The following is a 70,631-nucleotide window of genomic DNA, read 5'->3' on the forward strand; positions in this document are numbered from 1 at the left end:
AGGCTGGGGGCTGGCGCAGGGTCGGGAATGGAGCCACACTGAGGCTGGGGCCAGGGCCAGGCGTGGGGCTGGGGGCTGGGGACATGGCTGGGGGCAGGGAGAGGCTGGGTGGTGCTCCCTCCCCAGCCCTGTGGGGGCTGGCCTGGACCCCGTGCACCCCCAGATGTTCCTCCATGCCCCCCCTAGGGGGAGCACACCCTACACTTTGGGGACCTCTGGACTAGATGATCACAGTGGACTTTCTGGCCTTGGCATCTGTGACTTGTCATGGCTTCATTGAAGTCTACATCCCAGGTACTGCTGCAGTACACACAATAAACCGATGTGTTTGGTGGAGTCTCGCCGACAGTCCACGGAAATTACCACATCCTCTCAGAGGAACCTGTGTGTTGCACTTTTCCAACGTATCCAGTATGGCCATGCCCAGGTGTTCAAAACCTGCCTTAGGGCTCACACCATCACGAGGTTTTAAGGGATTTGCTGGGTTCTGGGGCACACACAAGTCACGTGCTCAAACTTCTTGCCACAACCAGGGGGGGCTAAAAACATACTTTTAAAAGTGTGAGCTGAGATTCTTGTGTGATTACATGACTCCAGGAGCTGGGGTTTCAAGGAAACCAAATGCCATGAGACTTAGTCACTCTTTAAAGTCTAGTCTAGACGCGGGCTGAGAGTCAGTGGGCCCCAAAGCCAATCACTGATGTCACGTGAGGAAGACAAGAACATGGTTGGGATCTTCCCCTGCCCCTTTGGCCTCTTGTCAGGTGGCCTCTGAAGCTCTTCTTGGGCTAGACTCCCTGCAGGTGTAAATGGGCAGCTCCATTGGCTTTAGTCTGGATTTACAGCAGCTGAGGTTCTGACTCAAAGCCTCCTGGAGTAAGGGTCCTGGTAATAGGAAACCAAGTCACAGGGTGATCAGTGTTGTGTGTTTCCTCTAGGCCAGAGTCCTGTGTGCAGGTGATTGTGGGACTGATTTATGGGGGATTGGTTACTCACAGCCTGCCAGAGGGCATGAGTAGTGGGATATCCCCTGCACGGGCCTCCTGCATGCCCCAGGGAAGAGGCACAGAGGCATTGAATGCAGCTCTTGTTTAAGCAATCAGGGCTCACCTCTTGGGGAGGGTTTGAGAGAGATCCGAAGGAAGTCAGTCCTCAGCTCAGGAGTCCGTAATCAGCGGGACCCTGAAGTTGCAGCCGGGTGCCTCCCTCGGTCCACTTCCACGCCGTCTCACGTGAACGCGGCATTTAGGCCTTGTCTGCGCGGTTTGCAGCCACACCCATGCAAACCCCTAGCGCAGTCAGGATTGCACTGGGGCAGAACAAGCCCCTTGGAGATGAGCCCCTTGCTCTTGGGGTGTGGAGAGTGCCCAGAGCCCTGCCCTTGCAGGGTGGCACCGTGTCTGCACCCACGCAGCTGCAGTGTAGACACCTGCCCCACCAAAGGCCGCAGGTTTCCCGGCACTGTGACGAATCCGCCCGCTCGGTCGCTGGGCGAGCTCCCCAGGAGCAGAACTAGCTCGAGCAACACCAGTGCAGAGGTGGATTAAAGTCTCCTGGGGCCTTGGGCTGCAGCGAGTGGGGGGGACCCCGGTGCCGGAACCATGGCCCTGCCTGACCCCTGCTACCTGCGGCCCCCACCTCTGTTCTGCCCCTTCCCCCTGTCCCCGTTTCACCCACGGACTCTCCCCATTCGGCCCTTTCTGCCCACTCCCCGTCCATGGCCCCAAGACCGGTGAAGCTCTGTCCCCCTGCCATGGCCCTGAGGCGGTGGCAGGGAGCGAGAGCTCATCCAGGCCCTGGGGCCGCACCCTGCCCTGCCTGCCCCGCACTTCTGCTGGGGACCGTGGTCGGGGCACTGGGGCTTCCCCTGACTGCCTCGCGGCTTCTGCCAGGTCTCCAGGCTTCCAGTTTCGGCTGGGGTGCCCATTTCCTGTGGGCCCATTGGATAATCCGCCTATGCCGAGGTGCACATCTCTCGGGGGGGGTTCATGCCTATGTTGACCTACGTTTTAGGTGTAGACCAAGCCTGGGATGACAAGTGCTCTGGCAGCAGCCAGGGTCAGCGATGCTGTTCACGAGTCTGATGGTGCTGGGCCAGCCTCTTTGGTTGTTGTAGGGTCACTCCGCAACACTGGCTCCTCCCATTTGCTTTATTGGTATAAAAATGGTCTCAAAACAAAAAAGAACCTCGGAAGGAATGACCCAAACTCTGGAAAGAGGCAGAAGGAGAAGGAAACTGGACCCCTCTGGCCTCAGACCCCCAGGATCTGATGTGGCCAATAGCCCCTCCTCTTGCTCATACAACAAAACCTCTACTCACAATACCAAACCCAGCAACCATTCCACACCTCCCATAACCGAGGAGCTTCTGGGGCCTTAGCCACACTGTGGCTGGAATGGAAGACAAACAGAAATCCCTGGAGAGAGCCAGGCCATAAGAAATACAGTTTATTAACAATAACAGACAAGCCTTTGGCAGCGTGTCCATAGGGACGCGAACGCCACACCCCTCTCCCCATTGGCATGCAGGTGGTTTTAAAGATTAAGGCGTGGGATTTTCAAAGGAGTCACCGAAACACACAGCCCAGCTCATGATGGTAAGGCATAGTGGCCGGGGCATGCTGTGCATGGGGAGTTGTCTTCACTCTGGATCTACCCTGGTGTAACTGTGATCAGAATCTGGCCCAGGGGCTTTACATACTGTTTTACTTTTAATCCCAAATGATGGTGCTTGATCCAAAGCCAACAGTAAACCATACCCAGCTCTCAGCTAGCACTTCTCAAGCATAGATCTCAAAGCACTTTACAAAAGGGGTTAGTGCTATTACTCCTGTTTTACAGATGGGGAAACTGAGGCACAGCGAGCAGGAGGGACTTGCTCAAGGTCACCCAGCAGGCCACTGGCAGAGGCTGGCATAGAACCCAGGATCAGGCCCTACTGAGTGACATTTGTGGGGCAGTTTGCCACCAAGGTGACTGTAAAGAAAAGGTCCACATCTCCCTCCCGCACATCCCTGGGTGAGGGTCACATGAGTGGTGCATGGAATTCCCCTCCCCAAAGCAGCAGGAAAGTCCAGGCATTTTCCACTCCCCCAGGATCCTCCGGCCCCTGTGGTCTGGCATCCCTCCCCTGGCTGCACGAGGTAGGAGGAATTCCCTTGCATTAAGAACAGCTGCTGGTTCAGTTCATCCCAGCTTCCTGGGCCCGGAGGCCCCCATCTGGCCCTGGATCCGTCTGCCTCGACGAGGCCCATCTCCATGACACTCGCTGAGCCTCCGTCACTCAGGGCTTCATCGAAAGCCCCTCGGCACAAATCGAAAGGCTCCCATTGACTCCAGCGGACTCGGCATCAGGCCTGGCCCCAAATTCCTGGGTAAGCGAAAGCCGCCCACTTGGCTGTGATGTAGCAGCCCCCCCCGGCAGGCAAGCTGAGTTCATTGGGGGAGGTGCTGCCTTGCGCACGTGTGTGAGACACGCCAAGCTGTACAACGGAGCTAGTTACACATTGATGGGAGGGACTGAGACCTCGTTACACACATTTCAGCCTATTTACATAGTTACACTGTTAGACAGAGCTCCTCTCTCCAGACACCAGACATTACTACAGACAGCAGGGCTATCTACACGGGCAGGGGATGAACTGGGCAGACTAATTCTCCCAGGAACATTTCCCGTGGGCCCCTGCCTCCCCGCTCCATTCCCCCTTCTGGCTGGCATGTCCCTGCTCTCCCTAGGGAACAGTGTCGACCCCACTCCCGGGGCAACAGGGGGCAGAGGAAAGGGCCTGGTGGGGCCGGGAGTGCCTGTCCCCACAGACAGGCCGGAGCTGTGGAGTTCAGACCTAAATCTGAGCCCCCCCTTCGCCCAGTGCTGGGGTCTGGAGCTGGGCTGTTGTTTGGGCTCCCTGCATCTGAACCCCCATCACTGGCATGGACAGAAGGCAAGAGATTGCTCAGGGGCTGGTCCCCAGAATACATGAGAAAAAACAGGAAATGGGAGCCTGCTGATTTTGGCTCATCACCTTCCTTGCTTCTGCTGGGCTGAGTCCCTCGTCATGGGGGCTGCCCCCAGTTCCCCTGCTCTGTGCGAAACAGCCCAGCCAGGGAGAGTACGGGAGCGTCATCACCCGGGCAAGGCGCAGAGTGAGGGGGGCAGAGGAGACATGGCCCAGACCCCCACAGCAAGGGGAGCCAGCAGCAGGGTTGTGCGGGGGGTGGGAGGAGCTCTACCTTTCACTGGGGCAGGTTTCAGAAACCCCCCCACCCCTGCGTCCATTCATCCTCCTGGCCATGGTTGGTTCCCAACAGGCAGACGTGTCCCAGGAGCTGGGACGACCGGGACGACGTCCTGTAGCTGCTCCCGACAGAAGGGGCAAGGGCGGTTGCTGTGGAAGACCTGCTGGGCACAACAGTGGCAGAGGGTGCCATGGCCGCAGGGCTGCAGCAGGGCGTTGGCCTCGTGTGAGCAGCAAATGACACACTCCTCCGTGCAGCCTCCCGGGAGAGAGCTGTAATCCCGGCACGCCGGAGCTGGGGAGACAGGAGCGTGGCGTTAAAGGGGCAGGCGAGGCTTCCTCCCCTGAGCCCAACAAGAAATGTGCTGGGCTAATGTCCTGCCCGAGCCCACCCCTCCCATCCCTCGGGAGCTCCGGGGCGCTCGTGAGCTAGGACCAGAGATAGCTCCCCTCCACCTTGGAATGACCCCCCGACACTACCGCTGCGACGGCGGTTTTGTAAGCAGTTTGTGGGCACGCCCTCAGCTGACCCCGGGACACAGCCTGTCTGAGGGCTGTCCCCTTTCGCAACCCGGCCGGCTGGGCATCAGTCCCAGCCGTGTCTCTGCACCTGCCACGCTTCCGACCCTGAGTCTGGGGCTGTGTCAGGCGACCCTCAGTGGTCCGTGGAGGTGAGGAAGCCCGTCTCTGCTGGGACTTCCAGAACGGACAGATGGGCCGTGCTCCCAGACAGCCAGAGCTCCTAGGACTACCAGGGCCTTCTGTTCAGGAAGGCTGCCCACAGGCTGGGCACAGCACCCAGCAATGAGATCCTGGGCTGGCTGGACCATTGGGCTGAGCCACTCTGGCCATTCTCATGTATGTCGGGACACGGTTCTTCCCAGGTCGGCTCCATGCCCCAGGAGGAAATGGAGCAGAAGGAGCCGGTGGTAAGAGCCACCTTCAGCCACTGACCATGAAGCATGGCAGGATGTGATGGCCTGGGGACAGGGGCGGGCTCACCGACGCCTCCCCAGGGCCTCGTGAGATCTAGAAGAGGAAAACACAGAGTCCAGGATCAGCCTCAACTAATATAAACCTCTCTTGACGGACCCCCCAGAGGGAATGAGGGGACCAGAGTCCACCCTGCAACAGCCCCCTGAGCGGCCAGGCCAGGCCCTCCAGGGCAGGCGTCTGTGCCAAGCCCCAGAGGGTCAGGAAATCTGATCGCAGCTCCCAGGGAGATCGGTGTTCATGCAGCCCGGGGAATCCCCACCCTCTCCTCACACCCACCCTACCCCGAGAACCCCCACCACAGGCAGCAGATGGGAAATGGGCTGGGGTTAGCTAGGGGGGCAAGGGTTCAGGGGGAGCTGGTCACATAGATCCTTCGGCCTTCTCTGAAATCCCCTGCAGTCAGGGGGTGTGAGGTGGGGCAGTGTGGGCGGCCCCCGCGGTCAGGGGGGTGTGAGGTGGGGCAGTGTGGGTGGCCCCCGCGGTCAGAGGGTTTGAGGTGGGGCAGTGTGGGCGGCCCCCGCGGTCAGAGGGTGTGAGGTGGGGCAGTGTGGGCGGCCCCCGCGGTCAGAGGGTGTGAGGTGGGGCAGTGTGGGCGGCCCCCGCGGTCAGAGGGTGTGAGGTGGGGCAGTGTGGGCGGCCCCCGCAGTCAGAGGGTGTGAGGTGGGGCAGTGTGGGGAGCCCCCACACTCAGTGGGTTTGAGGTGGGGCAGTGTGGGCGGCCCCCGCGGTCAGAGGGTGGAGGTGGGGCAGTGTGGGCGGCCCCCGCAGTCAGAGGGTTTGAGGTGGGGCAGTGTGGGCGGCCCCACACTCAGAGGGTTTGAGGTGGGGCAGTGTGGGGAGCCCCACACTCAGTGGGTTTGAGGTGGGGCAGTGTGGGCGGCCCCACACTCAGAGGGTTTGAGGTGGGGCAGTGTGGGGAGCCCCACACTCAGTGGGTTTGAGGTGGGGCAGTGTGGGGAGTCCCCGTGGTCAGAGGGTGTGAGGTGGGGCAGTGTGGGTGGCCCCCGCAGTCAGGGGGGTGTGAGGTGGGGCAGTCGGGGCAGGGCATTCTGCCTCTCTATGCCCACACTCCAAAGGGCAGCGGTGCCTTGCAGAGCTCCCCTGTCCTAAGCCAAGCAGGGCAGCCAGCCATCGCCATGTCTGTCATCCCCTGGCTTCCCTCCCTGTGCTGCCGTGAATCCCCCGCCCAGTGTGGGGTGGCCCCTGCGGCCCTGGCAGGCGGGAACGAAACATCTCCCAGGATGCGTGTGGACTGTGAGCCCACTGCCTCAGCCCCCCAGCGCTGCTGCACGCTCACCCAGAAGCTGGACCGCCTTGGTCTGCCCGTAGACATCAATGACGGCCCAGAGACAGCATCTCACGGGGACGTCCCTCAGCAGGCACATGCTCCGGGCCTCTTGCTGGCTGCAGAAGAAAACTCTGCCTCTCTGGTCCACCCAGAACGTGAGGATGGTGCCTTCCTCCACGCAATGGTCTGGCAGGACTGCAGCCCAGGTCTTCCCCTGCCTGACCAGGTCGGGGCACGCAAATGGCGGCAGGTGACGGGGGTCCAGCTTGGAGGGGTCCATGGCTGTGAAGCCCACTCTCAGCCCCCCGTACCAACTGGCCTCCTTCTTCAAGATCTTCAGCGTCACCTGCTCGTGGAGCCGGATGGGCCGGTTGGTGAAGACGATGCCGTCATGGAAGCTGCTGGCCCGCTCAGCCACGTGGTGGAACTCATCCAGGAGGACCTGGGAGCCGTGGGTGAAGGGGTGGAAGAAGATGGGCTGGGAGGCGTCCCCGTCACTACTCTCCACGCCTGTGGAGGAAGGAATGCACTAGTGATGCTTCGCGCAGCTGCTAGATGTTCGGTGCCCAGTCCTGCCGGGCCAAGCATCTGCAGCCCCATCTAACCAGTGCCCTCTGCCCCCTGCCACAGGCCCCCCAGGGTTGTGGGGAGAGTGCTGGAGAGTAGGCTCCAGTGTGACACCGTGGCCCCCCGCTGACCGCAGTGGGGCTACGCCCACACAGTGTTTGCAGGGGGTCACAGGCACCTTGCCCTTCCCGGACTGTTAAATGGAGGGGGGTTCTGGCGAGATGGGGGAAGGGTCTGGGAGAGGCTGAGAACCCCTGAGAGCAGACCCCCCCCTTATCTGTAGAGACCGGCCTCCTCCCTGCGCTGCTCTGCCGCTGAACCGCAGGGCCCGTATCTTGCTCCCACCATCAAGTTCAGGGTAGACTTGGGCCCGTCTTCTTGTGGGGTTTCAAGAGCCTGACCCCAGCACTGTCTTCCCCAAGCCACCAAGCAGAAGGGACCATGCCAAGAACTGGCTGATCTGCCCATTTCCAAACACCACCCACCAATGCCAGCAGGGTCCTCTGCCCTCAGGGACTACCCCCTCTTGAACCCACTCCCCATGTTCCTCCCCTCGCAGCCTTCTTCACCTTGATGCATCAGGGATCCCTAAGCATGCCACGAACGCAACACCATCTCCTGAGCACATGTCAGCTCAGTCCTGCCGTTCCTCATGCTGATACCTCGGTCCCCCTTAGCCCTACTCTGGAAGGGCCCCATCTCCTGGGTTCAGAGGCGAATTCAATCTCCTAGGCTGGAATTCCCTGTGTTGATCCGATCCTTTTCCCAGGCTGTTTATCCCGAGGAAGGAAAACCCGTCTCCCTCCTGTGCACTATCTCTGTAGGCCAGCTGCAACCCTTGTTCCTCCTTGGCCAGGAGTCCTCTCTCTTGAGTCATAGATACTAATCATGGTGAGAGGGAAAACAACCTTGTGGCTTGTCTGAATTCACCGTGGATTTTACTTTGAGTCAGTGAGAAAGTGAAAGGTTGTCGCACTGGGACACTGTCAGGGTCATTCACCAGGAGAGGTTTGATTGCCTCACTGGGGAGGGTGACCAGACCTACCGATATTAGGGGCTTTGTCTTATACAGGCAACTGTGGCCTCTCCTCCCCACAAAAAGAAAGTGTCCAGATTGAGCACCCTTGCTATCTGGCCAATCACGGGGTGCGACAGCTAGTCACAACCCCAGAACGTATCTGCAGCCTGCTCTTGTGGCTCACGGGCTCCCCAGCAGCCAGCTGGCACACGAGCTATGTAAACAAATGCGGCTTCCTCCCCAGATGCTAAGCTGCCGGGAGGGGGCATGGGAGCAGGAAGAAAGATGTTACAGCTTTGCCTACACTATAGCCTGTGGTGGCTGAACTTATGTCCCCCAGGGGTGTGAATAACCCGCCCCCCCACCCGTGCGACGTACGTTGCACTGACCTAAGCACTCGTCTGCACAGTGTTGCGTTGGCGGGGGAGCGTCTCCTCCCACCGAACAGCGGCTGGAGGGTTAAGCTCACCGGAGAGCGCCCTCCCGTCGGCTTAGAGCGGCTACACTAGAGACCTTAGAGCAGCGCAGCTGCATGGTACAGCCGTGCCCCTGTAAGCTCTAGGGGAGCCACAGCCTTAGGCTGGGGTCTTCAAAGGCCAAAGGGAATCGGGCACCAAAATCCCATCGGCTGTCAGCGGGAGCCGGGCCTTCTGAAAATCCCAGCCTTAGACACGACGGTGACGGGCGCCAAAGCGAACGCTAGCCAGACAGGCAGCCAAACGGTCTGTGATTTTGCCTGCTTCCCCACCCCTTAAAGATTCTGGCCCGTGCCCTGGTGAAAGAGCCCTCGAGCACTGCGGGTCTCAACCGGGGGGTCAGGGGGCCATGAGCACGTTTTGGGGGGTCCCCCAAAATAAATCCGAGAGCGTAGAAAAAATAAAAACTGTTTCACCTCATGCTATTTGGACACATTGCTTTTTATTTAACCAGAGAGTGTGTTCATTTTCCTGAATGGTACACTGAAACCTATTGGCTTCAGCAGGGGGCAGCAAGCAGGGTAATTGGCCAGGTGTCCATGCCACAGGGGCCCTGCATGGCAGGGCTCGGGCTTCAGCCCCGGGTAGCCAGGCTCAGGCATATTAATATTTGAACACAATGTTCCGTTTTTTATTTTTGTACCTATGTTATCCTTTTCTTTTGTATATTATCCAGGAAGTTTTTGGAGAGTGTTGGGGACAACTTCCTGGTGCAAGGGCTGAAGGAACCAACGAGGGGCCGTGCTCCTCTTGACTTACTGCTCACAAACAGGGAAGAATTGGAAGGGGAAGTAGATGTGGGTGGCAACCTGGGCAGCAGTGACCATGAGATGGTCGAGTTCAGGATCCTGACACAAGGAAGAAAGGAGAGCAGCAGAATATGGACCCTGGACTTCAGAAAAGCAGACTTTGACTCCCTTGGAAAACTGATGGGCAGGATCCCTGGGAGGCTAATATGAAGGGGAAAGGACTCCAGGAGAACTGGCTGTATTTTAAAGAATCCTTATTGAGGGCACAGGAACAAACCATCCCAATGTGCAGAAATAATAGCAAATATGGCAGGCGATCAGCTTGGCTTAACAGTGAAATCTTCAGGGAGCTTAAACACAAAAAGGAAGCTTACAAGAAGTGGAAACTTGAACAGATGACTAGGGAGGAGTATAAAGATATTGCTCGAGCCTGCAGGGGTGTAATCAGGAAGGCCAAAACACAACTGGAGTTGCAGCAAGCAAGGGATGTGAAGGGGAACAAGAAGAGTTTCTACAGATATGTTAGCAACAAGAAGAAGGTCAGGGAAAGTGTGGCTACAGAATGGGGCAGGCAACCCAGTGACAGATGATGTGGAAAAAGCTGAAGTACTCAATGCTTGTTTTGCCTCTGTCTTCACAGACAAGGTCAGCTCCCAGACTGCTGCACTGGGCAGCACAGCATGGGGAGGAGGGGACCAGCCCTCTGTGGTGCAAGAACAGGTTAAGGACTATTTAGAAAAGCTGAACATGCACAAGTCCATGGGGCCAGATGCGCTGCATCTGAGGATGCTGAGGGAGTTGGCTGATGTGATTGCAGAGCCACTGGCCATTATCTTTGAAAACTCATGGCAATCAGAACAGGTCCCGGATGTTTGGAAAAAGGCTAATGTAGTGCCCATCTTTTAATAAAGGGAAGAAGGAGAATCTGGGGAACTACAGGCCAGTCAGCCTCACCTCAGTCACCGGAAAAATCATGGAGCATGTCCTCAGGGAATCCATTTTGAAGCACTTGGAGGAGAGGAAAGTAATCAGGAACAGTCAGCATGGATTCACCAAGGGCAAGTCATGCCTGACCAACCTGATTGCCTTCTATGATGAGATAACTGGCTCTGTGGATATGGAGAAATCGGTGTGGACGTGATATACCTTGACTTTAGCACAGCTTTTGACACAGTCTCCCACAGTATTCTTGCCAGCAAGTTAAAGAAGTATGGGCTGGATGAATGGACTCTAAGGTGGATAGAAAGCTGGCTGGATCATCGGGCTCAACGGGTAGTGATCAACAGCTCAAAGTCGAGTTGGCAGCCGGTATCAAGTGGAGTGCCCCAGGGGTCGGTCCTGGGGTCAGTTTTGTTCAACATCTTCATTAATGACCTGGAGAATGGCATGGATTGCACCCTCAGGAAGTTCGCGGATGACACAAAGGTTGGGGGAGGGGAGGGATACGGTCCAGAGTGACCTAGACAAATTGGAGGATTGGGCCAAAAGAAATCTGATGAGGTTCAACAAGGACAAGTGCAGAGTCCTGCACTTAGGACAGAAGAATCCCATGCACCGCTACAGACTAGGGTCCGAATGGCTCGGCAGCAGTTGTCACGGAGTGTGGGAGAGTCTGGGCCCTGCACCCGCCACTTCCTGCGATTCACCATGACTCTCAGCCAGCCAGTAAAACAGAAGGTTTATTAGACAACAGGAACAGTCTAAACCAGAGCTTGTAGGTACAGAAAACAGGAACCCCTCAGTCAGGTCCATCTTGGGGGGTAGGGAGCCCAGACCCTGGTTCTGGGCCTCCCTCCATTTCCCCAGCCAGCTCCAAACTAAGACCCCTTCCAGCCCCTCCTCTGGCCTTTGTCTCTTTCCCTGGGCAAGGAGGCCACCTGATCTCTTTGTTCTCCACCATCTTCAGTTGCCACCTTGCAGGAGAGGGGCCCAGGTCCATTAGTTGCCAGGAGACAGGGTGTCGGCCATTCTCTGTGCAGACAGCATCACACGTTCCCTCTAGGGCTCTGCAACAATCACACCCCCTTATCCCACCACCTAGATACTTAAGAAATGCCTAGGGGAAACTCAGGCCCACACACAGTATTCAGAGAAAACATTGAGAATGTTCCCACTTCGTCACAGCAGTTCTGCAGAAAAGGACCTGGGGATCACAGTGGATGAGAAGCTGGATCTGAGTCAGCGGTCTGCCCTTGTTGCCAAGAAGGCCAATGGCATACTGGCTTTCATTAGTAGGAGCACTGCCAGCAGATCGAGGGAAGTGATTGTTCCCCTCTATTCAGCACTGGTGAGGCCACACCTGGAGTATTGCGCCCAGTTTTGGACCCCCCCACTACAGAAGGGATGTGGCCAAATTGGAGAGAGTCCAGGGGAGGGCAACAAAAATGATCAGGGGGCCGGGGCCCATGACTTACGAGGGGAGGCTGAGGGAACTGGGGTTATTTGGTCTGCGAAAGAGAAGAATGAGGGGGGATTTGATAGCAGCCTTCAACTACCTGAAAGGGGGTTCCAAAGAGGATGGAGCTCGGCTTTTCTCAGTGGTGGCAGACGACAGAACGAGGAGCAATGGTCTCAAGTTGCAGTGGGGGAGGTCTAGGACGGATATTAGGAAACACTATTTCACTAGGAGGGTGGTGAAGCCCTGGAATGCGTTACCTAGGGAGGTGGTGGAATCTCCATCCTTAGAGGTTTTTAAGGTCAGGCTTGACAAAGCCCTGGCTGGGATGATTTAGTTGGGGTTGGTCCTGCTCTGAGCAGGGGATTGGACTAGATACCTCCTGAGGTCCCTTCCAACCCTGATCTTCTATGACTCTATGATTATAGATGTGTGTGTGTGTGTTTAACTGTATAACTATCCATTTAATACAGCTGTTAATCCACTGGCTATGCAGAAAAACAGCTGTTGTGGCGGGGGGTGGGGGGGGGTATGGCGTTTTTATGGCATCTTGCAGGGGGGCCTCCGAACCCCTGCTCTAGAAGGAACAAGTCTCCTAGCCCCACCTTGCTCCAGCACCGGAGCCTGGCCTGGACTAGGCTGTGCTGGCAGGGTTGAGAGGGGACTGTAGTCCGTCTAGCGATTCCTTCTGGGGAGAAGGGAAGAGGAGAGAGGGATGAGGAAGAGTGAAACAGAGTGAGGGAAAGAGAGATAGCCAGGGCTTTATGATATGGCCTGACAGTCTCCTCCCAACCCAGGGCACAAGTGAAATTAGTTTGGTACCTAAATGAGCACCTAAAGCAAGCACTGAAGATCCTATTTGTGTCATAAAAGCACCACACAGTGTGGCCATCCCTATGGTCTCGGACTGGTCAGCACAGAGGGGCATGTGCAGAAGGGGCTGCAGATCAGGGCTGAGGAGAGAGAGCGAAGGAGAATCGCTCTATCATGAGTGCAAGGTCTCTGCGGTAGGGAAAGGCTCATTCCTCAACGTGCCAGATCCTCAGCTGGTGTAAATCGGTGCCACTCCATCCATGTCACATTGTGCAAAAAGCACCTAGTGATTTAGGAGCCATTTTCAGAAGGGGCTTGGACAATTATGTCCCATTGACTTTCAGTGAAATTTAGGCTCCTAAGGGCCACATTTTTAACCACATTTAGGTGCCTAACATGCAAATAGGGGCCTTGTGAGTTGTTCAAAAGTGCCTAGGCTCCCATCTCGCCTGAATTTCATTGAGAGCCAGGTGCTTTGCGAACCCCTGCAGGCGCTAAACTGCATCTATAGGGGCCTAAACCCCCTTGGAAATCTGACCCTAATTGACTCCACTGCTTCTGAAAATGGGACCGGCTCTCCAACATTGGCTAGGTGCTTTTTACAATGTTACCCATACCACCCCAGGTGCAGATCCGGCCTATGTCAGGGCTGCCCAGCACACCGCATAATGAGCCCCCAAACCTGACCCTTTGCTGTGGGCCACGAGGAGCTGCTGTCACGTAGCGACTGACGTTAGCGTAGCTCGCAGTGGTCTGGCTGGAAGGCCCATCTCTCACCTGGCCCCATGTGCTGGCCAATGTGAAATCTGTCAAATCGAAGGGCTTCCATGCCATTTCGGGCAATTCCTTCTGCCCGTAGCGAGGCCAAGGCCCCTGGGGCCTTTCCGAGGAAAGGTGGCCTTCGCCCACATGCACAGAACGCCTGTTTAGCCAGATTTCAGGGCTCCCCCCGGCTTCGCCCACTCAGGCGAGGGTGTGTGCCTAACGGTGCCTGGGCAGCTGGCTGCTCTTCTTCCTCCAGTCTGGGCCCAGACTCCCTGCTCCTCTGCACAGTGTAATCCCCCCTGGAATGACTCTGGACTGACACCTCAGAGCAGGATCGGGCCCCTTGGCTTCACACCTGCCACCTCCTAGCTTTGCCCCCGGCTCCTTGGCCACACCTGCCTGGCAGCCCCCTCCTCCCTTCCCGTCAGATTCCTCCTTCCCCAGCCCACCCCCCTCGGCTGGGGTCCACACCACCAACCACTGCCCGGGTTTGCACGGGGGCTGCGTACCTGTAAACTCCCTGATTGTTTGCTCAGGCCTAGATGGAGCTACTAGACGGTGGGCGTAACACTGATTGGAAAACCGTTCCCAGAGAGTAGTTCTCAGTGGTTCACAGTCATGCTGGAAGAGCGTAACGAGCGGGTCCTGCCAGGGCCATTCCTAGCTATTCTGGGGCCCTACGCAGCCCCCATTGCGGGGGAGGGGGTGTGGGGCCACAGGCCTCCACGGGGGGGCAGGGTTGGCTTGGGGGGCATGGGGGAGCCACCCCCCAGCACTCCCAGGTGGCGTGGCTGGGGCCGGGTCCCTGCACTTCCCGCCGCCGGTGAGTGCAGGCCCAGCCCTGCTGCAGTTCTCAGGGGTGTGGGGGTGAAGCAGGGGCAGGGAGGGGTGGGAAGAGGCGGGGTGGGGGCAGAGCAGGGGCGGGGCTTTGGGGAAGGAGTGGAGCGGGAGCAGGGCTGGGGTGGAGCAGGGGCGGGGCCATGGGGAAGAGGCGGAGCTGGGGCTGGAGCAGCACGCAGGTGTGTAAGGCACCCGGAAATTTGGTGCCCCATATTTCCTGGTGCCCTACGCAGCTGCATACTTTGCGTATGGGTAGGAGGGCCCTGGGTCCCGCAGGGATCAGTTCTGGGTCCGGTTCTGTTCAGTCTCTTCATCAGTGATTTAGATAATGGCATAGAACGTACGCTTGTAAAGCTTGCTGACGATACCAAGCTGGGGGGGGTTGCAAGTGCTTTGGAGAATAGATTATAATTCAAAATGAACTGGACAAACTGGAGAAATGAGCTGAAGTAAATAGGATGAATTTCAATAAGGACAAATGCAAAGTACTCCACTTGGGAAGGAGGAGGGAGAAAAATGGTTCTTCTTAACCTCTGAGGACAGGACAAGCAGCAATGGGCTTAAGTTGCAGTAAGGGCGGTTTAGGTTGGACATTAGGAAAAACTTCCCAAGGGTCAGGGTGGTTAAACCCTGGAATAAATGGCCCGGGGAGGTTGTGGAATCTCCATCACTGGGGATTGTTAAGAGCAGGTCGGACAAACCCCTGTCAGGGATGGTCTAGAGAATACTTAGCCCTGCCACGAATGCCGGGGACTGGACTAGACGACCTCTCGAGGTCCCTTCCAGCCCTGTGAGTCTAGGATTCTGTTCAAGCCAGTTTACAGTGCTCTGGGGAGGGAGTCATGGCTTCTCCACGCCCATCTTCAGGGTGAGCTACCTGTCTTGGGTATCGCTCTGCCCCCAGCACCACAGGACCTCAGCACCGCCCAGTCTGTGACACATCCATACACATGCGTGGGCGGCAGGGCAATGAGCCCCAGGTACTAACGGCAACCGAGGCACCAAGCCGCTAAGTGACTTGCCCGGGTCGCACATGGTGTCTGTGGCAGAGCACAGGATCAGCCAGCTCTTTTTGGAGGTGAGTTATTGCTCATTTACAGCCCGGGAGCTCCAGCCATCCCTTCCTCCACACGCTAGCTTGGCAAAGCCATCACTTGCAGCCAAGGCTCAGCGGGGTTGGGGCGCAGCGGGACGGTGCACTGGCCCCTCGCGCTAGCTTAAAACCCTCAGCCCCTGGCTGCAAAGAAACCCTCAGCAATGTGAACCCAGCGTCACTGGGACAACAGCTCTGGGAGCTCTGAGCTGCCCCATTCACCTCTGTGAGTGGTTAACTCAGAGGCACGGTGATGGTACGTTTCTCCACTGTCAACTCCTTCATCCCTCACGTAAGAGAGGAGCGGGAGGGTCGCAGATCTGTACATGGACAGACTGCAGTGGCAGGACACTGCGCAGGTCTGCTCCAGCGTGACAGTTTTGCTGTTTCTAGGCGTCAGGACTCCTGAGCTCTATTCCCGGCTCTGCCACTGACTTGCTGGTTGACCTTGGGCAAGTCACTTAGCCCACTGTCTCCATGTCTAAAATGGGCAATACACACAACAGCTTATTTCTATCTGTCCTTCTGCAATGAGCTACGGCTACAGGCATACAGAGCTCAGTAACTCATATGTAATCTTCAGCGCCAGCCCCTGCTCCTGGAGCTAAAGCAGAGGGTCCACCAGCTGTAAGGAAAGGCAGGTGAAGGATGGTTTGTTGGTTCTAGCCTGCTGCACACCCGGAAAGTTCTCTGGTGTGTGTTACTCCAGCCCTGCAAACAGGGCTCTGTCGGCCTGCTTGAGCAGTGTCCATATGGGCCAGTCACACACGCACTCGAATTTACAGCGGACGAATGCAGCGGGTGGACAAACCTGTCGTCTCTCTGTGCTCGGTCCCTGCTCCAGCTCACCCCACAAGAGAGGATACCTGGGAGGTTACTATGGTACGGGGGAGCAGATAAAGCCCGTCTACAAATAGCACCTGGCAGGCTGGGGCAGCCCCAGGATGTGATATGATCAGGGTATATCGCACATCCACTCTCCACAGCTCGATCCTTCCTCTGAGACAGGGCTGAACTCGGATCCCAAATGCTGGCATTTAGCTCAAGAGCCAGGTTGCAGTCTACACCTTGGCATTTCACCCATCACTTTCCATCCTCCGCCTGCCCATGCAGGTGCTCCCTTGCTGTACCGCGGGCAACTGCAGCCCTCTCCCCCCGGGGGACAGGACCATGCAGTGTGTCAGGATCGTTCCCTCTTACCTTGCGGCCGGTTTAAACAGCTCCCCATTGCAGGCTGGGTGAGGCTTCTCTTCACGTGCTCAGGCAGCCTGGAAAGTCTGCTTCTGTCCTCTCACCTCAAGAGGGACCAGGAGCTCCTGCCGTGCAGTGCCAGCCCTCATGCCTGCCAGACTCGTTTTTATACGAGCTGTGGGTGGTGATCATGTTACACCCCCAGTGAGTGAGCAACAGACACTCTCATTGTCACATGGTATGACTGGTTTTGCTTTGCGTATTTCCAATATTCATTTTAAACGGAACACCAGCTGGCTTCGTGCCCAGAGCTGACGGATGGCCAATGGAGGCACAGAAAGGATTTTCCTGCCTCCAGCTGCGCTCCAACCGCTGGGAGCTGATCTCACGGTGATCAGGATCCTGCTCCAGGGACTTTCCCCCCAGAAACGCAGGCAGCCTCGGCGATCAGGCTCTGCACTGGGGTTGTGCTCTGGAGCTTCTGGTGTCCACGATCTGCAGGCAGGGGCACTACTGGTCACTTCTGGAGCAACCAGGACTAGCCCATAGCCTCCAGTCCATGGAAAAATCCCTGTGATGGCGGGGGGGGGCGGGCTCTGCTTCTGCCTCTTTCCAGACAGGTAAACTATTGTGGGGGGGTTTATTTGGATATTAGGAAAAACTTTTTCGCTAGGAGGGTGGTGAAACACTGGAATGTGTTACCTAGGGAGGGGGTGGAATCCCCTTCCTTAGAAGTTTTTAAGGTCAGGCTTGACAAAGCCCTGGCTGGGATGATTAGTTGGGGATTGGTCCTGCTTTGAGCAGGGGGTTGGACTAGATGACCTCCTGAGGTCCCTTCCAACCCTGATCTTCTATGATTCTATGATTCAGAGACCACCCGGCGTTTCTTTACAGAGTCTGTTCCCACCCCCTTTACCGACTGTGCAGCAGCTTTTACAGTAGCCTGGGGCTCGAAGGGGCCGTCCACATCACACCTTTTCCTGAGTTGTGCAAGGCTGAATGCCTGGGTCTAGTCTCACCTGGTTGGGGACGCAGCCCCTCCCTGCCTGGCTGTGAGATGAAGCTAAATATTGCAGGATGAATTATGAGCACAGGTTTATAGCTACACAAACACGTAAATTCACGACCACAGTCTGTATATGACGGCTCTGCCAACGGCTACTTGGTGAGCTTGCATTTCTTCACTCACCCTGCCTTTCCTGCTGCATTATCCATCGTAAGGGTCTGAGCGTCTGGAAGTTAAGAACGTAGGAGAATTACTCTGCCATAGAAAGAGAGTTATGCCATTATGTGGGTAATCAAACAATTAAGGCCCTTGCTCTTAAACAGGAAATTCAGTGTATTATCCGACCACTTCCCGTTCATTTGGTTACACAGAACCAAGGGCACTGATTCCAAACGCTCCAAGAACATGGCATAGAAATTGTGCGTATTAAGGGGAAGGAAAATGTACTACCAGATGCCCTGTCCAGGAAAGAGGGTTCTGGCCCACTGCCTATGACCCTGCAGCATCGTAAGAGGGAAGGTCTGATTCTGGGAGCAGGTGGTCTGGCCCAGAAGTCAGGTCTGGTGACAGAGCAAAGCCGTGCGTCAGCACCAGAGACAACTGCCAATTACCAGAGCCGGGGCCAAGCCAGAGTCAGAGATTGAAGCCGAGGTTCAGAGCCGGGCTCAGAAGTCGGAGGCCGGGTTGGAGCCGGGACTGGTAACTGAGGGTGGAACTGAGGAAAGGAGCTGGAGGAGAGGCGAGGATCAGGGATCAGGCACAGGGCAGGAACACGATGGGAATAGGAGTGAAGGCAGGAGCAGTGAATCCAGAACAGGGGTGGGTGCAGCAGGCAGGTACAAGCAGGATCCAATGCAGCGTAGTTGGACCAATCAGTGGAACTGGGTGATCCTCCAATCATGGCTCCTGTGGGTGGTGCCTTGGCTGAGACTCTCATCCTAAGGACTTCTCAGCAGAGATTGGGTGGAGGCCAGGATATGGCAGTTATCTGGGCACATGCAGGCATGGGTTCAAGACCCGGGGCATCACATTACCCCCATCCCTAGGGCAGCAATAAATGTGGGTTCTCATGAAAGGTTTTTACAAGTTTGGGAGCAGGAACATTTTCAGCAGGCTCCCAGGATCGCTCCTTAGCCCTGTAATCCTCCAATCAAATACCACAGCTTACCCTGCTTCGTTTTAGAATTGAGGATTTTGTGGTCCATATACTCATCATAGTCCTGAACGTGCACAGGTGTGGGGGGTGGCTGGGTCCAGCGGGGAAAGGGGTTGGTCACATATGGCTTCAGTAGGGACACATGAAATACCAGGTGGATTCTGAGAGAACGAGACAGGTGGAGTTCAAAAGCGACAGGATCAATCAGTTGGCAGATTCGATATGGGCTGAGGAATTGGTGATCAAGTTTATGGGGTGGTCTGTCGATACAGAGATGCTTTGCTGAGAGCCATACTTTCTGGCCTACAGAATGTCGGGACCTTTCTGTTGTTGTTGGTCCACATACCGCTTGTAGTCCTGTTTTGCTTCCTCCAGGCAGGTCATTAGCTCCCCCTGGGTACGATGGATCAATTGTGCCCATTCCAAAACAGCTGGGTTAGGGGAGGGTGTGGGCAGTTCAGGGTGAGATCAGAAGTGGAAGATGTAGTTCACCTGTAGAGGAGTGTTCCGTGTTATTTTATGAGAACTCTGCATAGAAGAACAGCGAGGACCAGTCATTCCAATGGAATGGAACAACTCCAACAATTGGAGAGCCTCCCTCCAGAAGTGAGAGATGAATTGAGCACCATGGTCAGAAACAATGGGCTCAGAGAGTCCATGGAGGCGGACAACCTGGTTTACCCACAGTGGGCAGTCTCCTCGGAGGAAGGTAACTGGGGGCAGGGCACGACGTGGACCATCTTCGTGAGGTGACTGATGATAGTTAAGATGTTTGGTTACCCAGGTAGTACCATGATGAAGTCTAGTGAGATGGCTGGCCGGTGCTCGGACTGGTCGGCGCTCTGGGGCTGCGGTTGCCCAGCGATGGGTCCACCCAGCGCTCCAGGGCTGGGACTGCCCCACGCTCTGGTCGCCTGGTGCTCCAGAGCAAGGGTCACCTGGTATTCAGGCCCCCAGCCAGCCCGGGCTGGGGCCACCCGGCACTTGGGCTGGGGTGGCCGAGGGCCAGCGACCAGGCCAGCCGGCGGGCTGGGACTCGTGCTGACTGAGGTGGGGCACCTTCGGCCACGGTGGGGGGCTCGGGCCTCCAATGGGGGTGTGTGTGAAAGCAATGGGGGAGGGACTAGCTTCCCTGAAGCGGGGGCTTCACGCACTGCCCAAAGGCACATGGATGCCCCAGGGGATCACTGCTCCAACTGCCACATTGGAGACATTTGTTTCCCATTGAAGGCTCATGTGGAAGCAGGTGGGCTAGTATGGAGGCAGCTGTAAATGCAAGTTTGAGGTGCTCAAAGGTGCATTGGGCTTCCAGAGTCCTGCTGAACGGGGGGTGCTTATGGAGCAATGAGGGGCAAGAGCATTCTGCCAGAGAACGCAGATGAACTGGAGGTAGAAATCTGTGAAGCCCAGAAAATGCTGACGTTTGTGGATGTTCTGCCCAATCGCGGACTGCCTTTATCGTTTCTGGATCCAACTTGATCCCTGCCGGGGACAGACTGAAGCCAGGAAGTCAGTGGAAACACAGCCGAAGGCTACAACCCATGTTGGCAAAGCCTCTCTGGGACAGCTCGACCATGAGTTGGGTGCTGTTTGGGATTGTCTGAAGGAATAAATATATCATCTTAGGTACACGACTTTGTATTGATGTAGGATGTCCTGAAACACGTCATGAATGAAGTGCTGCAACGGAGCGGTTATTTGTCGGGCCGAATGGCATCACTAAATGTTCCCAGTGGCCGAAAGGCGGTCTTCCACTCAGCTCTGGCCCTCATGCACACAAGGGCATGTGCCCCCAAAGGTCTAGCTTTGTGAATATCCGAGGAGCGGCTTGATCCAACAGGTCTGCGGTATTAGGGACAGTGGGTACCACTTTCTAGCTGTGATCTGGTTCAAAGGCCAGTAGTCTACACAGAGACAGAGGCTGCCATCTTTCCAGGGGCCCAGCAGGGGAAGTGGATTTGCACGTGAAACCTTTGGCCAAATTCTCCTGGAGGCATACATTAGCTAGCTCAGATACAGCCATGGCATAAAGCCAGCTGGACGGGATGTTGCCCCGGGCTGTAAGGCTATAGGACCATTATGGTCCCATGGGGAAGTACGGAGTCTGCATTTCTCTTTTCAAATACATCAGCAAAATCACTGTATTTGGTGGGGAGTGGGATCCTCAACCATCCCTGCTGTGCCAATCGCGACCTGCCATGGGGCTTGGGTTTCTTCCAGCTGTTCCCCATCCATCAGAGCCCAGCAGTGCTGCTGACAGAACCCTGAGGGAAAAGAGACCCGTGACTCCTGCCAGTGAATGAGGGCGTTGTGACAGGTGGGCAGGAGATACCCAGAATCAGAGGGAAATGAGGCTAGGACAGGCACTTGGAGTTGTGGCCCCAGCTGGCAGGATCTGATGCTTGTCCCTGTCAGGACTTGTCTTTGGGACTCAGGGTTATGCCCAGTGGTGAGCTGGAGCCGGTTCGCACCAGTTCATGCGAACCGGTTGTTAAATTTTGAAGCTGGTTTAGAACCGGTTGTTAAAGGGGTGGGCAAACTCTGGCCCACAGGCCACATCCGGCCCGCAGGACCATCCTGTCTGGCCCACCTGAGCTCCCAGCTGGGGAGGCTCCCCTGGCTGAGAATCCCTTTTTTTAAAATTTTCACTCATGCGGCAGGTACTTCAGTGCCGCCGAAGACCCGGAGTGAGTGAAGGGCCCGCCACCGAAGTGCTGCTGAAGACCCGGAGCGACTGAAGGAACCGGTTCTTCAGTTTTTGGCAGCTCATGACTGGTTATGCCTTGCCTTTGTGCCCAGCTCAGACCAGGACTGGGCTGGCTTGTCCTCCAGAACCTTTCGGCTCAGCCTTTGGGCCAGGCAGGTGGAGACGAAGGGACCTGGCTCGCCACAACAGAAGCACACACGGACGTGTCAAAGAATCATAGAATATCAGGGTTGGAAGGGACCTCAGGAGGTCATCTAGTCCAAACCCCTGCTCAAAGTAGGACCAACACCAACTAAATCATCCCAGCCAGGGCTTTGTCAAGCCTGACCTTAAAAACCTCTAAGGATGGAGATTCCACCACCTCCCTAGGTAACCGATTCCAGTGCTTCACCACTCTCCTAGTGAAAAAGTTTTTCCTAATATCCAACCTAAACCTCCCCCACTGCAACTTGAGACCATTGCGCCTCGTTCTGTCATCTGCTACCACCGAGAACAGTCTAGATCCATCCTCTTTGGAACGCCCCCCCTTCAGGTAGTTGAAAACAGCTATCAAATCTCCCCTCATTCTTCTCTTCTGCAGATTAACAATCCCAGTTCCCCCAGCCTCTCCTTGCAAGTCATGTGCCCCAGCCCCCTGATCATTTTTGTTGCCCTCCACTGCCCTCTTAAGTTGAAAGCTCCCTGTTTGGACCCTAATATTTCCCCTAAACCCAGCCTGCCCCACAAAGTTATCCCCCTGGTACCTGACCCCTTTCCTACACACTGTTTATGTTCATATCCACTTGGCAGCCTTTGCTAGGCAAAAGTGAAACTAACCCAGCACTGGCTTGGCTCACTGTGGGTTTGGCCGTTATCCCACATGGAGCAAATGCAACTTTCCTATTTGCTTTTACTTCTACCAGGACTCCCTGGAGTTCAGCCCAGCCCAGTCCCATTGCTCCGCCCCCACCCCCACTTTCACGTCTTTGTTAGTGTGCCTATCCTCATTTCTGGGAAATGCTTTGTTTCTTTTAACAGAGGCTCAGGCTTCCACAACTGCTGGACTTCAGTCCCCTCTACGCCAGGACACAGAGGCAGGGGCATGGGCGGGGACAACAGCACACATGCAATACACATGGGGTGAGATCCTCTTCATGCCTGCCCTGCTCGCCTCAGCAGGAATGTTGTTATTGGCAGAGATTATAAGAAGCAAGAAGGATCACTCATCACAAATTCTCTCTCTCCCCCCCACGCCCCATGGACACCCCTCTATATCTATCTATCTATCTATCCCCATCCACCCCCTCTTTCTCCACACACACCCTCTATCTAATCTATCTATCTATCTATCTCCATATACTCAGTCACTTACTCTCTCACCCAAACAACACCACCAACAACAACAACAAGGGGCTTCTCCACACAGGGAAATTTCCCAGTACAGCTGAAACAGAACCAACCCTTCCGCTAGAGCTGTTCCAGTATAACTCCCCCTTGTACACACTCCATGCAGGAATATAAGTGACTTTGTTCTGGTCCAGCGGTTTCAACCTTTTTCATTTACAGATGCCTAAAAAGTTTCAAATGGAGGTGCCAACTCCTTTGGAAATTTTAGACACAGTCTGCGGACCCCCCGGGGTCCCCAGACCATAGGTTGAAAACCACTGTTCTAGAATCATTACTTAAAATTGAAATAATTCTACCATGTGGAGCCATAGTGGGCCATCACCAGGGTTGGGATCTTTAGATCCAAAGCACAGGCCCTCTGTCACTTTACTCCAGTGAGAATTTTGCGTCACTGCCCACGTGCAGAATTTGTGTCCCCCTGCAGATTTTTTTTCTCCACAGGAAATACGTTTTGCCAGAGCGGGGCTGTGGTTATTCCTTTTGCCGACCAGGGGCTGCTGTGTCACCAGAACAGGGGGCAGCTGGCTTACCAGCAGTGGCAGCCAGCAGCGCTAGGGAGCATGAGAGGCTGCATTCCTCACAGTGCCCTGCCCATGAGGCCAGGTGAGGAGGCACAGAATATGGGGGTGACAGAGTGGGGCACATGGGGCTGTGGTGGGGGGTCACATAGACTGGGGTTCCGAAGGGCTAGTGAGGGGGACAGACTGGGGATGCAGGGCCACATGGGTATGGGGTGGCTAAGTGGGGGTGCAGTGACACATGGGGATGCGGGGAGGAAGTGTGGCTAAGTGGGAGTGCAGGGACACATGGGGACGGGGCAGATGTGCCCTACTGAATGGAAGAGGCTGGGGTCAGCTAGGGTCTGCATGGGGGAGGCTCCCCAGCTTCCTAACAATTCCTTCCCCCCACAAAAAAACCCTCCGCTCCATACTTCTTCCCCCTCCCCCCAACAACCCTCCAGATTCACTCCCAGGCTCCCACCCAGCAATTACTTCCCTCTCCCTCAGCTCCTCCATTACCCTGACTCCCCCAGGTCTTTGCATCACTTCTGAGGGGTGCAGGAAGTATGTTCCTGTATTGTAGTGTAAATTAATTATTACTCAGAGTTCTGTATTAATATGCCTAGTAAGGAATCTATTTGTCAAAACACATTTGCTGATTTTTTATTGTCTGTATTGTTACAGACATATTTGCGGACAGATATTTTGAAATAAATGACCAAAATAATTGAAACTGGCATGATTATATTACATAAAAAAGGCCATACTGGGGCAGACCAAACGTCCATCTAGCCCAGTATCCTGTCTGCAAACAATGGCCAGTGCCAGGTGCCCCAGAGGGAATGAACAGAACAGGTCATCATCAAATGATCCATCCTGTCACCCATTCCCAGCTTATAGATTCATAGATATTAAGGTCAGAAGGGACCATTATGATCATCTAGTCTGACCTCCTGCACAACGCAGGCCACAGAATCTCACCCACCCACTCATGAGAAAAACCTCTCACTTATGTCTGAGCTATTGAAGTCCTCAAATCATGGTTTAAAGACTTCAAGGAGCAGAGAATCCTCCAAACAGAGGCTAGGGTCACCATCCCTGCACATCCTGGCTAATAGTCATTGATGGACATGTCCTCCATGAACCTATCTAGTTCTTTTTTGAACCCTGTCATGGTCTTGGCCTTCACAACCTCCTCTGGCAAGGAGAGGTTGTATGAAGAAATACTTCCTTTGGTTTGTTTTAAACCTGCTGTCTATTAATTTCATTTGGTGACCCCTGGTTCTTGTGTTATGAGAAGGAGTAAATAACACTTCCTTATTTATTTTCTCCACATGAGTCATGATTTTATAGACCCCCGCCCCTTAGTCCTTGTAACTGTGCCTCAGTGGGTCACAACTGAGGATGCCAAATTCAGGACGAACTGCTGAGAAATAGGGCAGATACACCACAAGACTGTTGGCTAATCTCCCAGAGGATATACCAAACCAGCAGCAAAAGTCAACTTTCTGTTTCACCACACTGGCTAACAAGAAAACATAAAGGCAGTTTCCTCAGGCATTCCTGTTCTTATATCACCACCAAAAACACTGGGTGATATAAGAACTGGAATGCCTGTCTCATCAGATAATAGGTTCTTCTGGTCCCAAAGGACCAACCACATACCCAGGTCAATATATAACTTAGATCTTACCCAAAAATCATGCTGATGCCAATCCTTTAGTATCTAAAACCTAAAGATTCATTCATAAAAAAGAAAGAAAGGTGAGAGTTAAAACAGCTTAAAGGAATCAATGGCATCCAGTAATGGCAAAGTTCTTGGTTCAGGCTTGTAGCAGTGATGGAATAAACTGCCGGGTTAAGTCAAGTCTCTGGAGTCCATCCACAGCTGGGATGGGTCATGGGTGAAACACTGGAATGCGTTACCTAGGGAGGTGGTAGAATCTCCTTCCTTAGAGGTTTTTAAGGTCAGGCTTGACAAAGCCCTGGCTAGGATGATTTAACTGGGAATTGGTCCTGCTTTGAGCAGGGGGTTGGACTAGATGACCTTCTGGGGTCCCTTCCAACCCTGATATTCTATGATTCTATGATTCAGTCCTTTGTTCAGAGCTTCAGTTTGTAGCAAAGTTCCTCCAGAGGTAAGAAGCAGGATTGAAGACCAAATGGAGGTGTTTCCAGGACCTTTTATAGCTTTTGCCATGTGGAGGGCATCCCATTGTTCTTACTGTGGAAAATTACAGCAACAAGATGGTGTTTGGAGTCATGTGGGCAAGTCACATGTTCATGCCCAATTTCCCTCAGTCACTGCAGGAAGCCATTACCTGCACTCCAGACAGCACGTTTACATGACAGTCCACTCAGTGGAGATGGGCGTCTACCGTGGTCCATTGTCAGTTAAGTGTCCTTTTGATGGGTCACTGAATTTGAACACTCCCTCCAAGATGTGCTGGCTAGCTACCTTGTGGGCATTACCCCAGAAGCAAACATTTGAAAACCAGGTATAGAGCCAGTAATTATAATTTCAAATATAAAAATGATACATGCAGACAGGTAGCATAATCATAACCAGCAAGTCATATCCTTTTCATAGACACCTCACTCAACAACCTTTGTACAAGATTTTCTGCAAATATGTAACAGTGGTTGCAAAATGATCTATGTGGTCATATTTTAATCAGATAACATCATAGTCATCTCTTTTCCAAGCTAAAAAGTCCCAGTCTTATTAATCTCTCCTCATACAGAAGCCGTTCCATCCCCCTCGTCATTTTTGTTGCCCTTTTCTCAACCTTTTCTAATTCCAATATATCTTTTTTGAGGTGGGGCAACCACATCTGCACGCAGTATTCCAGATGTGGGTGTACCATGAATTTATAGAGAGGCAATAGGATATTTTCTGTCTTATTCTCTATCCCTTTCCTAATGAGTCCCAACATTCTGTACACATTTTTGACTGTCGCTGCACATTGAGTGGATATTTTCAGAGAACGCTCCACAATGACTCCAAGATCTCCTTTCAGTGGTAACAGCTAATTTAGACCCCATCATTTGATATGTATAGTTGGGATTGTGTTTTCCAATGTGTATTACTTTGCATTTATCAACATTGAATTTCATCTCCCATTTTGTTGCCCAGTCACCCAGTTTTGTGAGATCCCTTTTGTAGCTCTTCGCAGTCTGCTTTGGACTTAACTAACTTGAGTAGTTTTGTATCATCTGCAAATTTTTCCATCTCTCTGTTTACCCCTTTTTCCAGATCATTTATGAGTGTGTTGAACAGGACTCGTCCCCATACAGACCCCTGGGGGACACCACTATTTACCTCTCTCCATTCTGAAAACCGCCCATTTAGTCCTACCCTTTGTTTCCTGTCTTTTAACCAATTACTGATCTGTGAAAGGACCTTCCCCCTTGACTCTTCCCCAACAACTTGTGTTCATCTATGTGTCTGACAATTCTGTTCTTTACTATAGTTTCAACCAGTTTGCTCGGTACAGAAGTCAGGCTTACTGGCCTGTAATTGCATTATTGTGTTATTTTGACAAATAAAATAGGCAGAATTTTGCAGAATTTTAAAATATTGTGCATGGAATTTTTAATTTTTGGGTGCAGAATTCCCCCAGGAGTACCACTTGAGCCATGAGAATAACTGGGAGCAGTAGCTACATATGTGGACTGCCACAATAGAAATGTCAGGAAAAGTCCAGCTCAGCCCCTGCGGTCTCAAGATGGAGCATGCTCACTCACCCTGTGGGCATCATGCATGTGCTGTCTGGTCACATGTCGGAGCTGTGAGGGGATGGAGCATGCTCAGTGCAAACAGAATCTTTGGAGAATTTAGCTGCCAAATTCTAACAAGACTCTACTGAATATGTGCAAGTGGAGAGTTTTTCAGAGGTTTGTAACTTGGCCACATTTCAGTGTAATTTCACAGGGATGGCAAAAGGCACATGCCTGGTGATCCCCCTGCCAAAGTCCCTGCTCCAAAACACGGAGGTGCTAGAGCGGAAATGTCTAACAAATTGTTAATGTGAGCAAAAAATGAATTTTCCCCAACCTTGTTCTCAGAAGTAGCTGAACCATATTAGCTGATTTAAAGAACAGCCTGAGGCAGACGCACAGCATGGGAAATTACAGTCCAAAGAGTTAAAGTATGGCAAAGTTATGAGCAAATAACAATAGGATCTTATAGTGGAAAAGGTCAGGCAATGGCAACACTACCAACTTCACCTATAATTAATTAGGGGATGTGTCTATCTCGCTCATAGATTTTAAGGCCAGATTTTAAGTAATCTCGTCTGACCCTGTAGCAAAGCACGGACTCACTGGTGCGGCGCCTCTTGCTGGTCGTCTGGGAATTAGCTCTTTTCCAGCATATGGAGCTCCCTCTGCAGGCCGGTGTCTCGGCTGCCGCTGCCCCGTGTCTTTCCTCCTCCCCGTGGAAGGAAAAGGCCTGGGTAGGGACCGTCGAATCGTGGAAGTCAACGAATGGCTACGCAGGTGGTGTCGGAGAGAAGGCTTTGGATTCTTTGACCATGGGATGGTGTTCCATGAAGGAGCAGTGCTGGGCAGAGACGGGCTCCACCTTACGAAGAGAGGGAAGAGCATCTTTGCCAGCAGGCTGGCTAACCTAGTGAGGAGGGCTTTAAACTAGGTTCACCGGGGGAAGGAGACCAAAGCCCTGAGGTAAGTGGGAGAGCGGGATATCGGGAGGAAGCACAGGCAGGAATGTCTGTCTCCTACCTCATACTGAGAATGAGGGGCGATCAGCAGGTTATCTCAAGTGCTTATATACGAATGCACAAAGCCTTGGAAACAAGCAGGGAGAACTGGAGGTCCTGGTGATGTCAAGGAACTATGACGTGATTGGAATAACAGAGACTTGGTGGGATAACTCACATGACTGGAGTACTGTCATGGATGGTTATAAACTGTTCAGGAAGGACAGGCAGGGCAGAAAAGGTCGGGGAGTAGCACTGTATGTAAGGGAGCAGTATGACTGCTCAGAGCTCCGGTACGATACTGCAGAAAAACCTGAGTGTCTCTGGATTAAGTTTAGAAGCGTGAGCAACAGGAGTGATGTAGTGGTGGGAGTCTGCTATAGACCACCGGACCAGGGGGATGAGGTGGATGAGGCTTTCTTCCGGCAGCTCGCGGAAGCTACTAGATCGCATGCCCTGGTTCTCATGGGTGACTTTAATTTTCCTGATATCTGCTGGGAGAGCAATACAGCGGTGCATAGACAATCCAGGAAGTTTTTGGAAAACGTAGGGGACAATTTCCTGGTGCAAGTGCTAGAGGAGCCAACTGGGGGGGGGGGGGAGCTTTTCTTGACCTGCTGCTCACAAACCGGGAAGAATTAGTAGGGGAAGCAAAAGTGGATGGGAATCTGGGAGGCAGTGACCATGAGTTGGTTGAGTTCAGGATCCTGACACAGGGAAGAAAGGTAAGCAGCAGGATATGGACCCTGGACTTCAGGAAAGCAGACTTCGACTCCCTCAGGGAACGGATGGGTAGGATCCCCTGGGGGACTAACATGAAGGGGAAAGGAGTCCAGGAGAGCTGGCTGTATTTCAAGGAATCCCTGTTGAGGTTACAGGGACAAGCCATCCCGATGTGTCGAAAGAATAGTAAGTATGGCAGGCGACCAGCTTGGCTTAACGGTGAAATCCTAGCAGATCTTAAGCATAAAAAAGAAGCTTACAAGAAGTGGAAGGTTGGACATATGACCAGGGAAGAGTACAAAAATATTGCTCGGGCATGTAGGAATGAAATTAGGAGGGCCAAATCGCACCTGGAGCTGCAGCTAGCGAGAGATGTTAAGAGTAACAAGAAGGGTTTCTTCAGGTATGTTGGCAATAAGAAGAAAGCCAAGGAAAGTGTGGGCCCCTTACTGAATGAGGGAGGCAACCTAGTGACAGAGGATGTGGAAAAAGCTAATGTACTCAATGCTTTTTTTGCCTCTGTCTTCACGAACGAGGTCAGCTCCCAGACTGCTGCGCTGGGCATCACAACATGGGGAATAGATGGCCAGCCCTCTGTGGAGAAAGAGGTGGTTAGGGACTATTTAGAAAAACTGGACGTGCACAAGTCCATGGGGCCAGACGAGTTGCATCCGAGAGTGCTAAAGGAACTGGCAGCTGTGATTGCAGAGCCATTGGCCATTATCTTTGAAAACTCGTGGCGAACGGGGGAAATCCCGGATGACTGGAAAAAGGCTAATGTAGTGCCAATCTTTAAAAAAGGGAAGAAGGAGGATCCTGGGAACTACAGGCCAGTCAGCCTCACTTCAGTCCCCGGAAAAATCATGGAGCAGGTCCTCAAAGAATCAATCCTGAAGCACTTACATGAGAGGAAAGTGATCAGGAACAGCCAGCATGGATTCACCAAGGGAAGGTCATGTCTGACTAATCTAATCACCTTCTATGATGAGATTACTGGTTCTGTGGATGAAGGGAAAGCAGTGGATGTATTGTATCTTGACTTTAGCAAAGCTTTTGACACCGTCTCCCACAGTATTCTTGTCAGCAAATTAAGGAAGTATGGGCTGGATGAATGCACTACAAGGTGGGTAGAAAGCTGGCTAGATTGTCGGGCTCAACGGGTCGTGATCAATGGCTCCACGTCTAGTTGGCAGCCAGTGTCAAGTGGAGTGCCCCAGGGGTCGGTCCTGGGGCCGGTTTTGTTCAATATCTTCATAAATGATCTGGAGGATGGTGTGAATTGCACTCTCAGCAAATTTGCGGATGGTACTAAACTGGGAGGATTGGTAGATACGCTGGAGGGCAGGGATAGGATACAGAGGGACCTAGACAAATTGGAGGATTGGGCCAAAAGAAATCTGATGAGGTTCAATAAGGATAAGTGCAGGGTCCTGCACTTAGGACGGAAGAACCCAATGCACAGATACAGACTAGGGACCGAATGGCTAGGCAGCAGTTCTGCGGAAAAGGACCTAGGGGTGACAGTGGACGAGAAGCTGGATATGAGCCAGCAGTGTGCCCTTGTTGCCAAGAAGGCCAATGGCATTTTGGGATGTATAAGTAGGGGCATAGCCAGCAGATCGAGGGACGTGATCGTCCCCCTCTATTCGACATTGGTGAGGCCTCATCTGGAGTACTGTGTCCAGTTTTGGGCCCCACACTACAAGAAGGATGTGGAGAAATTGGAGAGAGTCCAGCGAAGGGCAACAAAAATGATTAGGGTTCTGGAACACATGACTTATGAGGAGAGGCTGAGGGAGCTGGGATTGTTTAGTCTGCAGAAGAGAAGAATGAGGGGGGATTTGATAGTTGCTTTCAACTACCTGAGACGTAGTTCCAGAGAGGATGGTTCTAGACTATTCTCAGTGGTGGAAGAGGACAGGACAAGGAGTAATGGTCTCAAGTTGCAGTGGGGGAGGTTTAGGTTGGATATTAGGAAAAACTTTTTCACTAGGAGGGTGGTGAAACACTGGAATGCGTTGCCTAGGGAGGTGGTGGAATCTCCTTCCTTAGAAGTTTTTAAGGTCAGGCTTGACAAAGCCCTGGCTGGGATGATTTAGTTGGGTATGGGTCCTGCTTTTGAGCAGGGGGTTGGACTAGATGACCTCCTGAGGTCCCTTCCAACCCTGATATTCTATGATTCTATGATTCCTGTCCCCTGGTGCCCTTTACCTCGGGGTTCTGCCCCAGCAGTACCCGCACAGTCTGGGTCTCCCCTCCCAGGGGAACCCCCAACCCTCTAAACTCACCTTGCCTCAGTGGCTACTGCCAGTCATCATCTAGCCCTGCTCACTAGGGCAGACTGCAGCCCGTAATGGCCACTCATCATTGGCAAGGGGGTCAGACCTGCTGCCTTTGCCTATCCCCAGGCTGCATCTCTGCAGCCCCACTACCTCTGTAGGCCTTCACCAAGGCCTGCAGCCTGGGGGGTTTACCAGGCTGGAGCTCCCCAGCTCCCTTTGCCCTTCCCCAGCCCTGCTCCGCTTCAGGTACCTTCCTCTCAGGTAGCCAAGTCCTTCCCACTCCAGGGCTGGAGAGAGACTCCTCTGTCTCCTGGCCCCAGCTGGGCCCCGGATTGGCATGGCCCCAGCTGGGGCTGCTTCCCCAATCAGCCTAGCTTGGCGGCTTTTAACACCTGTTCTCCAGGAGCGGGGCAGCCGCCCCACTCCACACCCCCGGTATAAGAGAGGACAAAGAATTTCACTCACTGTACTGAGCTCAATAACATGCTCTGACTAAAGCACCTTCCAGAAAGGCATGGTAGGTTGTTCCAGTCATTAATCACCCCCACTGTTAAAAATGTGTGCCTTATTTCTCATGTGAACGTGTCTGGCTTTAAGGCCCAGTCTAGCTTTACTGTCCAACCTTTGGTTCTTGGTCTGCCTTTCTCCATCAGATTAGAAGCACCTGTCGTGCTTTCCCCATGAAGACGGTTACACATTGTGACCAGGTCGCCATGCGATGAGAAGCTAAACACATTGAGCTCTTTAAGTCGCTGACCCTTATGTCTCTTTTTCCAGCTCTCGAATCATTTTTGTGGTGCTTTTCTGCACCTTTTCCAATTTCTTAACACCCTTTTAATAAAGTGGACCTCAGAACTGGAGACAGGGTTCCAGTATTGGCCTCCCCAAAGCCATGTACAGAGGTGAAATCCCCTTCCTTCTCACTACTCCCCTGGTTATACGTCCAAGAACCACACCAGCCACTCTGGCAGCTCCTGTTCAGTTGTTTGTCCGGCATGACCCCAGCTCCTCTCCCGAGGCCCTGCTTTCCAGGGTACAGCCCCCATTCCAGAGGCCTGGCCCTGCCCTCCGTCTTCCTAGGCACTGCTCTTGCATTTGGCTTCATGTTGTTTGAATGTACCCAGCCCACCAATTTATCCAGATCACTCTGGATGCCTGCTCACTCCTTATCATTATTTACCATCTTTGTATTATCCACAAATATTGTCAGCAGGGATTGTACATTTGCTTCCGCCCAGATCATTGACGAACAGCATCAGGCCTAGTGCCAATCCCTGCAGAACCCCACTAGAAACACCCCTCAATGACTCTCTTACTCTCTCTCTCTCTAACACACATAGGGGCCTCTCTATCCCTCTCGGCATTTCTGTCACCTTCAGCCCTATTCCTTGGGAAATCTCGGGTCCTAAAAGGAAAGACAAGGACCTTTTCCAACAGACTCTGCAATTGTTGGTTGGGATCGAACCCTAATCGTATGGCATCCCTGAGCTCTTCTCTGAGTGCATTGTGACGGGATCTAGGCACTCTGGGTTTCCCAGCGATCAGCCCTACACTTTTCCCCAAATTCTGTTTATTCCCAACCGGATGCTGCCGCCTAGTGGCGGAAATGAGAAATAAAGGGAACTTTGTGTTGACACTCCTTGCTCCGCCCCACACATAGAGAGACTTGTTCAGTCATAGATTCATAGATTCATAGATATTTAGGTCAGAAGGGACCATTATGATCATCTAGTCTGACCTCCTGCACAATGCAGGCCACAGAATTTCACCCACCACTCCTAAAAAAGACCTCACACCTATATCTGTGCTATTGAAGTCCTCAAATTGTAGTTTGAAGACCTCAAGGAGCAGAGAATCCTCCAGCAAGTGACCCATGCCCCATGCTACAGAGGAAGGCGAAAAACCTCCAGGGCCTTCCAATCTGCCCTGGAGGAAAATTCCTTCCCGACCCCAAATATGGCGATCAGCTAAACCCTGAGCATATGGGCAAGATTCATCAGCCAGATACTACAGAAAATTCTTTCCCGGGTAACTTGGATCTTACCCCATCTAAAAGTCGATGGGCCCCTGGGACCATGGATCTGATTGGCTGACACAGTCCCCTTTCCACAAGACTATAGCTCTGCTGGTGTGAGCTGTTCCCTGCACACCTGGTCCCTGGTGTCTTTGGCAAAGACGGGCTAGATGAGCGGAGCATCACACACCTGCCAGCCTGACCCTCCTCTGCCCCTTCCATGCCCCCCCCGCACCAGCCTGACACCCCCCAGCACCTAACAGGCACCCTCCAGTCTGCCTGACCCGCCTCTGCCCCTCCCAGGTACCCCCACCAGCCTCACCTCCCCCCCGGCCCCTCTCAGGCACCCTCCAGCCTGACACCTCCCCCTGCTCCCCCGATGCTGCAGGTGTTGGTGCTGGTAGCTGGGGGTGGTTCAGGTTACTTTCCTTGTCCCATGGTGCATTCTGGGAAGGCGGCCCCACAGCAAACCCAACCGCTCAGCCTGGAGCGTGCCGGGAAAGTGAGGAAGGCAGTCAAGCCCTCCAAGGAAAGCCTGGCTCTTTAAAGGGACAGGCCCATGGGAAGTCTCTGCTGAGCATTGCCTCCCCCTTCACCCTCAGGACTGGGGAGAGGGCAAAATCCCCCAGCATATTAAATCTTGTCACCAGCAGCCAGCAAGGCAGGACAAAAACCAGCCAGGTGGCAACCCTCTTCCATTGCTGCCTTTTCTGCAGTGTAAAGACTAGTGTAGACAACACCTCTCCCAGTACATGGTGCTGTACCGTTATCGGAGCGTTAAGTTGTTGTCATGTAATGTTATGATAGTGATCGGAGCTGTGAGGTTTGCAGAGGGAGGTTCAGTCCTGCCTCTGTCTGCTGGTGTGGGTACTTGCAGTGTCCCATTAAAACCCTGTGATTCTATAAGCAAATGTTACAGCTGGTGGCAGCTGCTTCAAGATGGCTAAATCCCTTGGGCCTGAGAAAGGATTTCCTGATGCTGCAGCTGAGACTGGAATCTGTGAGCACGTTGAATCTGAGCTCTTGCTCTCCATGAACGGACAGACAGATGAGAAAGCACCACAGTGCCTAGCAGTGTGTTTGGATAGTTGTTAGGATATAGATATTCAGGCCTGTCTGTAAAGGCCTGTACTCGAAGAATTTAGGTGTATTCTTATCACTTGGCTAGCTATAGAGATATAAAAGAATCAAAATCACTGTCTGCCGGCGTTAGGGCCTTTTCTTACTGCAACAGTCTGAGGCCCTGTTCTTAGGCTAAGGCCTTTGGCTAAGCAACAGAGGCAGCCATAAGCTGGGAAGCAACCGGTGACATCCTCACAACCCAAACTAGTAACATTGAAAGCAGGTGCTATTGGGCTGTTAGGAAAACAATCCTGTCCTGATAATGCCTATCGCCTCCAGAGAAAGGGAAGTGCCTAGAAAATGTAAAAGGAAACTTAGTTTGGTAGCATCCTGTCTGGCAAGAACTCACTTATCAACAGTTGGGATGTGAAATCCTCACTTCTGTATTGTCTTGTCATTATAGTTCCCACTTTGCTATTGTTTGTCTGTATAATCTCTGTCTGGTTCTAAGATTGTTCCTGTCTGCTGTATAATTAATTTTGCTGGGTGTAAACTAATTAAGGTGGTGGGATATAATTGGTTACATAATCATGTGACCATATGTTAGGATTGGTTAGTTACATTTCAGGAAAATGATTGGTTAAGGTATAGCTAAGCAGAACTCAAGTTTTACTATATAGTCTGCAGTCAGTCAGGAAGTGGGTGGGTGGGTGTGTGTGGGGGGAATGGGAACAGGGAATGGGCGTGGGGAAATTGGAATCGTGTTTTGCTAAAGGGGGAAATGGGAACAGGGAATGGGGGTAAGGAAATTGGAATCGTGTTTGGCTAAGGGCAGGAATGGGAACAGGGACACAGGTGTAAGGCTCTGTGGTGTCAGAGCTGGAGCTGGCAGTGTGGAGAGGGGCCTACCCCCAGTGGCAAGTCATGAGAGAATCCTATGTGAAAAGTTAGTTTATCAATGGTTTAGCAGGGGAGCGTCCTAAGCTGCAGGTGAAGGAGGACAGGCTGGATATCCTGGTGGCCCACATTAGACATAGAGCTGAAAATATGGAAGCAGAAACTGGTGTTTCCTTAAGGGATCAGCTGTTAATTCCCAGCCTCGGGGTGAGTCCTTTATACCCAAGGCAGCCCTTCAAGAAACGATTGCGAGGGAGACACCCATGTGAGGAGCTGCGAGGTACCTGTTACTATGTGCCTGGAGACACCAACGGCTAGAAAGCCACAACGTGCTGCTGGACTCAGGATCTGAACTGCCTGATGCATGGAGAACACCCAGTGCTGAAAGGGAAGAACATTTGTACTTCAGGCCTTATACCGGTGACTAATATCATCTGCCAGTGTAGACAACAGGACAAATCCAGGCCCCTCTGAGCATGGGGTCTCTGCATATTAAATGGACTTTTGCTGGGGTGACCAATATTTCTAGTGCTGTTGCAGTGGGAGCGGGTGTCATGCCAGGGTGTCACAAGCACTCCAGGGGTGTTAACGAAAGACATGTCCTTGGCACCCGCTGGGTGTGAGGAGGAGGAAGAGTTTGCCACTGGGGACCATTCTTGGGGCTTAGAGATCACTCCCCCTTGCCTACAGGGTGACGGAGAGTAACTGCTCCTTGCAGTGACTTGGAATAAAGCTGCAGGGAAGCCAGCTCATCATGCAGTAATGCCCCGAAGGATAAAGGACAGCGGCAGTGAACTCGCGGGAGCGTTTGAAGCAACCAAGATCCAGACCGGACAGGGTAGCTGTTTCAAGCTGGACCAAAGGGGAAGTTCTGGGTAAGAGCAATTCATGTGACTGACCAGGAAGTGCAGCCAGTGAAAAATCAGACCATGGGGCTGGTGTCTCAAGCCTCTCACAGGGACAGAGATCAAGAGCTGGGAAGAAGTCAAAGAGCCAGGGGTTGACTTGACAGAAGCAGCTGTGGAAGGCCCTGAAAGGAAATGATTAGACCAGCTGCTCTTACAATGTGCTGGTGTGTTCTCCAGGGGCAACAAAGAGCTTGGGAGAGATGATCGGGCGCAACAAGCCAGGGAGTGTTTCTGTGAGACGGCCCCTGTTGTCCGATTCCCCTGGCATGTCAGTCGCTGTGCCGGAGAAGCTAAAGCCCACTCTGGAGGGTGCCTCACTGAGCAATCTCAATCATGGTAAGTGAGGAAAAGCCCAACAGAGACTTGAGAATATGCGTTGACGGAAAGAGACGTAATTCCCAGACAATCCAGGATAGCTCCCCACTCCCCCCACCATAGCACAAACACTGACACCTGAAGATCAAGACAAAGCTGCCTTTGCGACAACCTCTGGGTTGTTTCAGTTCCGCAGAATGGCTTTCGGCCTTCGTCCTCTTTCGTATGGCATTGGAAAAGCAGCAGGGTGAGATTAGCACTGAATCTTCATAGAATCATAGAATATCAGAGTTGGAAGGGACCTCAGGAGGTCATCTAGTCCAACCCCCTGCTCAAAGCAGGCACAGTCCCCAATTTTTGCCCCAGATCCCTAAATGGCCCCCTCAAGATTGAACTCACAACCCTGGGTTTAGCAGGCCAATGCTCAAACCACTGAGCTATCCCTCCCTCTGACATTCAAAATCTTGACATTCAAAAGCCATTCTCCTGCTTCCGGGGTAGTGAGGTGGATCTCCTTTATGCCGACCCTGTAAGCGTGAGTGAGGCGCTTGTCCGTGACTGTCAGATAGCTTGTAGCTCACGATGGTCACAATTTCAGGATTCTTTCATTCCTTTGGACTCACATTTTGAAGGGTAGTAAACGATCTAACCCAAGTTTTGAGAACTGAAGACCTCCCCCCATACTTGCAGGACTTCTTTGGGTAGGTTCCACAGAACACGGGAGGAACATCTGGGAGCAGTGGAAGGGACACTAAAGCTTTTTAAGGAGTCAGGCTTTAAACTTGCAGGAAACAAATGCTGGTTTGTGAGGAGCTGCATGACTTCCCAAGGACCCAGCCTCAACCCCGCCTCCCTAGCCTCAACCCGGAAACAGAATAAGAACATAAGAACGGCCCTACTGGGTCAGACCTAAGGTCCATCTAGCCCAGTGTCCTGTCTTCCAACAGTGGCCAACGCCAGATGCCCCAGAGGGAGTGAACAAAACAGGGAATCATCAAGTGATCCATCCCCTGTCACTCATTCCCACCTTCTGGCAGCCAGAGGCTAGGGGGGAGAGATAGCTCAGTGGTTTGAGCTTTGGCCTGCTAAAGCCAGGGTTGTGAGTTCAATCCTTGAGGGGGCCATTTGGGATCTGGGGCAAAAATTGGGGATTGGTCCTGCTTTGAGCAGGGCGTTAGACGAGATGACCTCCTGAGGTCCCTTCCAACCGTGGTATTCTATGATTCTGTGACACCAGTGTTAGAAAGCACCAGAAGGTTCCTACAAACCTGGACAAGCTACAAAGCTTTGTAGGCCAGAGAGGTGTAAACCTTTCGCAGAGCCGACTGCGCCATTGTATCAGCTTATTGTCTGAATAAAGGAACACCAAAAAGCATTGGTGTTGGGACATCTACACCACACTGTGCTTCACACTCCCAGACCCGCCCCATCCATGCCTGGGAACCTTGGGATGCCTCAAAGGCTGCTGTCAGATTACAAGTAACTCAAACGATGAACTCCAAAGAAATTAACTCGATTCACAATATAATCGCAATTCATCGCGGTTTTCATCGCACTGTTGAACTACAAGAGAAAACCAACTGAAGCTGATTATAAATATTTTTGGATGTTTTTCTACATTTTCAAATATATTGATTTCAATTACAACACAGAATGCACAGTGTACGGTGCGCCCTTTGATAATATTTTGATTACAAATATTTGCACTGTAAAAAGATAAAAGAAACAGTATTTTTCAATTCACCTCATACAAGTACTGTCGTGCAATCTCTTTATCATGAAAGTGCAACTTACAAATGTAGATTTTTTTTTTACATAACTGCACTCAAAAACAAAACAATGTAAAACTGCAGAGTCTACAAGTCCACTCAGTCCTACTTCTTGTTCAGCCAATTGCCAAGAGAAACAAGTTTGTTTACATTTACAGGAGATAGGCGTTTGCATGACACTGTTGTAGCTGGAGTTGCAAGGTATTTATGTGCCAGATATGCTAAACATTCATACGCCCCTTCATGCTTTGGCCACCATTCCACAGGACATGCTTCCATGCTGATGACGCTCGTTAAAAAAATAATACGTTAATTAAATTTGTGACTGAACGCCTTGGGGGAGAATTGTATGTCTCCTACTCTATGGTTTTACCTGTATTCTGCCCTATAGGTCATGTTATAGCAGGCTCAGGTGATGACCCAGCATATGTTGTTCATTTTCAGAACCGTTTCACTGCAGATTTGACGAAATGCAAAGAAGGTACCAATGTGAGATTTCTAAAGATCATAGAATCATAGAATATCAGGGTTGGAAGGGACCTCAGGAGGTCATCTAGTCCAACCCCCTGCTCAGAGCAGGACCATTCCCCAACTAAATCATCCCAGCCAGGGCTTTGTCAAGCCTGACCTTAAAAACCTCTAAGGAAGGAGATTCCACCACCTCCCTAGGCAACGCATTCCAGTGCTTCACCACCCTCCTAGTGAAATAATGTTTCCTAATATCCAACCTCATCCTCCCCCACTGCAACTTGAGACCATTACTCCTCGTTCTGTCATCTGCTATCACTGAGAACAGTCTAACTCCATCCTCTTTGGAACCCCTTTCAGGTAGTTGAAAGCAGCTATCAAATCCCCCCTCATTCTTCTCTTCCGCAGACTAAACGATCCCAGTTCCCTCAGCCTCTCCTCATAGGTCATGTGTTCCAGACCCCTAATCATTTTTGTTGCCCTTCGCTGGACTCTTTCCAATTTTTCCACATCCTTCTTGTAGTGTGGGGACCAAAACTGGACACAGTACTCCAGATGAGGCCTCACCAATGTCGAATAGAGGGGGATGATCACGTCCCTTGATCTGCTGGCAATGCCCCTACTTATCCAGCCACAAGTGCCATTAGCCTTCTTGGCAACAAGGGCACACTGCTGACTCATATCCAGCTTCTCGTCCACTGTCACCCCTAGGTCCTTTTCTGCAGAACTGCTGCCGAGCCATTCGGTCCCTAGTCTGTAGCGATGCATGGGATTCTTCCATCCTAAGTGCAGGACTCTGCACTTGTCCTTGTTGAACCTCATCAGGTTTCTTTTGGCCCAATCTTCTCATTTGTCTAGGTCCCTCTGTATCCTATCCCTAACCTCCAGCGTATCTACCACTCCTCCCAGTTTAGTGTCATCCGCAAACTTGCTGAGAGTGCAATCCACACCATCCTCCAGATCATTAACAAAGATATTGAACAAAACTGGCCCCAGGATCGACCCTTGGGGCACTCCGCTTGATACCGGCTGCCAACTAGATAGCTATAGCACTCGACCCAAGGTTTAAGAGTCTGAAGTCCTTCCAAAATCTGAGAGGAATGAGGAGTGGAGCATGCTGTCAGAAGTCTTAAAAGAACAACACTCCTATGCGGAAACTACAGAACCCGAACCACCAAAAAAGAAAATCAACCTTCTGCTGGTGGCATCTGACTCAGATGATGAAAATGAACACGCATCTGTCCACTTAGCTTTGGATCGTTATCGAGCCGAACCCGTCATCAGCATGGAAGCATGTCCTTTGGAACATGAGGGCAGAGCAGGGGGTGGGGCCCTGGTCCAGGCGCTGGGGCCCACAAAAACTTAATCTGGCCCTGAGCGCAACCCAGACAGACGCCTGTCGAGATGGACGAACAAACTGTCTAAATACACAGTCACCGTTCCCCATAGACCCAGACAGCAAAATCTGGTTGCAAATGCACTCAGTCAGGGGCGTCGGGGGGGGGAAGTGAGAATAGACTCAGCTGGACTTGTGAGGACGTCTGGCAAGAATAGTGTAAGAAGCCAACCGGTTTGGTGCCAGCAGCTCTAGGGAAGGGGGAGTCAGACTGAGGAGCTTCGATGCAGTTCAGAAGCAATTATCCACTAATCCAGCTTCCAACTTGCTGGTGTCTGAAGGTTAGAGGATTGTCTTGCCAGCAAGCTTGCAGGGAATGTCCTGGGATGTCTTCGTGATAACGAAACAGCTGGCCACCTTGGGGCTGGAAAGACACTGAGGCTCTGAAGCAGGTATCTGACTGATTTTTTGGCAGGGCGGGGCTGCAGAGGTTAACGACTGGGTACTTTCCTGCCTTCACCCATCAGGAACGTAAAGGCAGAACGCCACTGGGGGAATGCCCCAAGCTGCTGAGCGCAGGGAGTTCAGACAGACTGCCTGGAAAGGCCCTGCGGTGGGGCGGCTGCCCCACTCCCGCAGACCAGGGGTTAAAAGCAGCCCTGGAGAGGGGGCTGGGATAAAAGGAGTGAGAGCAGCTGAGGGAGTAGCTGACCACAGGTGTGGCCAGCTCAGTCAGGGCCCAGCTGGCCCTGATAAGAGGACTGGGGGGCCAGAAGCTGGAGGAGTCTCACTTCAGTGAGTGGAAAGGGCTGGCTGCCTGGGAGGAAGGTACCTGGAGTGGAGCAGGGCTGCGGAAGGGCAAAGGGAGCTGGGGAGCTCCAGCCTGGTAAACCCCCAGGCCGCAGGTAGAGGGGTAGCCCGGGGATAGGCAAAGGCAGCAGGTCCCACGCCGTTGCCAATGATGAGTGGCCATTATCGGCTGCAGTCTGCCCCAGGGAAAAGGGGCTAGATGATGATGACTGGCAGTAGCCACTGAGGCAAAGTGGGCTTAGAGGGTGGGGGGTTCCCCTGGGAGGGGCGACCCAGACCATGAGGGCACTGCAGTGGGGCACCACCCCAAGGTATGGGGCACCGGGGTAAGGGAGGGACGCAGAGCCTGAGGCAGGCGAGACACGGGCCAGCAGAGGGCGCTCCGAGGCTGAAGAGCTAATTCCCAAGATGGCCAGCGGGAGGCGCCGTGCCGGCGAGTCTGCTACAGGCCCCCACCGGCAACACCAGCTGGAAATCAGTATTTGCTGGGAGCATCTGTGGCAGCTCTTGGCCCGTGGGGTCCCCTACAAAGCTCACTTCTGGGGCTGCTACCTGTGAGAAGGGTGCTATTTTGCTCCAAAAAATGCCATCTTCCTCGCGGAGTGAGCTCGCACACGCCCTGTGCACATGGTCACGCAGCATTTTCCACGCAGTCACCACTCCTGCCCCATGCCGGGCAAGGGGCAGCCCCATCCCTCGCCCCCAGTGAGGCCACAGTCAGGGGCAACAGCAAGGGGGAGGCGCAGGCAGCTCCCCCCGGCACCCACCACGGGGAGGCGAGGGAGATTTCTGGGCCTGAGAGGGGCCCTAGGAGCACGTGAACTGACAGTGGTGGGGGCGAGTGGGCTGATGGGGGGGGTGGCGGGAAAGGGGGGCTCCTCCCCCAAAGCTCGCTGCTGCCGGCAGAGAAAGGGCTGAGGGGAGTCCTCCTCTCTGGCCCCTGTCCTGGAGCAGCCTGCCTGCACCCCAAACCCCTCATCTCCAGCCTCAGCCAGAGCCCTCGTCCCCCTGCACCGTAACCCTCTGCCCCAGCCCTGAGCCCCCTCCCATACCCCAAACCCCTCATCTCCAGCCGCAGCCAGAGCCCTCGTCCCCCTGCACCGTAACCCTCTGCCCCAGCCCTGAGCCCCCTCCCATACCCCAAACCCCTCATCTCCAGCCGCAGCCAGAGCCCTCATCCCCCTGCACCGTAACCCTCTGCCCCAGCCCTGAGCCCCCTCCCATACCCCAAACCCCTCATCTCCAGCCTCAGCCAGAGCCCTCATCCCCTCGCACCCCAACCCTCTGCCCCAGCCCTGAGCCCCCTCCCATACCCCAAACCCCTCATCTCCAGCCGCAGCCAGAGCCCTCGTCCCCCTGCACCGTAACCCTCTGCCCCAGCCCTGAGCCCCCTCCCATACCCCAAACCCCTCATCTCCAGCCGCAGCCAGAGCCCTCGTCCCCTCGCACCCCAACCCTCTGCCCCAGCCCTGAGCCCCCTCCCATACCCCAAACCCCTCATCTCCAGCCTCAGCCAGAGCCCTCGTCCCCCTGCACCGTAACCCTCTGCCCCAGCCCTGAGCCCCCTCCCAAACCCCTCATCTCCAGCCTCAGCCAGAGCCCTCATCCCCCTGCACCGTAACCCTCTGCCCCAGCCCTGAGCCCCCTCCCATACCCCAAACCCCTCATCTCCAGCCGCAGCCAGAGCCCTCATCCCCTCGCACCCCAACCCTCTGCCCCAGCCCTGAGCCTCCCCAACACCACAAACCCCTCATCTCCAGCCGCAGCCAGAGCCCTCGTCCCCCTGCACCGTAACCCTCTGCCCCAGCCCTGAGCCTCCCCAACACACCAAACCCCTCATCTCCAGCCTCAGCCAGAGCCCTCATCCCCCCGCACCCCAACCCTCTGCCCCAGCCCTGAGCCTCTCTAATCCCCCAAACCCCCCAGCCCCAGACAGAGCCCTCACCCCCCACACTACTACTCTCACCCTGAGCCCCTCCCACACCCCAAACCTCTCATTCCAGCCCCAGACAGAGCCCTCACCCCCTACACCCTTACTCTTGCCCTGAGCCCCTCCCATACCCCAAACCCCTCATCTGCAGCCACACCCCACAGCCCTCACCCTGCACCCCCTCCCATCCCCAAACTCCCTCCCAGAACCTGCACCCCCTCCCTCTGCACCCCCTCCCATCCCCAAACTCCCTCTCAGAACCTGCACCCCCTCCCTCCGCACCCCCATCCCCAAACTCCCTCCCAGAGCCTGCACCCCAATCCCCTGCCCCAGCCTAGGGCCTGCACCCCAGACCTCCTCCCCCACCCAAATGCCCTCCCAGAGCCTTGGGCAGGTGTGGGGTGGAGTTTGGGGGGGGCGGAGTTTGGGCGGGGGCGGGTTCTGGCCACCACCAAAATTTCTAGAAACCTGCCACTCGCTGTGCTTTGCCACCTCTGTTTCCCCGGTCCTTTCAGGCATTCAGCCTTCTGGAGGCCTTTGCAATTCTGGAGACTCCTGCCTGGCAAAGGGAGGGTCTGTGCCGAGCTCTCGTGGGCCGGACAGCCAGCTGTGCCGGCTACGGTGACCGAGCCACACCGCTACGAATGCAGTGAGCTGGCGGCCTACGGAGGAGGGCCCCGAAAGTACACCCTGCCCCAAGATGTGCCCACCCTGCTGGAGTCCCGACCCTGGGGAAAGTTTGCAGCTCTCAGCACCCAGGATTGGATCAAAATTCCTGGGGAAACCACCAGGCTTCCACGTGGCTTGCTGCCTCCCTGTCAGCGGCTGCAAGGTCTCTGCCGTCGTAGTTCTCCGGGCGCTGCTACAGCTTAGGACGCAGCCTGCATGGACTACACCTGTCTGTGGGCTACATGCAAACACGCCCAGACAGTATGGACCATACGCACCACAGGGACTGCCTGGACTCCTAACCGGGAACGCAGCGCCGAAATTCCCTTCCCTCCGCCCCGCCCAAAGCATACTTCTGTAACAAGGAACTACCGAGCACCGCCCACCCCTGGCACGTTTCTGGACTACACACCGCCCGCTCGTGCATTACAGACAGTTAATGTGTCCCCCCCCCCGGTACAGTTTTAAAGGAGGCTCAGTGTCAGGGAACGCAAGTTTAAGGCTGTCGTGGGGCAGCTGCCCCACTCCATGAGAAAAAGGCTGGAACAGGCTGCGCAGACCAGCAGCCAATCAGCAAGGGCCTGTGGGGAGCCAATCAGGGCCAAGAAAGAGGCAGCCAATCAGGACCAGGCTGAGCCCTATATAAAGGCTGCAGCAGAGAGGAGAGTGCAGTCTCTCCCTGACTAGCAAGGGGAGGACTGGCTCCTGGGAGAAAGGGCCAGGGCGAAGCAGAGAGGGCTCCTGCCAGGCTGCGGCCCCTGCTAAGAACGGCCGAGAAGGTGCAAGGGGAAGTGGCTCAGGGACTATAGTTGGACAAAGGGAGAGAAGGAGGGCAGAGAGGCTGCTGCTAGTGGTTCCCTGTGTCAGGACCCAGAGTAGTGAGTGGGCCTGGGTTCTCCCCCCCGCCCTTCCACCGCTCCTGGCTGTGGAGGAGCGTGGCCGATGCAGACCGCAACTTTTCCCGAGGTGAGTGGCTAGAGTTTGGGTTGTGGTTGGCCACTGAGGCAGGGGCAAGCCGAAGGACTGCCGTGACTTCCCCTCTGCCCCGGAAGGGGGTGAGAATGGTGTAGTGGCCACTGCTGAAGGGCAGTGTCCTGAAGAGGACACTGCGGACCAGAGAGCAACACATGTCCCGGAGGTGGAGACAACACAGCCGAGCAGACAACAGGCAAGACACCACCTGCAGGGGACTCTCCACAGCTGAATGAGCTAATTTCCCAGAGCAAGCCAGTGGGAGGCACAGAGTCGGGGCCGCGTTACAAAGGCTCTGACTTGGGACAGCCCCACGTGTCTTTGTAACCATGTGTGAATTTAATCAACCTGCTTGTTTCCCTCGTGTGTGCTTCCTGGTACCTGTTTTGAATTCCATGTGGGGGTGCCCAGCAGTGTCGTGCATTCCACCGTTAGCGGTCACAGCCTGCGGCTTGGAATAATGATTTAATTGGGTCATAAACCAGAAATCCCGAGTCCCATTTGTGTATCAACCAACAAACAGAAATTTCCCAAGCACCAGGGCTACTTCTGCCTCTTCTCGTTCTGCGGCCGGTTCTGCGGCAGGCTGCTACCCTCAGGGGCATCAAACAGCTCCTCCAAGTATGGACCCAGGCCAGGCAACAGCTGCTCCAGGAACAAAACCTCCTTGGGGACCCGTGTGAACACGAGTCACTTTGCAAGCCTGATGCAGCCAGCTGCTGGCTCCACTCTGGTGCTTTAGGTTCGGGGATTAGAAGGTGGCTGTCCCTGCTGATCAGACTGTCATGAGCTGCTGGAGGCTTAGTGCTCAGCACAGGACTTTGCAGAAGAGCCAGGATGACAGGGAGTTCCCAGAGATACGGCTCTCATCCCTGGCTTTCTGATGGTCAGGTCTGAGCCACCTGAGCCGCTCTCTCCATTTGCCACTGGTCTGTTGAAAGCCAACACTGCCAGCTTACCTGATATTTTTCCTGGGACACATGGTCATTCTGGTACTGTAGTCAACTGTCTTGCTCACCTCACAGCAGCGATTTACTCGAAGCTGACTGTGGTCCCATGGCCAGGGAGCAGCGTGCTTGGCAAAGGACGTCTAGCTAGTGCAGGAGACAAGTAAGTCTGATTCGGGTTCCAAGTCAGTGGTCAGAATGGAATGGAAGGGTTAAATGCTGAGCAGCTCTGTTTGAACTGGGCGGTTTCCTAGGAGTCACTTAGCCCATCCCATACCCCAAACCCCTCATCTCCAGCCGCAGCCAGAGCCCTCGTCCCCCTGCACCGTAACCCTCTGCCCCAGCCCTGAGCCCCCTCCCATACCCCAAACCCCTCATCTCCAGCCGCAGCCAGAGCCCTCGTCCCCCTGCACCGTAACCCTCTGCCCCAGCCCTGAGCCCCCTCCCAAACCCCTCATCTCCAGCCTCAGCCAGAGCCCTCATCCCCTCGCACCCCAACCCTCTGCCCCAGCCCTGAGCCCCCTCCCATACCCCAAACCCCTCATCTCCAGCCTCAGCCAGAGCCCTCGTCCCCCTGCACCGTAACCCTCTGCCCCAGCCCTGAGCCCCCTCCCATACCCCAAACCCCTCATCTCCAGCCGCAGCCAGAGCCCTCGTCCCCCTGCACCGTAACCCTCTGCCCCAGCCCTGAGCCCCCTCCCATACCCCAAACCCCTCATCTCCAGCCGCAGCCAGAGCCCTCGTCCCCCTGCACCGTAACCCTCTGCCCCAGCCCTGAGCCCCCTCCCATACCCCAAACCCCTCATCTCCAGCCTCAGCCAGAGCCCTCGTCCCCTCGCACCCCAACCCTCTGCCCCAGCCCTGAGCCTCCCCAACACCACAAACCCCTCATCTCCAGCCGCAGCCAGAGCCCTCGTCCCCCTGCACCGTAACCCTCTGCCCCAGCCCTGAGCCTCCCCAACACCACAAACCCCTCATCTCCAGCCGCAGCCAGAGCCCTCATCCCCCCGCACCCCAACCCTCTGCCCCAGCCCTGAGCCCCCTCCCAAACCCCTCATCCCCAGCCAGAGCCCTCATCCCCCCCCGCAACCTAACCCTCTGCCCCAGCCCTGAGCCCCCTCCCATACCCCAAACCCCTCATCTCCAGCCCCAGCCAGAGCCCTCATCCCCCCGCACTCCAACCATCTGCCCCAGCCCTGAGCCCCCTCCCAAACCCCTCATCCCCAGCCACAGCCCTCATCCCCCCCGCACCCCAACCATCTGCCCCAGCCCTGAGCCCCCTCCCATACCCCAAACCCCTCATCTCCAGCCTCAGCCAGAGCCCTCATCCCCCCGCACCCCAACCCTCTGCCCCAGCCCTGAGCCTCTCTAATCCCCCAAACCCCCCAGCCCCAGACAGAGCCCTCACCCCCCACACTACTACTCTCACCCTGAGCCCCTCCCACACCCCAAACCTCTCATTCCAGCCCCAGACAGAGCCCTCACCCCCTACACCCTTACTCTTGCCCTGAGCCCCTCCCATACCCCAAACCCCTCATCTGCAGCCACACCCCACAGCCCTCACCCTGCACCCCCTCCCATCCCCAAACTCCCTCCCAGAACCTGCACCCCCTCCCTCTGCACCCCCTCCCATCCCCAAACTCCCTCTCAGAACCTGCACCCCCTCCCTCCGCACCCCCATCCCCAAACTCCCTCCCAGAGCCTGCACCCCAAACCCCTGCCCCAGCCTAGGGCCTGCACCCCAGACCTCCTCCCCCACCCAAATGCCCTCCCAGAGCCTTGGGCAGGTGTGGGGTGGAGTTTGGGGGGGGCGGCGTTTGGGCGGGGGCGGGTTCTGGCCACCACCAAAATTTCTAGAAACCTGCCACTCGCTGTGCTTTGCCACCTCTGTTTCCCCGGTCCTTTCAGGCATTCAGCCTTCTGGAGGCCTTTGCAATTCTGGAGACTCCTGCCTGGCAAAGGGAGGGTCTGTGCCGAGCTCTCGTGGGCCGGACAGCCAGCTGTGCCGGCTACGGTGACCGAGCCACACCGCTACGAATGCAGTGAGCTGGCGGCCTACGGAGGAGGGCCCCGAAAGTACACCCTGCCCCAAGATGTGCCCACCCTGCTGGAGTCCCGACCCTGGGGAAAGTTTGCAGCTCTCAGCACCCAGGATTGGATCAAAATTCCTGGGGAAACCACCAGGCTTCCACGTGGCTTGCTGCCTCCCTGTCAGCGGCTGCAAGGTCTCTGCCGTCGTAGTTCTCCGGGCGCTGCTACAGCTTAGGACGCAGCCTGCATGGACTACACCTGTCTGTGGGCTACATGCAAACACGCCCAGACAGTATGGACCATACGCACCACAGGGACTGCCTGGACTCCTAACCGGGAACGCAGCGCCGAAATTCCCTTCCCTCCGCCCCGCCCAAAGCATACTTCTGTAACAAGGAACTACCGAGCACCGCCCACCCCTGGCACGTTTCTGGACTACACACCGCCCGCTCGTGCATTACAGACAGTTAATGTGTCCCCCCCCCGGTACAGTTTTAAAGGAGGCTCAGTGTCAGGGAACGCAAGTTTAAGGCTGTCGTGGGGCAGCTGCCCCACTCCATGAGAAAAAGGCTGGAACAGGCTGCGCAGACCAGCAGCCAATCAGCAAGGGCCTGTGGGGAGCCAATCAGGGCCAAGAAAGAGGCAGCCAATCAGGACCAGGCTGAGCCCTATATAAAGGCTGCAGCAGAGAGGAGAGTGCAGTCTCTCCCTGACTAGCAAGGGGAGGACTGGCTCCTGGGAGAAAGGGCCAGGGCGAAGCAGAGAGGGCTCCTGCCAGGCTGCGGCCCCTGCTAAGAACGGCCGAGAAGGTGCAAGGGGAAGTGGCTCAGGGACTATAGTTGGACAAAGGGAGAGAAGGAGGGCAGAGAGGCTGCTGCTAGTGGTTCCCTGTGTCAGGACCCAGAGTAGTGAGTGGGCCTGGGTTCTCCCCCCCGCCCTTCCACCGCTCCTGGCTGTGGAGGAGCGTGGCCGATGCAGACCGCAACTTTTCCCGAGGTGAGTGGCTAGAGTTTGGGTTGTGGTTGGCCACTGAGGCAGGGGCAAGCCGAAGGACTGCCGTGACTTCCCCTCTGCCCCGGAAGGGGGTGAGAATGGTGTAGTGGCCACTGCTGAAGGGCAGTGTCCTGAAGAGGACACTGCGGACCAGAGAGCAACACATGTCCCGGAGGTGGAGACAACACAGCCGAGCAGACAACAGGCAAGACACCACCTGCAGGGGACTCTCCACAGCTGAATGAGCTAATTTCCCAGAGCAAGCCAGTGGGAGGCACAGAGTCGGGGCCGCGTTACAAAGGCTCTGACTTGGGACAGCCCCACGTGTCTTTGTAACCATGTGTGAATTTAATCAACCTGCTTGTTTCCCTCGTGTGTGCTTCCTGGTACCTGTTTTGAATTCCATGTGGGGGTGCCCAGCAGTGTCGTGCATTCCACCGTTAGCGGTCACAGCCTGCGGCTTGGAATAATGATTTAATTGGGTCATAAACCAGAAATCCCGAGTCCCATTTGTGTATCAACCAACAAACAGAAATTTCCCAAGCACCAGGGCTACTTCTGCCTCTTCTCGTTCTGCGGCCGGTTCTGCGGCAGGCTGCTACCCTCAGGGGCATCAAACAGCTCCTCCAAGTATGGACCCAGGCCAGGCAACAGCTGCTCCAGGAACAAAACCTCCTTGGGGACCCGTGTGAACACGAGTCACTTTGCAAGCCTGATGCAGCCAGCTGCTGGCTCCACTCTGGTGCTTTAGGTTCGGGGATTAGAAGGTGGCTGTCCCTGCTGATCAGACTGTCATGAGCTGCTGGAGGCTTAGTGCTCAGCACAGGACTTTGCAGAAGAGCCAGGATGACAGGGAGTTCCCAGAGATACGGCTCTCATCCCTGGCTTTCTGATGGTCAGGTCTGAGCCACCTGAGCCGCTCTCTCCATTTGCCACTGGTCTGTTGAAAGCCAACACTGCCAGCTTACCTGATATTTTTCCTGGGACACATGGTCATTCTGGTACTGTAGTCAACTGTCTTGCTCACCTCACAGCAGCGATTTACTCGAAGCTGACTGTGGTCCCATGGCCAGGGAGCAGCGTGCTTGGCAAAGGACGTCTAGCTAGTGCAGGAGACAAGTAAGTCTGATTCGGGTTCCAAGTCAGTGGTTGGAATGGAAGGGTTAAATGCTGAGCAGCTCTGTTTGAACTGGGCGGTTTCCTAGGAGTCACTTAGCCCATCCTGGATTAGAAAGGCCAAGAAACACGGGTCCCTGGGACCGTGAGAGAGTGTTAGCAGCCTCTCAGCACATGAGGCTGGGGACCTAGACTGTCAATCTACATCCACATTGCAAAATGATAGACCCAGTGGGACTCGGCTCAGACCTGGGTCCTATTGATGCAAGTCAGATGTGTTTGTAGACGGAACAGGGCTTGAGGCTCAAACCTAGCCTGGGCTCACGTTGCCGTGTAGACATACCCTAAGCTGCCCTGCAAGCCAGGTTTGTCTGGAGTAGGATGGATCCATCAGCACCACTCCGGTCTTGTGGGCTTGGGGCCCCTGTTGGGATGTGGGGAAGGCCTGGCAGCGAGGAGCCAGGCCGTTGGTGCCACGCTGCAACCTTGTGAGGATGGCAGCACCTTTGCACGGCGCCATCCAGAGGAGCTCAATGGTCCCAGTGCCAACACTGTGGACGCTTCCAGAGGGCATCACTGCCAATGCCCGTCAGGGAGCAGTGCAGAGGCCCAGCTCTTGGTTGGGGGTTAAAGGAGGCACAGAGGCCCCCTCCTGTGGGTCATGGTGTCTCGTGACATCCTGGAAATGTTACCAGAGAGGGAGGCCTGGTGGGGAAGTGACAACATGCTGGGGTTAACCTTTAAATGTCAGCTAAGTGTTTAGAGTGGTGACGGTGGGGGCAGCAAACAGACAGATTTAGGAGCTGAGCTCTCCAAGTCAGAGTTACATGTTCAGAGCCATTTTCCTCCATGCCAGGGGGGTTCATTCCTTCCCCTGTTGGGGTGGGCATGCCCAGCTGTCTTCCTGCTCTGTGCCTCAAACTAGGACGAAAGTCCCAGGGCAAAGAGGATGCTGGGGCAGGATTCCTAGGGCCCAGTTTCAGCAGAAGTGATTCATATCCTCGATCAGGACTAGGGCACCTGGGGGTCTCATGTTCTCCCATGGTGCCGGGGAAGCTGAAAAGTTAAACTCTTCCCCCACTGGTTTGACAAGTGATACGCACGAGGGACTGTCATACTTAGCATCCACAAAGTTGTTCATTTTCACAACGCTGCACAAACATGAGTCAATCAATTACCTCTTACAACACCCCAGGAGGTGGGAAAGCCTCTTTAATCCCATTGTACAGATGGGGAAACTGAGGCATGGGGAGGGGAAGGGACTCACCCAAGATCACATAGCAAGAGAGCTGGGGCTTGATCCCAGGCATTCCAGGCCTGTGCTCAGACAACATCTTCAGTGTACCGCTAAAAATGCCCGTAAGGAACCAACGACCACCATTCCTGATAGTCAGCATCTCCTTGACAGGTCTATAGAATCATAGAATATCAGGGTTGGAAGGGACCTCAGGAGGTCATCTAGTCCAACCCCCCTGCTCAAAGCAGGACGAATCCCTGACTAAATCATCCCAGCCAGGGCTATGTCAAGCCTGACCTTCAAAATATCTAAGGAAGGAGATTCCACCACCTCCCTAGGTAACACATTCCAGTGTTTCACCACCCTCCTAGTGAAAAAGTTTTTCCTAATATCCAACCTAAATCTCCCCCACTGCAACTTGAGACCATTACTCCTTGTTCTGTCATCAGCTACCACTGAGAACAGTCTAGCTCCATCCTCTTTGGAACCCCCTTTCAGGTAGTTGAAAGCAGCTATCAAATCCCCCCTCATTCTTCTCTTCCGCAGACTAAACAATCCCAGTTCCCTCAGCCTCTCCTCATAAGTCATGTGTTCCAGTCCCCTAATCATTTTTGTTGCCCTCCGCTGGACGTTTTCCAATTTCTCCACATCCTTCTTGTGGTGTGGAGCCCAAAACTGGACACAGTACTCCAGATGAGGCCTCCTCACTGTTGAATAGAGGGGAACGATCACGTCCCTCGATCTGCTGGCCATGCCCCTACGTATACATCCCAAAATGCCATTGGCCTTCTTGGCAACAAGGGTACACTGTTGACTCCAATCCAGCTTCTCGTCCACTGTCACCCCTAGGTCCTTTTCTGCAGAACTGCTGCTGAGCCATTCGGTCCCTAGTCTGTAGCGGTGCATTGGATTCTTCCGTCCTAAGTGCAGGACTCTGCACTTGTCCTTGTTGAACCTCATCAGATTTCTTTTGGCCCAATCCTCCAATTTGTCTAGGGCCCTCTGTATCCTATCCCTACCCTCCAGCGTATCTACCTCTCCTCCCAGTTTAGTGTCATCTGCAAACTTGCTGAGGGTGCAATCCACACCATCCTCCAGATCATTAACGAAGATATTGAACAAAATATCCCTTGGGGCACTCCACTTGATACCGGCTGCCAACTAGACATGGAGCCATTGATCACTACCCGTTGAGCCCGACAATCAAGCCAACTGCTATAGACCACTGGACCAGGGGGATGAGGTGGATGAGGCTTTCTTCCGGCAATTCGCAGAAGCTACTAGATCACACACGCTGGTTCTCATGGGTGACTTCAGTCATCCTGATATCTGCTGGGAGAGCAATACAGCAGTGCACAGACAATCCAGGAAGTTTTTGGAAACTGTAGGGGACAATTTCCTGGTGCAAGTGCTGGAGGAACCAACTAGGGGAGGAGCTCTTCTTGACCTGCTGCTCACAAACCGGGAAGAATTAGTAGGGGAAGCAAAAGTGGATGGGAACCTGGGAGGCAGTGGCCATGAGATGGTCATGTTCAGGATCCTGACACAGGGAAGAAAGGAAAACAGCAGAATACGGACCCTGGACTTCAGAAAAGCAGACTTTGACTCCCTCCGGGAACTGATGGGCAAGATCCCCTGGGAGAATAACATGAAGGGGAAAGGAGTCCAGGAGAGCTGGCTGTATTTTAAAGAATCCTTATTGTGGTTACAGGGACAAACCATCCCGATGTGTCGAAAGAATAGTAAATATGGCAGGCAACCAGCTTGGCTTAACAGTGAAATCCTTGCTGATCTTAAACACAAAAAAGAGGCTTACAAGAAGTGGAAGATTGGACAAATGACCAGGGATTGTTATATAAATATTGCTCGGGCATGTAGGAATGAAATCAGGAAGGCTAAATCACACCTGGAGTTGCAGCTAGCAAGGGATGTTAAGAGTAACAAGAAGGGTTTCTTCAGGTATGTTGGCAACAAGAAGAAAGCCAAGGAAAGTGTGGGCCCCTTACTGAATGAGGGAGGCAACCTAGTGACAGAGGATGTGGGAAAAGCTAATGTACTCAATGCTTTTTTTGCCTGTCTTCATGAAGAAGGTCAGCTCCCAGACTACTGCACTGGGCAGCACAGCATGGGGAGGAGGTGGCCAGCCCTCTGTGAAGGAAGAAGTGGTTCGGGACTGTTTAGAAAAACTGGACGTGCACAAGTCCATGGGGCCGAATGTGTTGCATCGGAGAGTGCTAAAGGAGTTGGCGGATGTGATTGCAAAGCCATTGGCCATTATCTTTGAAAACTCATGGCGATCGGGGGAGGTCCCGGACAACTGGAAAAAGGCTAATGTAGTGCCCATCTTTTAAAAAGGGAAGAAGGAGGATCCTGGGAACTACAGGCCAGTCAGCCTCACCTCAGTCCCCGGAAAAATCATGGAGCATGTCCTCAAGGAATCAATTCTGAAGCACTTAGACGAGAGGAAAGTGATCAGGAACAGTCAGCATGGATTCACCAAGGGAAAGTCATGCCTGACTAATCTAATTGCCTTCTATGATGAGATAACTGGTTCTGTGGATGAAGGGAAAGCAGTGGATGTGTTATTCCTCGACTTTAGCAAAGCTTTTGACACGGTCTCCCACAGTATTCTTGTCAACAAGTTAAAGAAGTATGGGCTGGATGGATGCACTACAAGGTGGGTAGAAAGTTGGCTAGATTGTCAGGCTCAACTGTTAGTGATCAATGGCTCCATGTCTAGTTGGCAGCCGGTATCAAGTGGAGTGCCCCAGGGGTCAGTCCTGGAGCCGGTTTTGTTCAATATCTTCATTAATGATCTGGAGGATGGTGTGGATTACACCCTCAGCAAGTTTTTGGGTGACACTAAACTGGGAGGAGTGGTAGATATGCTGGGGGGTAGGGATAGGATACAGAGGGCCCTAGACAAATTGGAGGATTGGGCCAAAAGAAATCTGATGAGGTTCAACAAGGACAAGTGCAGAGTCCTGCACTTAGGACGGAAGAATCCAATGCACCGCTACAGACTAGGGACCGAATGGCTCAGCAGCAGTTCTTTAGAAAAGGACCTAGGGGTGACAGTGGACGAGAAGCTGGATTGGAGTCAACAGTGTGCCCTTGTTGCCAAGAAGGCCAATGGCATTTTGGGGTGTATAAGAAGGGGCATTGCCAGCAGATCGAGGGACGTGATCGTTCCCCTCTATTCAACATTCGTGAGGCCTCATCTGGAGTACTGTGTCCAGTTTTGGGCCCCACACTACAAGAAGGATGTGGAGAAATTGGAGAGAGTCCAGCGAAGGGCAACAAAAATGATTAGGGGTCTGGAACACATGACTTATGAGGAGAGGCTGAGGGAACTGGGATTGTTTAGGCGACGGAAGAGAAGAATGAGGTGGGATTTGATAGCTGCTTTTAACTACCTGAAAGGTGGATCAAAGAGGATGGATCTAGACTATTCTCAGTGATAGCAGATGACAGGACAAGGAGTAATGGTCTCAAGTTGCAGTGGGGGAGATTTAGATTGGATATTAGGAAAAACCTTTTTCACTAGGAGGGTGGTGAAACACTGGAATGCGTTACCTAGGGAGGTGGTGGAATCCCCTTTCTTAGAAGTTCTGAAGGTCAGGCTTGACAAAGTCCTGGCTGGGATGATTTAGTTGGGGTTGGTCCTGCTTTGAGCAGGGGGTTGGACTAGATGACCTCCTGAGGTCCCTTCCAACTCTGATATTCTATGATTCTAACTTTCTATCTACCTTATAGTCCATTCATCCAGCCCATACTTCTTTAACTTGCTGGGAAGAATACTGTGGGAGACCATGTCAAAAGCTTTGCTAAAGTCAAGGAACAACACGTCCACTGCTTTCCCCTTTATATTTCTACATGGTTTATAAAGGGCTGCACAATGATTAATAGCCGTTACAAGCAGGACACCGCCAGGAGGCGGGTGTGTTGTACATGGTTATCGGCCATGTTGGACTCTGCAGAGAATTGATTATAATCTATTAACGGCTTATTAACATGTCTATGAATAATTTATTAACCTTTTTTAAACTCTTTATAAGTGGGTCCTCACTAGAAAGTGTGACCAGGTTCATTCCAATGAAGCCTTAGTGCGCTCATGCTATGAGTCACTCCTGTGACTGCTCCCTCGTGCAAATCCAGACCAAGCGATCCTCTGGGGGAGCAGTTCTGTTTCGGGCTTGTCTACACTACAAAATTACGTCGACTTAATTTAGGTAGACCTACAGCCACTGTAGTAATTCAGTCAGCCGTTGGTGTCCACACTACCCTCCTTCTGGCGGTGGAGCGTGTGCTCAGCAGGAGCACTTCCACCGACTGAAGTGGGGCATTGTGGGGCACTCACAGCTGGAGCCCCCCATGTGCCCAGAGTGACAGCCCCGAGCTGTGAGCCAGGTGCAGGGTTCACAGCAGGGAACCTACCAACCTTTCCGGTCAATTTCAGGGCTCCCTGCTAGAGCCCTGAAACTGACAAGAATTTTAGCCAGCAGCAATCAATGTTCCCTCTCATTTTTGACAGGCTGTGTGCGCAAAAAATTTCTTCTGTGCAAATTTTTGTGCGCAGTGTTTCACCATGTGTGCGGGATTTAGGATCTGTGTGCGCACGCCCACAGCTTAGAGGGAACAGTGGCAGCGATGTAAGGAACAGGGTCTACAGGGAAACTGCACCGCCCTAACTGCGCCGACATAAGTCCTACGCCTCTCGTCGTTACGTCAGTGTAGTGGGGCTCTTACCTCGGCGGGAGCAAGGCTGCAGTGTAGACACTGACATGGGTCCACATAAGCCAAAGCCTGGATGAGCCATTCCATCAGTCTGATCACCACGCTGCAGTTCCAGTCAATCCCTCTAGCCCATGGCAGCATGACAGATCTGCACTACCACATCGCACAGCAGAGGGCCCCATCATCCTGGTCTTTTGCTGCATGCGGGGGCAGCCTGGCTGGGGGTGGGATCCTGGACTTTCAGCCGTCCTGTTCCTCCGACCAGTTAACCATTCACTTCCTGCTGTGCCTGTTCGTGTGTCAATGGGTGCACAGAGTGTGGGCGTGTAGCTGTGTGTCTGTCTGTTTAGGCCTGGATGTTTATATCTGCAACTGAAGTTTTGTTCCTGGAGCCTGGGAGATTTCTGAGCTCTGTGCAGGGTTCCAAAGACCCCTGGATGAACGGTGCCCCGCGATGGGCTGGAAGCCCCAGCCTCCCCGCTCTGTCGTGGCCCTGACTGCGTCAAAGACCAAAATATCATGAAACAAAATTTCACATAATTTGATGTAAAGAATCTTTGCAAACCACAGTGTGAGGTGAGATGACTCAGAGCCCCGGCTTCTGATAACTGCCTCCCTTCAGTGCAGTGGGGCCGGGCTGCGGGGGAAATGCCGAGGGTCAGAGCTGTAGCTTGCGGGACGTTCCATTTTCACTCAGCTCTGAGTGACTGTAGTCGGGAGATGAATCACAGCAGCTGAGGAGGCTCAGCACCATGGCAATCCAAGGCAGCTCTGTCGAAACAGGGCCAGGGGCTCTGTCCAGATCCCCCCAAATGACGTGGGGCTGGAGGGTCTGCTGCTATGGCTCACATCTACGCTGCAATAAAAAACTCGGGGCACCAAGCCTCGGAGCCTGGGTCAATTGACTGAGGCTCACAGGCCGCGGGGCTAAAAACTGCAGTGCAGATGTTCGGCTTGGGCTGGAGTCAGGGCTAGGAGGCCCAATCCCCTCATGTCTACACTGCAATTGTATCGCCTCCCCCGCAACCCAAGTCAGCTGACCCAGGCCAGCCACGCCCATGCTGCAGGTCTTTCACTGCAGCGTAGAGGTACCCATGGGGCCTCCGTAATATGTTTACAGGGTGTGTCATGGCCCATTATAGGGCCTGGTATATGAAGAAAATGGCCTGCTACAATAGAGTTACCAGGCCAAGGTCTACACTGGGTGCTGAAGGCCTTGGGTTCAAATCCTGCTCCTAACCCAGGGACATGAGGGTCACACAGAGACATGCCACGAATGCCCCTGCCAGTCTGCTGGATTCTCTAGCCGTCTGTTAGCTGTCTGTATTTTCCCTTTGCTCTGCTGTGTGAGCACCTGGGACTGGGGTCCTCCAATACGTGGGGCCTTGACCTGGCTCAGCCCATGGATCCCAAACTGGCTCAGACCCAGACGTTGTGATGTCATTCATAGCTACTGCCTGACGCTCCTCCCATCCCATAGGAGCCAACCTGTTTCCCTGCCCATGCGATTCCAAGCCGGAGCAAGAGGAGAACGCCCCTGAGCAGTAGTTATAACAAGGTTTATCCGCTGTGCAGAGCCCGGCCACGGGAGACAGAAACACAGCTCGGAGCCAGTCCTGCCAGGTACACTCCAGCCACTTGGTAATACTGTCTGGGACTAAGGCCATGGGGAAGGCCCCATTTAACTTTGAGGTGACGGCAAGAGACGATAAATCTGTCTGGACCCACATCACTGTCGTATCTCCGCGCCTCACAATCTTTAATACATTGATCTGCGCCCCTGCCCTTCCCGAGCAGAAATGTAGACACTTACAGGGATCAGCAGCAGCTGAGCAGTGATTTTGTGAATGTCAGTGATGTCTACAGGGTGATTTTGGCATTTACATGCCCCGTGTGAAACTGGTTCTAAGTGAAGTGGGGAGTCTGCAGTGGAGTCGGGAATTGCATCCAGGTCCCTGAATCCCAGGCTGGTGTCCTGCTCATGGCACCATTCCTGGAATCTGGGCCTGTTGTTTGCAGCTTGACTGCCGCTAATTAACTATCTTCTTCATGTTCTTAAGAAAGTCCCTGATCTGCTTTAATAGAAACCAGAGTCAAAAATAGAAAGCAGGGTGGTTTTGTTTCTTTCTCTTTATAACAATGCATATTATTAGTCTATTGCTGCTCTGAGCTTCCTTCCTGTGGTCCCAGCCAGTACAGTATCAGCCGGAACGTACTCAGTGTGAGCATCGCTGCCTCCAGGTTCAACACACAGCTTGTCACCACTTCCCCTTTGGGTGAGGTTACAGTGAGCTGAGAAAGGGACTGCATAATATGAGACAATACGCAGGCTGGCTACACGGGTGGATGTGAATGAAGGACTGTGTGTATGAATGGCAGTGGGTGGCTGGGAGCTGAGTAGTTGTGTGGGAGTGTGCCGTGTGTGCACAGTGAGTGTGCATGTGAGCATATGTGTGTAAGCATGTGTGTGCTTGGAATGAATCCCTACCCCTCTGTGCCTCAGTTTCCCACCTGGACACTCGGGGCAATCACACTGCTCTGCCTTGGTAAAGCAATTTGAAATCTGCAGATGAGGTCCAAGGCGAATCCTGTTACTAAGGGCCATTGAGTGCATCAGCAGAAGGCCTTAAAGCCCCTCTGTGGCTGGTACAACCCTAGCTGTGTCCCCCCATTCCCCAGCTTCTTTCTGGGGCTCAAAGCTCCCCCTGAAGCTATTGCTTCTTAGCAGAATTTCCTCTCTCAGTGCTGAAGCAATAAAATTAATTCTGGCCATTCCCATCTCGCCCGCCGCAGAACAGGCAGCCAGCCCTCTGGGAGAAGGGTTTTAACCTCAGTGTCCGAGGAGTTACGAATAGTGGTGAGAATCCTGCCAGTCGTGAGACTTTGTGCTGGAGCCATGAATCATAGAGTCACAGAGTTTAATGCCAGAAGGGACCTCCAGGTTGTTGGTCTGACCCCCTGTTTATCCCAGGCCCCCAACTCCCCACACCTGTACACTAAACCCAACCCCTGAATCTGGGCTAGGGCTCAGGAGAGCTAGGTTCAATGTCTGGCACTGCAATAGTGTGACCCTAGCCCAATCCCTTCAGCTCCCCATCTCTGCAATGGTGAGAATAGCCCCTCCCTGGTGTGGGGAGGCTGTCCACTCTGCCAGGCAGGGGCTTCCTATGTGTGTCCAGACCTAGTGCAGTAAAAATACTGACAATGGGAATTAATGGAGGCTGCTGCTCCCCAGGGCCTGGCCAGTTTAGGGTGGTCAGGGGGTGCAAAGGAAACAATGCAACGATAGCACAAGCCTAGTCGCGTTCATTGACTCTAATGCCAAGTGTTCCCATTCTGATTTGCATTTCACACACACCTTGCATGACAGAGAGGACTGCACAAGGTGCAGGACAGCAGCAGTTCAAACCCATGGCCTCGGTTGATTTACACTGTCCCCAACGCTCTTAGCCTTCCATGGAGATGGCGCTGAGCAAAGCCTCGTCCTGCTGAGGTTTCTTTGCAGCAGCAGGATTGCGAGTGCACCCTCTCCACGAGCACTGTGCAGCAAGCCAGCTCACTCCCTCTAGCTTGCGTGCGGGACCCAAACAGGGTCATCACGTTCCCAGTCCGGAAAAGGCTAACACACACCTCTGCTGCCTTTGATTTTGTGTATCGACTACCGTGATTAATCAGCTTGGGGTGCTTTGCTTCTCTTCGCAGTTTGAGTAGACCAGCCAGCGTGATTTGCTGTTGGCACAGAGAGAGAGATACTAGGAGGGTTCTGTGCATTCACGTTCTCTCACGCGCGACGCCTGGCTCAGGTGCCACATGGCCTTTGGGGAACCATGGTGATACTGTTACCATCGCAAGGCCTCAAGATGAAATGACTTGGGTGATTTTCTCCCAGGGACCCTGATGTCCATGTTGTTAACTCTTCACACAGTTTGTCACAGTTTAGAATGGCAGGCCATCCTCGTTCTGGAGAGATGCAGGGCTGGATAGCAGGGGGCTCTGGGGTGGGATTGAGGGGCACCAGCAGAACTGTAGGGAAGTCAAGAGCTGAGATAGCAGGAGTCTGGAGATTGGGAATGAGGGGCATTGGCAGGGGCACCCCAAGCTATGCCTGCCTTTAACTCACTTTCACAAGGACTAAATTTACCAAGAATTTTTTAGAAAAAGAACCTAAACTATATTTACTGTTTTGTAGCAAGTGTGTAAAATTCCCCTCTCCTCCCTCATACCTCCTCCCCTTCCTGCTGGTGCTCGGGCTTGCCCGTAGCTGAGCCACAAGGTTCCCAACAGCCCCCGACCCCCCTCAGCCCATTCACTTGGCGGCCTCAGCAAACCCTGCTATTCCTGTTTCCTTTAATAATTTCATAACAGAGGAGAAATTCAAAGCCCTTTGCAAGTGGGATTTCTCTTTCACTATGACTGGAGACCCTGCTTTGAGTCAGACCCTGTGGGGCGTGGAAAGAGCTTTCCTGTAATGAAAGGGTTAATCTCACCACAGAAACTCTCCTGAGTCATCCCATGTTCTCCGGTTCCATGGCCAAGCTCCCTAAGGGCCCCTGGCACAGTGTCGCATAGCCCCCTGCCTTCCCACACAGGGGGAGTGCCCCTGCCTGGCCCTACCAGCTCTCTCTCCTCTGGCACTTCACTGGGAGAAACAGACCCTGCACCTTTCCTCTCTTCTCTTTTCATCTCTCCCTCTTCCCCCCTGGCCTTGTGAATGAGAACAGCCACACAGTCACACTGGAGAGGATAGTAACTTTCCTGCGTCAGGACATGAGCAACCCCCTCAAGTGACAGGGTCAAGAAGGAACTCCCCATGGGGCCAGGTTATTCCAGAATTGCCAATTAGAAGGGTTATCCTACTTTTATGCCCAGAAGCTGCTGGTGCTGGCTCAAGTCAGCGGCTGGGCTGGATAGACCCAGGTCTGAGCAGGTCAGGCAATTCCTCTGTTCCTGTTATGGGAGTAAGACAATAATCTCAGAACTCCCATTTCAACTCCCTTTCGTCATTCCTTTCTCACCCTGCTGTTACTGGGCCTATGTTTTGCTGCCTATCACATACCAGTTCTGCTTTTTTGCTGCTCCTGCTGCTGGCTTTGGCTGAGTCACAAGGGGGGATTTTTGAGCTGTTTCAAAACTTCTACCAGAATATTAGCAGATTCTTGGCTATAAAAAGAACAGAGCTCTCTGGAGACATGTCAGAAGCTTCTCTCTCCCCACTCCCCACCCCGAATGGGTTAATGGGGCTTGAAGGAGTGAGTGGAGGGGGCTTCATAAGGCAACCCAAAAGGGGCCAGGAAAGTTCTCTCTAGCTTTTTTAAGTTTGTGAGTAAATCTAGTGTGAGTAAAAGTGAAGGGCTCCTGCTAGTGCAGTGGGAGCCGCTCCAGACGCAGGCTATTTGCCACTTTATCCGTCTGAAACCAGTACAGTCCAAGGCTACAGCCCCAGCGTGGATGAGTTAAACCAGTCAAACAGTACAGCTCATTCTCCACTTGCCTCTGCACAGGGTTTGTACGACTATAATTTAAACTGATGCTAGCCCCTAGTGTGGACCTAGGTTTACTGGTATAATGGTAAATATAGGAGAATAAGCTACAGGTATATGGCACCTTACACTGGTAAAACTGGTTCCACAGTAGGGGTTGTAGTGGTAACACTATATCAGTACAAAATCACACCCCTAACCAACATAGTTAACTTGGAACAATCAGCAGGTGTAGAACAGGCCTTACTCTCCACCCATGTTGCTCTGCCAGTGCGACTCAATCCTGACCTGCAGCCCCCTGCTATTCCAGCCCTGGGCTCCCCACATACAGAATTGTGGGACCAGTGCAGGGAGAGATACCTACTGCCGTTGCTGTCTGTCCATCCCTCAATCACAGCCTGCAGGTTCCCTGCTATTCCAGCCCTGTAGTCTTCTCAGAGTACCAGCTGTGCTAAATTTTTGGTGGTTTGTGACATGTGTGAACGGGAACATCCCAGTGATGGGCACATTAGAAATGCCTACAACAGAATAGAATAGTATCAGGAACATAAGAATGGCCAGACTGGCTCAACCCCAAGGTCCGTCTAGCCCAGTATCCCAAGATCTTTAACAGGGGCTAGCACTAGATGCTGCAGAGGAAGGTGTGAGAACTCTGCAGTAGCAGATGTGGGGATAACCTGGTCCCCATGTAGGTCCCATTCTGGGCTCTGAAGGTATGTCTACACAACAAAAAAAAGCCATTTGGCAGCAGGTCTCAGAGTCTAGGTCAACACACTCAAGCTCACGGTACAGGGCTAAAAATAGTCACGTTCCACTTGAAACCCTCCCCCCTCGCTGGGTTTCAGATCCTGCGCTCCAGCCAGCTATTTTTAGCCCTGTAGCAGGAGCCCCATGAGTCAGTTGACCCAGGCTCTGAGACTCTCTGCCAGGGGGGTTTTGCTGTGTAGACACATCCTAATCGTCGGAGACTGGCTTAAACACTGAAGCGTGAGGTTTAATATCCCTGCCAGAATTTGTTATCAAAACCAGATTTGAGGGAAACTAAGTGGCTAAGACCTTTTGCTCTAGGGTCTTCTCCTCCCAACATGATGCAGCAGCTTAGAAGCACGTAGGAAGTCTCTGGCTGCTCTATGTGTCGAATACTGCGGTTTGCTGGTCGTCAACCCCTTCTGTTGTTGCTCTCATCTGCGATGTGTATTGACTCATACATTCCTGAAAGTGTCCTCTGGTGCATTCTGAGAATTGGGCGCAGAGGCACCGACGAAGGAGAGGAGGATAATATCCCTGCAGTCCTGGATTAGAGTGGCGAAAGACTGGTAAAGCGAGGGGGCCTGGCTAAGGCAAAGAATCTCCCTGTGTCCCCAATGCATAGTGTTATCCACAATCCTCTGTGCTTTTCGGGGCAGCTCTGTGGAAATGACATAATCTCTGGAGCTGCTAAAACCAAGCGAATTGTGGGAGCAACCATTGTGTCATCATGTGGAGCTGAGCAAGCCAAGAGTGTGAGAAGGGTTGTTAGACACTGTGCTTCATGGCATGTCTCAGAGAAGAGAGCACTCGGCATGTTCCTGAAATGCTCAAACAGCTAGAGCTGGACAGAACTTTTCTGACAAAACATTTTTCCATCAGCAAATGCTGTTGTGTTGAAATGGAACCTTTGCATGGAAATATAGTGATTTCAGGCGGGGAGGGGACAGGACATTTTGACCTTATTGGAAGGGAATGTTTCCATTTTTTGTTTCAAAGCAATTTTTTTGTTTTGAAATGTATTGTATTTGATAGTATATTATAAATTATGGTATAATCTAAAATATTTTAAAAGTCAGAATTGGAATAGAATCATAGAATCATAGAATATCAGGGTTGGAAGGGACCCCAGAAGGTCATCTAGTCCAACCCCCTGCTCAAAGCAGGACCAATTCCCAGTTAAATCATCCCAGCCAGGGCTTTGTCAAGCCTGACCTTAAAAACCTCTAAGGAAGGAGATTCTACCACCTCCCTAGGTAACGCATTCCAGTGTTTCACCACCCTCTTAGTGAAAAAGTTTTTCCTAATATCCAATCTAAACCTCCCCCACTGCAACTTGAGACCATTACTCCTCGTTCTGTCATCTGCTACCATTGAGAACAGTCTAGAGCCATCCTCTTTGGAACCCCCTTTCAGGTAGTTGAAAGCAGCTATAAAACCTTTGGATTTTATAAAATAAAACCTTTGGATTTTATCAAAATGAAACATTGCAATTGACCCAAAAGAAAATATTTATGAAAAATTGGTTTCACAGGAAATTTGGAAGCGGAATGAAAACAAATTTGAAATGTGGGAAGGACCTATGGAATGGGGATTCTGAGTTTCAATCAGCTCTGCAGATGACACTAAAGTGGGAGGAGTTGCCAACATCTGTGAGGGTAGAGAAATCACCTGGATAGACTAAGAACGAGGAGTACTTGTGGCACCTTAGAGACTAACAAATTTATTTGAGCATAAGCTTTCGTGGGCTAAAGCCCACTTCATCAGATGCATGGAGTGGAAAATACAGTAGGAAGATATATACACAGAGAACTGAGCAGAAAAATAACAATCTGAGCTTCAGTGTGGAAAAGTGCAGGTAATATGCAATAATCTGAAACCCAGGCTATGTTTACATTGTAGCTGGGAGGTGTGAATCCCAGGTTGTGTAGATGTACCTATGCTAGCTCTGATCGAGCTAACAGGCTAAAAATAGCAGCATAGCTGGAGAAGCACTGGTAGCGGCTTGGACTAGCCACCCAAGTACATATCCTCCCAGACCCCCTGGCACATCCTCATGCAGCCGAGGCACTACCCACGCTACCTGGTTACACTGTTATTTTTAGCACACTAGCTCGAGCACAGCTACCATGTATACATCTATGTGAGCTGGGAATAACATCCCATAGCACCAATGTAGACACAGTCGCAAATGCACCGTGGGGAAGAGGCAATGGGGAAGTAGGAATTCCAACAGACATGGAAGTGAGAGTGGATAGCACGAAAGGCATAAGTTTGCAATGCAAGAGGGAAGGAAAAAAGGCTAATGAAATTATCTATTCCCTGCTCATCAGCCTCAGCATGAAACAGGCATGTGAAAGTCCCCCACTCTGTGGCCCTGGTGCAGCCATTCCTAGAATGCTCCATTCAGGTCTGGGTCCCTGGGTACCAGCAGGATCCTGGTGAACTGGAGGCCATTAAAAGAAGAGCAACGTGAGCAGTCAGTGTGGATTGACCTGTGGAAGAAGATTAAAAGAACTAAACGACCAGGCTGGCTAAGTGCTGAGACAGGGCATTGTGATAGCAGCCGCAGATAGCTGAGGAGAGGGAGAGAGGGTTCACTGAAGAGGGCACCAAGGAGTGTAAATAGGAGAGAGAGATTTAAATAAAGGGACCTGAAACTATCAGAGAAAACTGCCTCAGAGTGAGGTCTCTGAGGCTGTAAAACCATCTGCTGTGGGAAGGGGGAGAGCTCTGGCCTCACAAAGCCCTAGCACAGTGGTTTTCAACCTCTTTTTCTTTGCAGACCCCTCAAAAATCTCAAATGGAGGTGTGGACCCCTTTGGAAATCTTAGTCATACTCTGCAGATCCCCAGCAGTCTGTGTACCACAGGTTGAAAACCACTGTCCTCGCAATGTGCGGTAGGGAACAGTCCTGCACTGGCAGGAGGCGGGGCGGAACTGGACCCACTCATTTCTGCGTGGAATTTGGGTGGTAGGCTGCTCTGTTGCTGAGGTTTCCCCCTCAGAGTGATGCACCACTGGCCAGGGCACATGGTGGCTTTGGCCTTCATCTGAAGTATCAGGCATTCATCACTGCCAAATGCAGGATCCTGGGACAGACCCAGCAGAGAAATTCCTCTATTCCCACTGCTCTGGGCAGGAAGAGGGGGCATTCAGTCTCATGGGCTTCTCGGCTCAGACTGCCAGCAAGGGGCCAACTAGTCCACATGACCCCTAGGCTGAGACCCACCAAACCTGTATCAGGCACAAAGCAGCGAACAGGTGGTGAAATCATTTGGTGCCTACCAGCTAGAGCTGGTGTTTTTGGAGGATGAATGGTTCAGTGTCCCATTACGGAGGGCAGGGGCCATCGGAGGGCGGAGTTCAGATTGCTGGTTGCCCTGCCTATCCGCTTCCCAAGCTCTCACTGGTGCAGCGGTGCTGATACCACACCCAGCTCGCTGGAGAGGAAGCTTTTATTCTGCTATTGGAAAGTACGGCACACTCATTCAGCGAGCCACCCCGAGCCACAGTTACAACAGCCCCAAAAAGCCCAGGTGTTCCAGTAATGAAAGAGTTAATCACACACACATATATATACACACACAAGCCACTTCCCTGAGTCTTGGGATGACTCACAACCCACCACTCTGTCCGCTGGTAGAATTAACACAAGCAACCACAGAGCTCTTCCTCTGGACTCAGAGATGAACCGGTATTTACCACCACTCTCCTCCATCTTCTGCTTGCATTCTGGACCCAGCTTAACCAGCTAAGGCACCTATTGGAAAAACACAGCAAGTGTCCATTGATTGGACCACGAAGACCATCTGGGCTAAGCATGGACAGCCAGCTCAGTGGAACATCTGTAGCAGGACCGTCCAGCTGAACTCTGAGCCCTCCTTCGAGGACAGAGCCCTACTTCAGTGTGTCTAGAAGGTCGTTTGTGGCCGAAACGGTAACTTTTCCTGTTTCAATACAATAGATAGAAATAGTCTGGTTGAACAAGGCTCGGCCTTGAATGCCATTGACATTCAGAGAAGTACAATGTAAGACATGCAAATCTACAGCACGGCTCTTACCAGGTGTCCAGACTCCTGAGCTCTATTCTCATCTCTCTAATAATTCTTTGAGTCGCCTTGGGCAAGTCCTTTCATCTTCCTGTGCCTCCTTTCCCCATCTCTAAGGTGGGGATAGTGGTTCTTTCCTGCCTGCTGTGAGGTTTAGTTCATATATGTTTGTCAGGAGCACTAAGATCCTTGAACAGAACAAGGGGTTGACCTGTATGAGGCATAAGCCCTCTGTGCAGTAGTGAGACTAGTAGTGATGCTCTTGGAGGTTAAGTCCATTAATGGCTATTAGCCAGAATGGGTAAGGAATGGTGTCCCTAGCCTCTGTTTGTCAGAGGGTGGAGATGGATGGCAGGAGAGAGATCACTTGATCATTACCTGTTAGGTTCACTCCCTCTGGGGCACCTGGCATTGGCCACTGTCGGTAGACAGGATACTGGGCTGGATGGACCTTTGGTCTGACCCAATATGGCCGTTCTTATGTTCTTAAGGCCTTGGCAGAGATGGTGCCAGGGGTGTGCGTGGCAGCTGAGCACTGAGAACAGGAGAATGAGGAGTTGACTGTCTGGTTTTTAATGGTGTTGAGCACCTTTGAAAATCAGGCCATGTCTGTCCTCTCCTCTGGTACCTGGTTAACAATTTATGCTGTTAACTAAACACAGGGCTGGCTTCAGGCACCAGCTTTCCAAGCAGGTGCTTGGGGTGGCATCTAGAATGGGGCGGCCGTCCGTGTCCCGCCGCTGCAATTCGGCGGCAGCTCCACCGCTCTTCCCGCTGTGGCAGCTTGCGGCGGCAGCTCCGCCGCTCTTGCGGTGGTGGCAATTCGGCAGCAACTGCTTGGGGCGGCAAAATTGGTAGAGCCGCCCCTGACTAAACAACAGCATCTGCAGCCCAGCCAAAAAGGGAAGAGTCACTTCCTAAACAGACGTGTAATGGGCACCATCTTAGCCAAACAGGGACTCCAGCATTAGACAACTCCTCAGTTAGATGCAGGAGTCTTTACAGCTGGGACTGTAGCAGGCTCACGTCTTCTGTGGATTAAGCTCTGATGAGGAGTTGTCACACACTGACCTGTGGGTTATAGAATCACAGGGCCAGAATTTGGCAGCATCCCCTGGGCCTGCACAATTGCCGTCAGTGAAATTGCCTGGGTGTAACTGAAGGTAGCTTTGGCCTGCTGAGTTTGTGCTTCCTCCAGGGCCTGTGTGGATTCTTGTATGAGTGCAGTCCCAGCGGTGGGGTACGTGACATGAGTGAAAAGGTCACTCGCGCATCTCAAGCATTTCTAGTCTTTGCAAAAATTACTTTTTGATCACAGGATGGTTAGTACACCAGCCAGTGGTTACCAATATTTGCTATTTGCATGGTATCTTCGGCGAGCTGAGTCACAAGGCATTGTTTCTGGGTTCTGACTGGATGATTTAAGGCAGCTTTATTAAATGGGAGGTGGCTCTTTTGGTCTGTTTTGCAATTCATCCATGAAAATTGGTAGCTTTTCAATTAATCTATTATGCAGGCAATAAGAAGAGATTTTGGAGGGAGCTGCGTTGGGCATATCCAGCATATATACATTTGGGATATACATACCAGTGTAAGTCACTATTGAGTGGGTTGTCACCCTCTGTGCCAAATCCAGAGAGGATGAGTTCTGTTATAGCTGTTAGCTACAGGAGCCATAACCTCAGGTCAAAAGTCATCAAACTGTCGTGCCCTATGCTTTTAGCCCTGGAGCTTACTGGTTCAGTTCCTGATCACGATAACCATTGCACTAATATTCACAAGGCTTTTGCTTTCTGGCAACAGGGATGAGAGTGAGACTTGCTGGCCTGAACATTTGTGACTTATGGGCACTAGTGCACACCAGTGAGGTGCATAGCAAAGAGCTTGAATCCCAAGAATATCCACAAAGACTTCCTTTGCTCTACAGCTACACTGTAAGAAGAAACATGAGTTAATGCATGAGGCACCAAACAGGGGTTGGAAGGTGTGAGTTCTAGTCCTGGCTCTGCTGATTTTTGACCTGGGGTAAAATACTTCTGTGTTCTATGACTTGGTTTCCCCATCTGTAAAGTTGGGACTAATGATGAAACTGACCTTGATGAAATGCTTTAGGTTAGCGATGAAAAGTGCTATGTAAATTCTAAAAGTTATTATTGCCTCTGAGCCAACTCAGCCTCAGCTTCTTGTGGACTTTGTCCTTGTTAATTACAAAACCTGGTGCAGGTCTCCAAAATGCCAAGAGAAGGGGCAATATAAACGTATTTTTAATTATTTTAAGCCCCTGTCTAATTTCTCCCTGAGTTGTGGATCTTTCATCTGTGTTTTATGTCCAGCTGTTGCTGCTTGGAAGCGAGCACATATTTTGCTCTGAAATCTGTACCCTGAATGAGCCATTCATTTGCCCTCCAGATCTTACTCATGATTTGCAATCCCAGTGTAACGTTTTCACATTGTGTATGCACATCTCATCGAGGCTAAGAGCTGCACTTGGTGATGTAAGCTGATATTTTAATTCTCTTACAAGGAATGGTGTTTAGAGGAATGACTTAAGTGGATTACTCATCTTCTGTAATAACTTGGCAATGCTCCCGTTCTATTCCTAGACATGACGCTTGATGCTTTGATTCTTCTTCTTTTTTTAACGAGAAATTACACTCGTGTGTTTTTCAAAGGCTGACTCCTCCCCTTTTATGAGCACTGCATTCTGGGAAATGTAGTATCTCTGCATTAAAGTAACAGGGCAGCTCTGAAAAGCAAACTGCACACTTCTGAGTATTGAGAGCTACATCCTCCATCCAGCACCCACCACAAGTAGCTGTGCCAGGTGCTGAGCAGATACATAATGGGGAAGAGGGAGAAAGAGAAGGATGAATCCTTTGCATGAAGGCTTCTTTACGCCAGCTACAGAAGCTTTCCTGAGCCCCCTAATGTGATCTTAGCAGAGGGAGTTAATTACCATTACCAGTTAATTTTCTTGTGATGCATTCAGATACCATGCTGCTGTGTGGGATGGATAGATACATACATCCATCTTCCTATGGATGGAAGGAAGGATCCTCCTGTGGATGGATGGATAAACAATCCATGCCCCTATGGACACTCTGGTGCTGCCCCTCTCTCTGCCAACTGCTGTGCAGACTCCCTGTGAAGTTGGGCTCTGTGCCATGCAAGGGTTATGCACCCCAATCACAGCACCTTTGCAGGAGAACAGCAGCAGAGGCGTCTCCAGGGGTGCAGAGGAGGGGGCTGGTTTAGCCTCTGATTGCACAGGAGATGCATTTAAATAATATTCTCGGTGGAGCTTTAACCTCAAACAGAAATGACAACACAAACCCCCAGGAGTAGGAAAACATCATGCAGGGACTTGGGTGGGGGGACTGTTCTTAAGATCAGCACTTTGCAGGAACCCTTTTCAGGAGCATAACAAGGGCTCAGTCCATCTGGGCAGAAATATAGGCTGCAGTTGGTGGTTTACAGCATGACTGTAACTGCTAGCCCCTCACATCTTCTTTCACACCATACAAAAAGGTACTTCATCCAGGGGCTCCCCACACCCTGAGATTGGCTTGGTTCAATTTTGTTTGGATAAAGAGCCCTCTACCCATGCCAAGCCGCATTGTTATTATTTGTTCAGATACTACAGCAACAAGCACAGTATAAATACTGAGTTAGGTTATTACTGAAAAGAGCCACTGAACCATTGTCCTAAACACACTCGCATAACAAATGGAAAGGAAATTCACACATGTAGGAGGAAAGGGTGACTCAGTCCCTCTGGTATTCAAGCCTGAAATTCCTAGGAGTCCAGGTATTTCAAAGTTGAGGGTTAGGCATGGGAAACCATCCCCTCTGCTCTAAAATCTCAGTGCTTGGCTGAGATTAAACAACACTGATCGTGATCACAGAAGCCCATAAAGAGCTATTTTGTGGCCTGGAAACCAATCCAGCTATTCCAGGCAGAAGGACAGAATACAGAGTGAAAGATACAATTATCCAATATGGCCTAGATCCAAAGTCCAATTAAATGAGTGAGAGTCAATCAATTGACTTCAGTGTGTTTGGATCAAGACCTATATTAGCTTTCTTACCACAGTGTCTCCAATTAATTTACAGCTCCACATCCTTTGCAAGCTGTAAACCCCATGTAAGCACCAGGGTTCATTAATTTTTATTATATTAATAGAATAGTTAACACTCAGGCATGAAACCATCATCGTCTCCATCTGACAATACAGACTATATCTCAGACAAAGTAGCTCTCAGTTCAAGGCCTACACAGTATTCAGAGTAAGTTCATCCATTTCTAACAGTTAACTTATTACATTATCCCACTCTTACCCCACATCCCTTCCTCAGACAGAAATCTCTGCTAATTCAGTTTTACATCCCACTGCCTTATGAAGCCAAATAAAACTGTCCATGATTATATTTTTTGAATAGCTATGGCTCTGGGCAATACATACAGTCACAAGAACTATGTATAACACCGAGCAATATTTTACCGATAGTGCCTTCTGTGCCAGTCAGAGATCGATTTCCAGTAAATCCTTAGCTTGAGTCCCCACATGGCTAGATAGTTAACTCTATGTGGCTTTTCTAGGGACTGGGACCTCACTCATCCTCTCTTTCTCTATCTAATCTCATACATGTGGATGATACTCACATACTGTAATGCCCAATCCTGCGAGGTACTGACTGCCTTAACTCCCAGAAATATCAATACGAATTGAGGTCACACAGCAGGACTGGACTCATAATAAATTGAGGAACCATGTAATGAATTGCAGAACCATTGTATTCAGCTGCATTGCCTCACATGAGTAATGTGGCCAACCTCAGTCCAACAAAACCTGTATCCCACATGACCCATCATGTACTATCTAGGTCATCTACGGACCAGATGTTCAGTAGCATGGACCAGACACCTCTCCTATTGGTTTCATTTGGAACTTCAGGTGTGCAGCACCACAGAAAATCAAGCCCCATCTCTCTGTCTCTGTCTCTAGCTCTGTCTATCTATCTTATCAACTCATTGGGGGATTATTGTAGGAAAGTTTCTTGGAAGAGATTATTTGAACCAAGAGAAGGAAGTCATAAAAAGTATGAATCACTCACTGTACCTTACACCACAGCCCTTCCTGTGCTGTCCTTTCTCTCTGATCAGTTACAACAATATAGTAGAATATTTTTCCAGCCTCCGCCTCCTCTCCTGTGCTATGGCACTGAGCGGAGCA

General features: G+C 52.8%; 1 protein-coding gene across 4 annotated transcripts; it reads right to left on the reverse strand.

Annotated features, from left to right (window-relative positions):
* Positions 1-2,440: 2,440 nt before the first annotated feature.
* On the reverse strand, positions 2,441-16,567 carry NEURL3 (neuralized E3 ubiquitin protein ligase 3). 4 transcript variants are annotated; one of them, XM_073324872.2, is made up of 5 exons: positions 16,436-16,567; positions 6,529-7,029; positions 5,190-5,264; positions 4,231-4,530; positions 2,441-3,482 (listed from the first exon to the last, which is right to left on the reverse strand). In XM_073324872.2, exons 1-4 carry the CDS (start codon positions 16,461-16,463, stop codon positions 4,277-4,279), a joined length of 858 nt encoding a protein of 285 aa, XP_073180973.1. In that variant the 5' UTR covers positions 16,464-16,567; the 3' UTR covers positions 2,441-3,482; positions 4,231-4,276. The 4 variants fall into 4 exon arrangements, 3 of the variants coding, with proteins under 3 accessions (XP_073180973.1, XP_073180972.1, XP_073180974.1); XM_073324871.2 differs by having other exon boundaries at positions 2,441-4,530; XR_012156264.2 differs by lacking the exon at positions 2,441-3,482 and having other exon boundaries at positions 4,483-4,530; positions 4,846-5,264.
* Positions 16,568-70,631: the final 54,064 nt, after the last annotated feature.

This window comes from Lepidochelys kempii, chromosome 26 (assembly GCF_965140285.1).
Source record: "Lepidochelys kempii isolate rLepKem1 chromosome 26, rLepKem1.hap1, whole genome shotgun sequence".
In the NCBI taxonomy this organism is placed as follows: domain Eukaryota; kingdom Metazoa; phylum Chordata; order Testudines; family Cheloniidae; genus Lepidochelys; species Lepidochelys kempii.

What these genes read in the sequence shown, in the direction of transcription:
- NEURL3 (XM_073324872.2), bottom strand. Translation starts at nt 16,463, where the DNA reads ATGGGGAGCTGTTTAAACCGGCCGCAAG. An exon ending in CAAGGCGGTCCAGCTTCTGG is followed by an intron (nt 5,265 to 6,528) that starts GTGAGCGTGCAG and finishes TTCCTCTTCTAG; the next exon opens with ATCTCACGAGGCCCTGGGGA. An exon ending in ACATCCTGCCATGCTTCATG is followed by an intron (nt 4,531 to 5,189) that starts GTCAGTGGCTGA and finishes CTGTCTCCCCAG; the next exon opens with CTCCGGCGTGCCGGGATTAC.